The sequence below is a fragment of the Choristoneura fumiferana genome, chromosome 12, assembly GCF_025370935.1.
Source record: "Choristoneura fumiferana chromosome 12, NRCan_CFum_1, whole genome shotgun sequence".
NCBI lineage: Eukaryota > Metazoa > Arthropoda > Insecta > Lepidoptera > Tortricidae > Choristoneura > Choristoneura fumiferana.
The window spans coordinates 22,566,640-22,627,931 of NC_133483.1; the positions used below are offsets into that span (position 1 = coordinate 22,566,640).

The window sequence follows — 61,292 nt, forward strand, 5'->3', positions numbered from 1 at the left end:
GGTCAATATAATTAAATATGATTTAGAATGCTATTTGGAACTTATGGTACCCGTTGCGATAGACACCTAGCACTACAGCCTACAGGCCACTAATAGCGTAAACAGGCAAAATTTCGGGAGGTTGTTCGGGTTTCTCAGTGGTCTAGTTCGTCAGAGGGACCTACCCTTTGATGCGCACCCCTAAATTATATCATTTTAAGAAAATCTTAGATTTCTTTAACGCAACGACGCTCGCACGATATTTCTCGCAAAGACAAACTTATCACACCTACAAAAAACTAACGAATATAGCATTTTGTACTGCTATATCTTCTTCTGAAAGTTAATCTGTTTTAATTTTGCCTTAAAGAATTTTAAATTTTACAGAAATTTAAGGAGGATGTAAGCCATGCTCCCGTTTTTTTATTTTACTGTAGATAAATAAATATCATGGGACACTTGACACCAATTGATCTAGTCCCAAACTAAGCAAAGCGCAAAGATATGCGTTAAATTTGTTTAATGAAAGTCTGATTAAGTATTATTTACTGTTTTTTTTTTAGTTTCCGCAGGCCTCTTCTAGTTTGTAAAATAATTAAATTAAGGAAAAATAAGGACATGCAGAAAAAGATATAGATCGTAGGGTAAAAATAATGTTGTAATGTTATTATCGACCGCTCATATTTAGGAAGATATCAAACTGTTAGACTACGTGAATGGTACTTAACCATACGAGTTACCATTAACGGTAACATCGGAACTTTTTCATAGTCGATTTGTACTTACTCATATGGTTAAGTACCACAATTGTAACAACTGCATTCCGTTGAAAGCTTTCATATTTTCACTTCTAGGTAGTAAATGGTATTCTTAATTGCTGCCGTTTATGAGCGAAACAATCGGTGCGGCATAGTTTGGCGATTCCAGCTCGCTCGCTCGGCTGCCTTCCAACACAAGCATTTGCCCAGTTACATATTATGACGCTGTCCAATATGTCGATGTTTATTTTTAAATCAACTCGTCCATTTTATTGGCATGTCGTCTGATCAAATAACCGATACAATGCACACCGACATGGTACCTACCCACTTATACGATTACGTACGTACCTCAAGTACGATTATTTCCGTCCCTTTTAACGAAAAAGTATATTATGTATACTTTTTCGTTAAAAGGGACGGAAATAATTGTACTTGATATTACTAATGCGAAATGTTTGTGTGTGTGTGTGTGTGTGTAAGTACGTAAACGAAGACAACGATTTAAGTACTTTTTGAAAATTCCCATTACAATTTATTAAAATCTCGGAATTTCAATTCAACTGCCATATCCAGTGGCTCACGTCACGCGAGTGAAACCGCGGGCAAAGGTTATTCAGTTATAGCTCGTTGTCACGCAGCACACTACCAGGACATCATACGTCCGTTAGATCTCATTCGCTGGATGATTCAGTGGTCTGCGCGGGACCCGCTGCGACATAAAACACAACATTAATAGAGGTGATTAATTAGGCCGTAAATAGCTTTCTTTGTAACGCTATTTCGGGTCCAGGAACAGGAGCTAATGGAGCATCACATGTTGTCGCGGCGCCTCAGACGGGCCAGGTCTATCGCGGAAGTGAGACTATGTATAAGTTGACGGTTTACGATGACACTCAATTTGTTTACGTTGAGCGCCTTTGTAATAAAGTTGGATCAGAGTTACTACTGTTGGTCGGGTTGTTAGTTCTTTACATTCGTTTTGGATCAAATATTAGTAGATTATTGTCGTGGCCTGGAAGTAGGCAATTGCTGGCTGAGTATGAGTATTAAACGGACGAGCTTGCGAGTTCGTTTAACTAATACGAAGCCAGCAATTGCTATTCCAGCCGAGACTAATATAAAGCTTTTCTCAAAAATGGTGAATAATTCTGAAATAGAATAAACTTTTTCTCAAAATATATTATAAAATTTAATTTTATTCCAATATTTTTCCTATGCTTTCCCGCCTTTTTTCATTAAAAATAAACTGCAGGTGTATTTTTCCACCGAAAACACCACAAGCTATTTCAGACCCAATAGAGTCCGGAGTTCCAACAAAATATCTGATACCGGCCATTAGACTTGGCTGTATACGACTTGTGCCAACATTTCCATGGCCTTTTTTTAAAAAAAATGTGACTTATTGCAGGCGCGCTAATTCATTATTGTCGAGCTAGCGCGCCTGCAATATTTTAACTTTTTAATTTTTCGCTGACCATAAACTATGCACTTCACCTTCTGATATGTAAAGAATAATGTCAACTTTTACGGACATTTTTGAGAAAAATAGGTATATATAGGTACTCCGAAGTTTGCAGTGCTTGTACTACCTAGTCCAAGAAAATGCTTCAACAATTTTGATGACAATTTCTATGAACCGATTAAAATATTACGAGGTCTTACAACAACTACAGTGCTATTTAACCAGGTGTATAGAAACCACTAGGTATAGAAACGAGAAAGGACGTCGTCAATCCACTTAGTGAAAACCTTCAAAAAGCGTCAGTAGCGTTTCACAGGTGTATGCAGGTTTCCTCACTATGTTTTACTTTACACAACTTCATTTATTTAAACATTGATAATTAGGATCATCATCATCGCTACTAGGGTGATTATGATTTTTTTCTTACGGATATAATATTGGTGTCTAAACGGCAGCTTACGCCGCGCACACGTGCAGCCGCGCGCGCCGATTGTCCCGCGCATTCCCCACGGATTTATGGGCTCTATTTGCGGACAACACTGTTACAAGCCCCCCCCCCTCCCGCCACATCCCGAGGCCCGGGATGTTCCCGTCGCGGGATCCCGGCGGGACTCTAGCTGCTGTGGTACACTCACTCATTTTGTTCTGAGAATTTCAATTTATTGATAACCATACCAACAATTTTTAGTAGGGATTAAATACAATATACCTTGCTTCTCCGCTATCAATCGTGCACGGCAGCTTAACATGCGCGTAATGACGGGTAAGTTTTTGCAATAAGAGCTAGTTGCACCAAATTCAAGTAGTTGCGTCAAATGTTCGGTTAAGTAAATTTTAGTTTAAAACGCAAGAGTGTACCGCGGGGGATAAAAACATTACCTGTGTAAACATCATTAACACCCGTTGTTTTTAGGATTTTTTGAAATTTCATGTTACGTAATGCAGTATGTTATAAATTAGGTAGGGTTAACAATATTAAATGTTATTGTAACGGATAACTCACGTCTTAAATCGAGTTTAGCTCGACATGTTCCGGGCTATTTCGTAGCCCTTCTTCATAGGAGCACGCGACTCGGCAGCTGCCGCAACACGCACACTAAGCGCCACCGCTCTGCTCGCGCCACGCATTTAATATGAGTGAGTCTAGGACAGTCTAGGTAGTTTCATGTTTAGGGTTAACAATAATTCTGAAAATACTGTTATCAGAAATATAACACATAATTCAATAAATCTGCCCTGACGAAAATCGAACTCTGACCTCTTGAGTACGAGTATGTCAGAATTTCTAATAACTAAGGTCTGGAATCAGCTTACAGCGGCAACATTCCCGGAGCGTTACAACTTAGGGATCTTTAAAAAACGAGCCTACCAATTTCTAAAAGGGTCGGCAACGCACCTTTGATTCCCCTCGTGTTGCGGGTGTCCATGGGCGACGGTGATCGCTCTCCATCAGGTGACCCGTCTGCTCGTTTTCCCCCTCTTATATAAAAAAAAACTAGGCTACCTGGTTTTTTAAAGTAGGTAATTGTAAAATTGCTAAAGACTAGTCATGTTCAAATGTTTTTTGACCTCCCCTCCGACTGTAGAGCTTTTCGGCATGCCTCAGTTTTATTGCGCCGAGCTGCCTGCGACGAAGACCCTTTGACTGTCGCGGAAGTATGCGGGGGCGCGCCGGGGAGCTTTTTAATCCAATGCCTCGGTCGGTATTTCAAATAAAAGATACACCATGTTGAAAATAAAATCACATTCCATTGTTGTCGTAAAATTTGTGATGAACTGAAATGTAACTTATTGCCGCGCAACGTAATGTGATATTTAGTCTTCGTTCCAACAGTTTTAATAACGTTCCTGCTTCTGTGATATTCGCCTACTAGCGTAAAAATGATGTTTCGGTTCCGGGATATAAAAAGAGTTGAAAAGACATCAAAAATAGGTTTTACACTTCTCATGCTCGTAAAGTTCGTGTTTATGCTGGATCTAGGCGACATAAAATGACTTTTTATGCTCTAGTGCATATAGTAAAATCTTCGTCTAAGACCAAGGAAATCAGGTGTAAACAGCCATAAACAAAAAAGTTTCTACATATTTTTTTAATCATTTTAATTTATATAGAAATTAAAATCAATCAAAATAAATCAATAAAACTGAAAAATATAATTATATAGTAATGCATAAAAATAAAAGGTACATACTCGTAGTAAGTGAACAATTGTTTCCACTATTGCTATTTCATTTCCACGCAGTCGAAGTGAAAAGCAGAGTGTAAAACTCGAGCAATAAACCCATTTTCCCCTCGACGTGTCTATCCACCCTCGCCGTACCGGCTCGGGTGGCTATATGAACTTCTTGGGTAAAATGGCCCGTTTTATGCTCTTGTTGTACAATCTACTATTTTTCAGAAATGAATTACTAGTATTTCTGACGTGGAAACCTATTTCAACTCATTTATCAATTTTAAAACCCGCAACCTGAATCCAATAATTATCTAGCTGAAACTTCTACCGCGTTGGTAATGTAGGACCAAACCAAATTAAATAACTTAAATTTTGATGGAAAGGAAAATGCTGTTTTTGATAAGTAGGTACTTGTAAGTATACCAATTGTTGTTTTTTGTATACATAATCTTTCACGCTATGGCAGTTTACATATTTATGTTTTCGCTGTATTTATTATTTAGCTGCTACGATACAGCAGTTGTTAAACTTTTTTTTGCTTAATTTGACATGGACGTAGAACAACCACTTGTAAGCTGAAGCTGATCAAATGAGTGAAAGATGCGAGTATGCTAAACGGCGCGGCGGCGCGCGCGCACGGTGCCGGTATTAATAGCGTGTTGTCAATGGTCGCACTTCGTTTTGTGCGGAGATTTATGCCGCGGCCGCGCTGCTCTCTTTGTTATTATTTCTGTGCGCACGAAGTTCCAGGTCGCTTTATTACTCTCTTTATTATAGTCCAGATGTCTTCATAAAGTGCGCTTAAATGGCTATTGTATTGCCACATTAATTACTGAGTAGGAACGTGTTCAGTTGTCATCTTAAAACGTTGTTAACACACGCATGTCTTTGAAAAATATGTAAGTATTTACGTAATTGACGACCGAGAAGCGCAGTGATAGAAAATGTAACTGAGAAGCTTGCGGTCTTGAGTTCGACCCCAGTCGGGGTAAGCATAGTTATGTACGAAATACGAATGTTCTTTGTTAATATCCAAATCTTCAATGGTTATTAAGTGCATGCGTATGTATTTAAACATTTGAGTAAGTATCTCCAAATACAAAGTGTCCTCAAATTCTTTACGATTTCAGCAGGTTATTGTGCAAGTTTGACTGAACGCCCTTGTAAAAGTTTTTCATCGAAATTTTTCGTCCAAAGTAGTCATACTTTTGACGTACAATTTGAACATCGATCATGTATGGAAGTATTTCCTTACCACAATAAAAAAAAACGAAAAACATTAACAGGGGTGCTCAGTCAACCAGCTGAAAATTCGGAATGAATTTGAAGACGTCTCTTTTGAGTATACCTTTGCATCATCAAGCTTTATTTACTTAATTAAGAACTACCAAGGGTAACTAAACTGGCTGATAAATGCTTCATGGTGTACTCGCGGTAATTGTACCTGCACAAGGTACGTTTGTTTCAAACATCCAGTCCAAGGTTCTCTCGCCCATAACGACCCAGGCTCGTACTACACCCATTTATGTCATTCAAAGCTATTTAAAGGTAATTAACTGTTATCGTATGAAGTTTTAACTGGTGCTATACTGATTAAAATGGCGGGCTGCGGCCGCTATCGCCGCGGCCTGCAGCACGCCACACCGCGACACTCGTAAAACCAATACTTCAACCTTCAGGATAAGCGGTAGTTAAATTATGGACTAGATAAATATATTTGATGGCACTTTGTTACATACAGCTGATGCATGTACTGGGTGCTTATCGACGTATTTGTATCAGCTTGAACACATCGTTTTTACTTGATCGTGACTACTATATTTTTATTTTTGGCCCGTCAAAGTATAAAGGCCTCCCCTTTTTCCCGCCATTCGTCCGTATCGACAGCATGCTCTTGCCACTCTACTTGATACGCATTACAGTCGTCCCGCCATCTCCTCTTCGGTCTGCCTCTGTTGCAATGGCCATCCCACGGATTAAGTAAAATTACCTACGTCGTGGTTTCGACCACGTTGCAGCAATATTATATTTTTTTTTAATTTTAAGTTGACTGTTATACACTTCGCCTTCTGTTATATAGGTACCTACGTTTAATTAACAATAGACTTTTTAAAATAAATATTGAAAATAAATATACTATCCAAAATCAATCGCTCTATTTATATCAGTACATCTATAAATAGCACTCCAAATACCTCAGACATGAGCCGGTCGAAGGGCTCCCTGATGTCGTGTCGTCCTGAACGTGACTCCCGCCCCCTGACCCCGGCTCTGCGCGCGCGCCGGTGCTAAGCCGCGGCTTAACCCGCGCCCGCGCACATGCTGCGTCGGGCGGGATTACGGCCGGCGCGCGCAGGGCTGCTAAACGAAACCACTATCGAACAAATAGGTACTTTGTACAGCTAAACATCTTAGTCTATAAACAAGTAAATAGCATAAGTAAATTTGCACTAAAAAAATAACCTAATGCCATACAAAATTAGTACCATGGGTGCTGGACTACAATTTTATCCGTTTCTATTCATCCGTTAAACATAAGTAGGTAGTTATGTATAATAATATTGCAGGTATACATAAATATGTATATTAATCACGCTAACAGCTGATCACATTCACAAATTTTCAAACCCTTGACCTCTACTAGTACGTTATACAACGTGATGATACTAGAATATATTCTACTGGAAAACTGTGACATCTAGAGAACTGTGATTACCATACGTGATTACTGATCAAATATCGGCATATTTACTCCGTGTTCTACTTATAGTACTTGTAGTAGTTTTTAGTTGTTTTAGATTTTTGTTATGTAAATACTTACTTACTTAATAATGGTAGAGCTATTAAAGCATTATAGTGTAATTTATTAACATTACGTATACATGCCGTTGCAGTGACAATTCACGTAAATCTCTCGTTGTTTTATTTAAAAAAAACGCATTTCCACTCATGTACCTACTCGTAACAACCCTAAAAGCGCGGTCAGAGCGGCGCAGGCGCCGACGCCTGACGATCCGCGCAGTTGACAAAACAAACACGCGCTGAAAGCTGCTAACTCCTCTCTAAACACAACCCCCCCCCCTCGCCGTAAGCCACTTAACACTCGCTACCAGCTAGATTAATTGCTACACAAATACAGAGTCTATTTTTGTAAACAGCAGCTAATACCGTGCCCAATTGCTTTGGAAGAATTTGGTGGTATAAGCCCGAAACGACTACACGATTGCTCTTTAAATTTAAGAATGTTGTTGTAAAAGTAAAAGGAACGCATTGGGACGCGCCGGCGCTGGCTTTTGGTTTTGTTTACCTACCTAAATAGACAATGTTTCCGAATCGGCAGGAGCTTTTTGTTATTCTTGACGAGGACGATAGAAGGCCTGTACGTAAAATTAATATTTTGTTTTCTAGTTGAGACTTTTTCAAGCTCTAGGAGCCGGAATTTGAAAATATCATTTGAAAATTAAGAATAATTGTGCTGAATTTGAAAATAAGAGTTACCTCGATACTTACTAGATCATTAAAAATTACAGCTCTAATTGCTTATTTTAATTTAAGCTGTAGTTTTGTAGCATTACATATCCCAATAAAATGTTGTACACAGATTTATTTATCATTTTAAATCGTGTTACTACTCGTATACACACATGTATCACTGCGGTCTAGGTCCATAGTCGACCGATATTATTTTCACTTATTTAATAATTATTTTGAAGAGAAGAGAAGAGATTTTAAAAATAATGAGCCGAAAAAATAATGAAGAAGATAATAGACCACTGGGAGTTAGAGGTTCTTACAGTAGAAGGTTGAGATTATGACCTATGGTTGATCAATTTTATATTGCTTACCTACTGAAATCACTGACACGCAGCGGGCAACTTTAGCGTTGTTTGTACTGCTTACAACATTGCATTGGAAGACATACCGCGGTGATTGCGGGCAAACCTTGGCTTATCACTGATACTTTATAATACGCTGATACGCGTTATAATCTTACGCTGAGCGCACAATTTTGAAATGCAAGCAATTAAATCGCTGCTAACCCGATTGCAAGCATGAAAACTGACAGCTACCATCGATTTCATTAGGATCTACATGTAAGATCACGAAGAATTAAGTAGTATCACGAATTGTTTTCAACTAGGTTCACCGATAAGCCAAGGCTTGCTCTACTTATCCATAAACACGTCAAGAATTTCATCTAGCTATTGAAGCATTCACAAAGGTCGATTTCGGGTACAACGCTTGGGGTGTCTATTTCTATTTGACGACGCAAATCGTCTCCGAACAATGGCGTCGCACAATACTTGCGGCGCCCTACACGCTGCAGCTGTAGCCGTGGGGGCGGGGGGGGGAGGCGAAGGTCGCGCAAAGCGCCGTGATGAATTTATTCGCGAAATGAAGTGAGAGCCGCGGGGGAGCCTCCCACCGGGAGGACGGGGAGGCGCAGGGCGAAATTGCTTGTGACAATTTGATTTACTGTGAGGGTCCGTTTTATTACCGCCATTCTTGAGATTCTGTCATGAGCGTAATTGGAAGAATAGAGCGCCGTAATGGCGAAATTAAGTATTTTCATAAACAATTTAGCCCTTGATAATGTCACCTGCTTACCGACTAGGAGGGAAACTTTTTGTCTATATAAGTGCACTGACAATATTGCGCGCATTGCGCTACTGATTTAATCTCGAGGAGGCGGGCTCGCACAATATACCGAGAAACTGCAACGCTAAGCCGATCAGAAGCCTGCTGCGTCTTACTGCAATCGTGGCCGAGCGTGCGTGCACTTAGAGCGCATATCCCGCTGCGCCCGCCGCGGCTGCAGCCTGCAGCGGCCCCGCCCACTGCCGCCCGCCGCCCGCCGCCGCCCGCCGCTCGCCGCCGCTTTGTCCCCGCTAGATATAGATTATGCGATAAAGAGGCCATTGTTCTGCCTTAATGGTACATTGTCGGGACTTAATTGATCTGCGGAGCGCAACGGAAATTACAACCTCAGATAACACTGAGCCGCATTATCGATAAATGTAAATGAGGGAGGTAATGTTCATAGGATCCGATATAATGTATGTTTTTCAGGCAGCGCCAATATGATAAACATATCATCGTTATTACGGCGCAGACCAGTATCGATTAAATTAAAGCATAGTTGTTTTTATATATGTGTCATCCAGTTCGGCGGCTGCTACGAAGTGCTACGCTGCTACGGGCGCTACGCGGCTACGCTCGCATTAGCGTGAGGGTAGAGTCGGTTGCTGTTCCCGCTGCACTCAGGCCACGTTCCACCTAAAGTCCGCAAAGCCCACGAGGCGCTGTGCGCGAACGTTATTAGTGGAACACATATCATCATATATATGAGCGATGTATACCTACTCGCAATATGGCGGCATGGTGAAAATGTTCTGTGAGAGTTAATATTTCGCATAGATTGGAGTAAATTTTAATTCAACATTGAATCTCGTGAACTAATGACTCGGAAAGTTCATCAAGTTGTGACAACCTCTCGCTCATCTCTCATCTGTCATGGTGAAAGCCAACTCTGACCCACCTATATTCTGTTGGTCGTTGGTGGCGCGACGCGGTCGCCAACAGTGACGTCATCTATAAGTCGAAAGAACGCTCGCGACGATCACGGGCTTTAGGTGGAACGATATTGAGAGCGTCGCGGTCGTTGCGGACGTTTAGTGGAACTAACCCTCAGAGTTGACGCTGAAGCTGGACACAGGCGGCGCGTTGCGGCCGCGATGTGTTAATCCGCGGTATCGCGCGATCTCGCGCAGGGCTGTCGCTTCAGCACCTGATAACATCTAGTCGGCTTGGAAGAAAGGAATAATCAAAATCATGTATGTTTTTCGAGGCATCCTGAAAGAGGGTAGCTGTAAAGGCTCAATTAATCATATTTTTTACCAAAAAAGAGTAATTTTACGTCGTGTGGTGTGGATATAGAAAACACAATGATCCTAAGATTAGGTATACAGGAAGATTGTAATGTAGCCTATCTACTATGCCTAAGAAAGAGAAATAAAATCTTGTTACGATCTCGGTCACACCTCGGGATTTGGATCAGAACTTGAGAAGGTGTCCTAAATCTCAGTTTTACCTTTTAGTATCTCAAAAGGTACCTAGTGTACAATGAACATGATGTCATCAGACATTGTTGGAGCGAAGTGTACGGTCGTGACACTATCCTTGTTTTAAAGGCTTGTTATAAATGCCAGTTTTTAGATTAAGCACTTTACCTCAAAATTACGTGTAATCCAATCGATTGCCTACTTGTATATATTTACCTTAGTGAAATGTCTCTTTCATATTTTTATGGAGAATAGTTTGTTCCTTCGTGGCAGCCCTGCCCGCGACACTGATATACGATCTGCGCGGGCGCTTATCGCGGGCGCGCAAATTAACGCGCGGCGAAGAGCGCCGAACAATACCGATCGCTGCCGAAGATTGAGACGCGGCGCGCACCCCATGCCAAAGCACGGTGACACATGGCACGCGGGCTGCAGCTAGTGGGCTGGTTGTATGTCTGCACCTCTACGTAACATTCGTCCTGAGCCTTTTGTTTCCCTCCCACAGATGACGCCGAGCAAAGGCCTCAATTGTTCTACTGCCAGTAATGCGATATTTGATTATTTTTTATTTATTTTGTAATGCGTGTTATCGAAAGAAAAAAACTTAAGCTATCTTTACAAATTATACATAGGTGTACTTAACAGAGATATCAAGTTTTGAAATTCATAATTAGACAGAAGAAAATATTATTGCCTGTGATGTCCTGATGTCACATGCAAGCAGTGCCATTCCTACTGCATAATATAGAGAAAAACGTTTTAGAAAATGACCATGCACCTTATACTATAACCTAACCAACAAAAAGGTGGAAAACCCCCGACTTTGTCACTTCAAAGTTCAATATCTCAAAAATCGTTGAACCGATTTTGATGAAACTTGTCAAAGAAACATCGCAAGAAAACTTGCTTTCAAATAAAAAAAACACACTCAAATCGGTCAACCCGTTTAAGAGCTAGTGCCACAGACAGACACACATAGCGGTCAAACTTATAACACCCCTCTTGCGTCGGGGGTTAAACATCACTATAAATTCAATTCCCAACCACGTGGACAGCCCACGGCTGTTATGATGCGGCTGACCCACCTTTGATGGCATGCCTTCCACTTTCTTCTTTTCCGTAACTTCATAACTAATAGTCATGTCATATTTCGGCGGAGCAGGAAGCCCGCGGTCCCATTGAAGCGGAGGTGCGCCGGCGCACGTTGCGGCCACATGCGCTAACGAGCCGCCGCCGCGCTGACCTCATTAGCGGCGCAGGCGCAGGTGGCCGCGCAGATGCCTAACGTCGTCGATTAGGTAACGTGTTACTTGTAATGCTTTTCCTGAAACACCTCACATAAAATTTTGAAATAAGTAAGAACAAATAAACAAAAGGAAGGATATCTACCCCAAAAAAATCGAATGCTGTGATATTGTCAGAGTCGCACCAAAATACTAAACAATAATCAATTGCTTGCAAAAATTTACTTGACCGGTTATTTGACAATATGGCGGTTGCAGCTGAGTTGATCATGATTATACTCGTAGTTCTTTATAAAAGCGGAACATTTAACGCAATATATTTTGAGTTTGAGGAAAACTCTGTGAGAAGATCTGCACAACCTGCGAAATATCTAATGGTGTTTGTGAAGTTCTCAATTTGCACTAGGCCCGCGTGGAAGCTACGACCCAAGCCCTCTCATTAAAGTTAGGAAGAACGACAAGTAAGCTGACCCGGGGCTATTCTAGCTGGGAGGATATTGTATCCGAGCCGTCTGATGGCGTCCTTAAGACGCCATGTTCTTCTCGGCCATTTTACGTTGTGTTCGCCAGAAGACTGTCTTCACACAACACACATGAACATGGCTTACGTGGCGTCATAAAGACGCCATCAGACGGCTCAGATACAATATCCCCCCAGCTACACACAGTCCCGGTCACCTTATGTCTGATCTAGTTTCTGTCAACTTCGAGGCTGATATTGTGCACTTTGCGCGAGTAAATCACGCAATTACATGACAGAACTGCACATAATCCCATTAAGAGGCGCGTCGGCGTCGTCGCTTGATGTCGCCGTCGTCATTAGCCGCGGCTCATTAGCGGCCGCCGATTAGCGTGACGCCGCCGGTGCAACCTGACGCGGGCTTGACGCAAAAAGCGGCCTCTGGGCGGGGCGGCCGCTGAGCGCTGTTGGGCCACATACGGTCGTTACTGTCAGACTGTCACCTCGTAAACTAGCCTGTTTTGGAAGTCTGTTAGAAAAAGAGCCATTTGTTGTAACCGCATCTCACAATCCCGGTGGTAAACGCTTAGCTAGCGGAAAATATTACCTGCATACATACATACAACCACACATACATACATATTACGTAATAACCCCGAATAATTATGTTTTTGCAGTTGTCGATTACCTACACCTATGCGTTTTGCTCTTAATATAAGAGGGTTCAAATGGGAAACAAACAACTAGGTACCTACTTATTCATAAATCTCTGAATTATTGAGTGAAGTATTTACTTTCATTAGGCCTAGATTATAGTATAGTATTAAACTGAGGCACTAATTATATCCAACGGAGGTTCCGCCAAAAGAAAATAAAACCTAAAATAAATTGCGAAACAAATATAAGCTTTTTAATTAATGGGCTCGGCATTGGGATTAGGATGAGTTTTTGTACGTTCCTAAAACAACTATTTAGTCAGTCACGTTACTTTGTTATAGAAGGCTAGAGCCCCCTGGATCACAGTGTACACATTAAGAATAACTACCAAATGTAGGTAGGTATACTTACCATGTAGGTACAGTTGAGTGCAAAAATATGGGCTTATCTAACTCTTCAAAAATGTGTACCACAGACTCCTACTTCGACGTAATAAGGCTGTGGTAACATATTTTTGATTGGTTCGAATAGATACATGTATTTGCACTTGACTGTACCTACATGGAATACAAACTCAACCCCATGTCCAAGACCTTCCACGTCCCTGTGAAATTTAAATATTTCCTATGTGTAATGTTTTTTTTTATAATGTATTTCTTTAGTCACTTTGTTTTTTTCCTAATATAATTTTTGTTTTAAAAAATTACTCTCGGCCAAGTTTCTTCATGGCCTGCTTTTGACTGCACTTACAATTTATACTGTTCCTTTCACCCATATATGAAAAACCCTCCCCCCTCCCCCTGAACCATAACCACGGGTACGACGCCCTTGTGTGAAACCAATTTTGAATCTACAAAATTCTACAAGATCTAACCAACCGCTCTTACCTGAAAATAAATAAAAGCCTGTAAAATCGTGGTATATCTCCCCCTCCCTCCCCCAGCGACCGCGGCCGCCGTTCCCACGGCGCGCGCATTCCGCCGCTGCGCGCGCGCCGAATAAATCCCGCGCTGTCCACGGACATTCCCGCGCAGCCCGAGCCCGCGCGGCGCGCTGCCCGCCGACCACTTTTCAGAAGATGAATGAACTGCCGACTTTCAGAATCGCACAGTACTTCGGTACACGCAAAGACATCGTGCACTTTATTACTTCGTCACTGCATCATCACCATATCAGCGCCGTAGGACGTCCACTGTTAGACAAAGACCTCCCCCATGCCTTCTTTCATACAAAAGTTGAAACAGTAACAAGTTTGTATGTTGTCGTGGTTGTAAGTTGTAAACATATGTTACGCTAAACATACGCTTCGCTTGCATATTTCAGTCTGACATTTGTATGATCGATCGTCATCCCCGACGACGTGACAGATGTACCACCCACTGCAGGGCAAAGGCGTTTTTTCAGAATTTCATTTCATTTATTCATAAAAGTCACATAAGAAAGAAAGATAATATAAACATGAAATAATCTTAGGTCTAGTAAGTAAAATTAAGTTAAGTCTAAGCTAGGTTACAAGTGTAACCTGTGTTTTAGACAAAAGGTATCTAAGGATTATAATACTAATCGATCATTTAAACATCGCATTACAATATCTTAAACATAACATAATACTTGGTTGGTAATTAAACTATAATAATAGTGTCAAATAACAAAATAAACAAAGAACAATCGGCTACACAGCGTCGCCCTCACCTTGTAATCGTCAGCAGATTTTCAGAAATGAAAGGGCTATACTAGCTGTTAGCTCTTTTTGCATGATTAAGGCGCCAGCAGTCTTATTGGTTGTGTCCAAGGGCCGGTGATCAGATCACTTAACATCAGAAGAACCGTACTGTATTTAAATAATATTGTAAATGTGAAGAGTATGTTTTTACGCTTTTACGCTTAAAGTTTTCAACCGATAGTGATGGAATTTAGTATGGAAATAATTTGAGACCCTAAAGATTTATAGGATCATTTTTATCTCGGAAAATCGTAAAGTTCCCGCCGGCATGCGATAAACGATTTCATTGCAAACAAATACAAATACAAACACTACCTGCAACTCAGCTAACGTCTTGTTTTCTGGTGACGTCCAATCGTCAGCCCCCGCTTCGTTCTGGTCTGGCGCCTTAACGTTTTTATCGCCTCCGCCGCGCATACTAAGCGTGTCATCAGCACTGGCGGCGTCGCCCGCTCTGTACGACACTCAATTGTCTCAATTAGCTGCTTAGCATTCCCCGGGGAGCCCAAACGAGACCAGCCATCGATGAATGCTAGACAATAAACAACCCGGACGACTTGGCGGTGCCCGATTTTATTTGGTTTTAAAATGTCTTTTCCCGGGAGAAAATTTAAACTAGAAGTGGAGTTTGGGGCGTTCAGCATTTTCTGTGATAATTGATTCAGGCGTTGCTTTGCGGAGGTCATTATCAATAAACTACGGTTGTAACAGTGTCTCTATTCTTGGCCTAACGCCACTAAGACTCCTCTACTTTCACATATTTTAATGAACATCAAGTCATACAGACTCCTACTGTCACAAGCACCCGTTCCAAAGTCCACGTGAGATCATTCTTAAAGCTACAATGAGCACACAACCGTTCCCAAACAAAATAAATGCCGTACCTAGCTATTAAGGGGACTACCAAGGTATAGTCAAGTGTAAAAATATGAACTTATGTAAAGTTTCAAAAATATTCCATCCAATAGATACTTATTTTGCACTTGACGTACAAGTTTATATGATGCAACTAAATAGCTGATCAATTAAATTTATCTACTTATCTAGCACGCAAGGTCTGCGCAGTCTCATCATAATATCGATTCACGATTGTCTAAATGCATAAGTTTCTTCCTCTTGCTTCGTTATTTCTTGAATAAGCTGAGGAGCAAACGCTCAACGGACAGTCGGCTCTGTGATGGTTCAATTCCCTATATCCCGGCGGGCACTCGCTCTCATCGCCTGTCTGCCGTATTAATAGCACGCTTGTGTTAAAGTTGACAAATTGTGAGTGGCCGCTAAGTGACGCCGCCAATTAAGCAGCGCGTAGACGAGCGTTTAACGCACCATTAGTGTAATTCACGGGGGGGGGGGGGGTGGAATGCGCTCAAATATAAAGTTTTCGGGATTTTTATTGTATCTTCGCCTTCGATTGGTGTGCAGCAATGCGAGTGGCATTAATTGTCTACTTAACAAAATAACAGGATCCTGATAAATGCTTTGTTCAAACCTTTGCTGCAAATGGAGATAGACGAAATATGAACTAGCGTCAGGTGTGCTGACTCTACCTCGCGGGTGCCTGTAGTCAGTGCTGTCAACTGTACATACGTGGTATCACTATCATGAGTAAACTGTACCCAGTGACTCTACAAGTATGTAGAGTTTACCTGGAGGGGTACAGCAAAAGAATATAAAAATACTTACCTCAAAAAAAAGGAATTACCTACCTATTTTAAAGATGGTAATAAACATAAGTAGAAGTAACGATCACCATTATGTTCGATTTTGGTAGGCGTTAATCAAGCATTGTGTGGTCTGTAATATAAGCAAATAATTAAAACATAGATCATACTCGTCAAAATTAACTTTTAAAAATAATTGTTTTTTTTTTCATTTTTATTAAACTTTAAAGTTTATTCGAAGAAGCAATGTAAAGCAAAATGCTTGATGTTTGTATCTTGACAGGCGACGTCAGTTGTGTTCTAGGATGTCGTACATTGATAGCAGTATTTAATTTGTATAAAAGAAGGAAAATCTAAAGACTTCATTATTTTTAAAAGTCGCTGAACTAATGTGGTTCAGTTTGACGAGTGCGATCTATGTTTTAATTATTTGCTCGTATTACAGGCCACACCCGGTATATCTACAATTTTGGAATGTGTAAAAATTATACAGTCTCATAACTATCTTAGAACATCGTAGCGTCTCTGCCAAGTCGAGTACAAGGTCAACTACCTACTACCTAATATTACTTATAACCTTTTCTTTTTAAGATTTCTTCTCCGTCTAGCAACATAAGTTATTACAGTGGAAATTAAATTCCATTAGTTTGATAACCTTTGTTCATATTAACAGTAAATCAGTCAGTCAGTATTTTAGTCATGATTTCTTTAGCTGATGTATAGAATGTCAATATGACATTAGTAGCACAAAGGTTATTTAGTGATAGGATAGTGATAGTGATTTAATTTCCTTGACTGTACATATTTTCAACGGGATATTTTACCACGATTATCTATAGCTCTTGAATTTTCAACGCTGTTGCATACATTATGAATACGGATAGACTCGTTACTAAAAGCTTAATGGTTACTGGACCTGAAATGTATATTTCAGTTTTTATTTTTTTATTTATGACGGTGGAAGCATTCTACACTTCCACTGAACGTAGATATAGTTAGTGTTTAGTTTTATAACTAAGGGATCCCTGTATTATTATTATTTTGTAATTTTGTCTTTAATTGTACACTGTAGTTTTTAAGTATTTTATTTGTAATTATTTTATTTTGAAAAAATGTCTTCTGCAAAGTTTCTTGCGGCGCATTATTTTTGGCAATAAAGGTCTTTCCAAAAGCGCTGGTAGTTTAAAAAATGACGTGTAAAAGTGCCCATTGCGGCCTGTTTGCTGAATAAATGATTTGAATTAAAATTTGAATTTACTCACGGGTCTAACCACCATCACGGTCACGATACGACGCATGCAACCGCAAAAGAAATGTCAGCTCATCAAAGATAATGCAGTTAACATCCCGTTAAATACATGTCTAGTGTAACTAACGTGAATCATATAAAGCTGTCATTCTCGTAATGTCGCATGAGCCTAATGTAATAAATACTTCCTCTGAGCGCTGCGCGGGCGCGCCGCGAGCAGCCCCGCGGGACCGGCGCCGGCCCCGCGGTAACGCGCCTGATTTAGCCTATTGAATAAGTGCCGCCTTGTAACCGCCTAATAATAGACACAATGGCATTTTAAAAGACACGTGTCGCGTTGCGGACGAGTTTATAGCCCGCGCGGCGCACAAATCACGCGCCACTAGCGGCCGGCGCGCGCGCCGCGGGAGAACGACTTACCACGTGTTAATTACTGGAACAGCTCCTGTCTCGTTCAATCCACGAAAACAAAATTAGGATAAATAGCTACGGAACAGATCATGTTCTTTACTAAGAGATTTGTAACTTGACGTGGTATAAAATTGCCGCCTATTTCTTGATCTTAAGACAGCACTCACTCGCTTGGAAGAAGCTGGCACTAAAGGCAACTAGAGATCGTTGTATTATAATCATAAAAGAGCCGGCAAATAATTACTAACGTTGTCTCTTTATTATATTAGCCCTGACACCGAAAAAGCTAGCAGTTCTAGTAATCCACAAAATACGCTAGGTTTTTCATTATTACTACAATGTTATAAGGTTCTTACACTAGTTTATGTACCTACCTAGGTACAATAGGTAAGATTTGCTATAAAACCAATTACAATTATGCATACCTACCTACTGTTGCATATGGTGATATTAAGCATAGTTATAATCCATCCATACTTATACTTATAATTTATAATTTAATATTATAAATGCGAAAGTGTGTTTGTATGTTTGTGTGTGTTGTCCGTCTTTCACGCCGTAACGGAGTGACGGATCGACTTGATTTTTGGCATAGAGATAGTTTATGGGCCCGAGAGTGACATAGGCTACTTTTTATCCCGGAAAAATGCACAGTTCCCGAGGGAACAGCGCGCGATAACCGAATACCACGCGGGCGGAGCCGCGGGCAAAAGCTAGTTATAAATATTTCCGTTTTCTTGTCATAGTATACCTATGTGGAAATAACTGCAAGTGCCATGTCAAAAGATAAAGCAACACATGTTGAACAGGAAGAAGGAAATAAGACAAATTGTGAGTTTTCATGATGTGTATTTTAAATAATGCGTCTACTACAGGAGCTGCCAACCCCGCGCCACTGCTCTGCCGGGATGTCGGCAGATGTGGGCGTTCACATTTGTTAAGAGAATACATTATAACATAATTCTGTTTACATTTCGACCACCAACGCACTTCCAAGTGCCAAGCATTTCATTTATTTCATTCCGATTACTGTAGTTCACAAAAGTTTTTGTCGTATGTTTATAATTACAATAATGGTAATATCGGGCAAGTCTTGACTGAAATTGCGGCTAAAAAAATTTACTTAACATCCTTCTTGTCTTGTTTTAAAGAAAAATTAAGACGTACCATAGATACCTCCACATTATTTTAAACTGTGTTCTAGTTGTGATGTGTAATACATAAACAAGTAGCGAAGTTTTCACGATGAGCCAAGATTTACCCCATTACTTATTATTTTCACGCACAGTTTACTTCAGGTTGCGTCACAACACAAACAGTCTCGGGATCAAATAATACAGAGTGATTCCGGGGTCATGAGCAAGAGTGAAAGGGGTGAAAAAAAATCTGCTGTTCCATACATTTCGGATTGTTAGCGATCAATTATTATCTCTTGATTAGATGTTTTTTTCCGCGATTTTGGGGATGGTCCCATAGTGAAAGTTGCTCAGCGTGAATCTCCCCATCACCCCTTTCACTCCTGCTCATGACCCCGGAATCACCCTGTATAAAGTATCCTTTGAAACTAGAAACGACCACCACAAGCGCCGCGACTGCCGGGTACTAAACCAATTATCTAAAACACCAGTTTTGACCACGTGCACATATTACTTGCCCGCCCTGACAGTACCTAGAGTGTCAGTGTTTTAGATAACTAATGGACATAACATTTGGAAAATCAAGGAGCGAGTGACCCGCGCGGCTACTCTTGTGGCGTTTTACACTTCCACATTATAATAGAGTAGAAATAATACGCTTTTCATATCAACATGACGATTTCGTAGGATACTGTTTAGTTTCTCTTTCACAAGGTTTCTACTCATTTCTGTGGGATCTATGTAACCGTGTGTTACGCTCATGCCTAAAATGAAAACTCCAAAAAACTATACAAATAAAAGTTATACATTTATTTAGATATATCTATTTTTAATCACATAGTTCTTGTCTGGCCATCAAGTTACCACAAAATTCAAAAAGTTTACCTACCAAAATCATAATTTTACTAGCCAAACTTACTAACAATTTAACTTTACAAAAGGAATTTAGTTTCATCGCATTGTTCTAAGCACAAGGTGATAGGTAGAGTCCTGCGGCCTTAAAGGAGTAAATCACCGGTAAACGCCTCTATGCTCGCGCCAAGCGGTCGTAGTACATACGTAGATACATGGTATATATTATTGCACATCTATGTACAGCCCGCAGGTACCTGGCCGGCGCCCGCATGCCACCCCGACCCCGTTCCTCTTGACTATAGCAATTCATAATTTGATACTTATCTTTCACACATAAGTAGGTATTGTTAAAATAACAACTGAAATTGGTAAATAAGTACAAGTTTACGGAATAGTTTTCAAACAGCTAGTAACAAGAGAGTTTCGTATCAAATGTACCGATTTTAAATTACAGATCCGTTACCTCTCTTCAATTTAATTAAGTTCATTGATTGATATGAGTAATCAAGTAGGTACCTACATAATTAACTTTTATAAATACACGCACTTCCAGTGTTACACAAGTTACTTAAACCGGAGCAGCCGCGCGCAGTAACCGGTTGTTTTTCAAGTATTTTATTTTGCGTGTAGGTTTTTTTCAGCAAGTAACTTTAAATTAAATGAGCCCCTTGTGGGAGGCGGGGCGACCGCTATCACGCACCACATCATATCTAATTGTGATGGCGGTATCGTGCCGTGATCGTGGTACACATCGCGGCATCAGATACGGCGGCACGACGCGGTGACTGGCGGGAATTGATGACACCGTCGGCATCGGCACCGTCGCGCAGCGCTTTTGTTCGGTCGCTGCGTCACTGAGCCTGCGGCTGCGCGCGGCGTCCGATGCGGGCGAGGAGGCCGCGGGCGCCGACTCGCGCTTACATATCCTCTAGGTATTCTATGCTAACCTAAAAACGTCTATACTCTATAGTATGTACACCTCGTATTTCTAGCTATAGCTAAGTAAGTACGCTATCTAAATATTTATAAGGGTAGCCTGAACGACAATTATTTACATAGTCTAGTTATCCGCCGACGCGTCTGCATCCATCACTGTTTATAGAGTGTTCATTATTATTTATTATTCGCGTGGAATCGGGCTCGATTTGATCGTCGAGTGGCTGTGAACGACCGGCTCAAGGTGAAATATAAAAACCGCGGGTCTAGCGCGGCGCAGACGCCGTGGGGGGGGTTGGGATCCGCAAAGATTTATCGCGAAAGCGTGGTGATCACCGCCACGCAGGTAACATAACTTAAAACGTCTGGCAAATAAACACTTCAACATTTTTATAATGTGTTCATAAATTACATTTAAGCGCTACCAGAATTTAATGCTGATACCATTTTAGATTTGTTTTCTTATATTTTGATATAATTTATAACCAGCAGAGTACAGTGGAGCATTCGTGACGACTCCACATTATAATAACTTAATTATTTATAGCGTAGTGTCGGTGGGCCGCAAAAAGCCTCGTTATCTACCCGCGGTTTACGAGCCCGCGCGCACCTGCAGCTGCGCCGGCGGCGCTCCCGACGCGGGGTCCGCCGAGCGGGACCCTCGGCGCTCGCCGTAGAATACTATTAAAGGTAGATTTACGTTCCAGCAGTAAGTAGCAGACGCGTCTTAGAGAGTTTCAGTTCCCCACTTATCCCCGCTTTATAGGCATTCTACAAAATATCTTGAACATTTTCATCTGCTTCCTGGTCAGACCATCAGCTCCTAGGAGCACCCCGGTGGCTTTAATTTGTTAGAATTTACTAAGTATTTTAGTTTATAACAGTTTTGCTATTCTAATAATAATCTTAGCATTTAAACAAATAAACAAAGAATGCAGGGGTACTACATTGATAAATTAGGTACAGATATTTTAATTATCTAACCGGTTATTCTTGTATTTGAATAAAACGGGCGTGTACCTTTTGTCTAATTAAACTTTAAAATTAAGATGCGTTGAAACGTTGGCAACTTTCATGAGCCAACAAACTTTTCCATCCAAACATACAAGAAGACTGTTTCGGTTTTATGTATTTTAACTAGGTACGGAATAACGATTTCTACGACAGTTAGTAGGTAGGTAGAATCACCGCTTCCTTACCGAGCAACACGTCCCGCAGAGCGCCACCGGGTGATACCATCTCAGGACAAACGGATCATGTTCTTAGATAATAACACAACTTTAATTAAGTAAATACTTACACAGGAATTCTTGCTGTGCAAGTTAACATCGCCTCAAGTAAAGTCCATAGCACTGAGCACGAGACGCGCGAACCGTGTCGTTAGTTCCGAGCATTCGATAATGTCCAGCGTCACACACAGAGGTCCATCACTGCACGGCACCGGCAGCCGCCAGGTGCCAGCCGCCGGCTCACCCGGGCAGCAGCGCGGCGCGCGCGCGGCCCCCTCAGAACCAGTACAGGTCCTTAGACGTGTCCTGCACCTGCGCCTCCAGACCTGCCGAGGCACAACACGTCAACATTTACTGTCCAAACACAGGAAAGAGGAAATTGAATTGCGTACCAGTGCGAGACCTTTTCATGATCAATTTTGATATTATTTCCTTTCCAGATAAATTTAGTAGGTACCTATAGGTATCTATGCTAAATGTTGAAATGTTCCTCTAATCTAAGATTTAGTAGAGGCAAATATTTTCGGATTACTAATGTACTTATGGGCAAAAAACTTTTCCCAAAGTATCACATCCCACAATATTTTACTCAAATTATCATTTGGCCAAAAAACTTATCGCAATTTTACAGTTAAGTAATAAATATTTTTTTGGCAAATTATTGTTACACAAATAATTATTTAGTCATGTTTCATATTACCAAGTACTATTTAGTAAAATGTAAAATGTATATAAAGTAAAATGTGGCATAACGTACTCTTCCCAAAATATCGCATGACATAATCACCTACTTTTCTGGCAGCAGTTCGTTTCTGTGGGGGGCGCAGTTCTAACCTAACCTAACCTACTTTTCTGATAGCAGTTCGTTTTTGCTGGGGACGCTGTTTTAACCTAACCTAACCTAATTTCTGGTAGCAGTTCGTTTCTGTGGAAGGCGCAGTTCTAACCTAATCTAACCTACGTTCTGGTAGCAGTTGGTTTCTGTGGTTGGTTTGTGCGAAATGTCATTTTGAACAAACATTTTTTTGGAATACAATATTAGCCAAAAGAAAACGTTTGCTTAATAAACGTTTATCGTAGTAAAATTTGACAAAGTAAAATTGTGCCAAATGATATTTGACCAAATGAATAAAATGCGAAATGTAAATATGATACAGATTCGTTTGGGAAATTAAACTACTGTGATAAGTTTTTTGGGAAGTGAAATTTGGCGAAAAATATTTTGCCAAAACGGCAGTAGGTAGGTACACCAATATTTTCACTCATATTTTCTACGCGATATAAGGTAAACCAGAAAATAGACCGAAGAGTCGGGAGCTCATTAGAGGCAGCGATAGAGAATCGTAAGCTGTTTAATTAACCGTGAACTGTTATGGAATTGAATGTTAATTTCTATTAACGATTGCAAATAAATATGCTTCAGCATCATATCCTAAACGATCTATCCGTTCAAAATTAAGTGCGAACCGATCGTGCAGTGTATCGGCGGCGCGATGCTATCGCCGACGCGGTATGCGCGATGGATCACCGCAACTTAGGGCAGTCTAGTGGACGCGGAGGTTTATTAGAGCAGCCAGGGGGGGGGGGGGTGATTGTTATAAATGATGTCGCGCGCAGCTGATAGCATCGCGCCGGCGCCCCAGACCACTGCAGCAGCGATAGCTGTCTGTCTCGACCTCGATAGATCGTATTCAATTGTTACGTGGCAAGTTAGACGACCAGATGGCCTAGTGGTTAGAGAACCTGACTACGAAGCTTGAGGTCGCGGGTTCGATTCCCGTGTCGGGGCAGATATTTGTATGAAAAATACGAATTTTTGTTCTCGGGTCTTGGGTGTTTAATAAGTATTTACGTATGTATCTATCTATATATTTATCCGTTGCTTAGTAGGTACCTATAACACAAGCTTTGCTAAGCTTACTTTGGGACTAGGTCAATTGGTGTGAATTGTCCCGTGATATTTATTTATTTATTATTTATTTAAGTAAAACGACTCTATACTTGACGGGTGGTTTTTTGGCGTTGTGATTTGTATGTATGTCGTAGCGGTAACCTTTGAACCGTATTGCGATTGAATTGTCTACTGCCAGTTATAAATTATTCAACTTTCGTCTTATTTGTCTAAGGGCCGATTTCACCAACGTAGTATAAGTCTTACACTAAATTTTAAAAAAATAACCACGTGTTGTTGTGCGGTTGTATTCTTTGTCTATTTAAAATCATTGTAATTGGTACCTATTTCGCTTGCAGGGCCAACACTCATTGTGTTATAGTAGAATTAGAGTTAACCTTTTATTTATTTTTACCATAAATATCAATACTTCGTGTTATTTCCTTATTAAGGTTTTTGCTTTACAAAGGTAGCCTATGTTCTTTCCCAAGGTCTATTCTATCTCTGTACCAAATTTCATCAAAATCGGTTAAGCGGTTTAGGCGTGAAAGCGTAACAGACAGACAGACAGACAGACAGACAGAGTTACTTTCGCATTTATAATATTAATAGTATGGATTATTTTTAAATTCATGTATTAGGCTAGGGTAGGCTGGGTATCGAACAGTGAATGCGTTCACACTACCTACGTCCGATTTGAATCCTTGAAAATACGGTCTGAAGCAGTCGTAGAACTATTTGTATTGTAGTTTACACACTAGATACGATTTCACGTTACAAATAGTTGTATGAATAGTTACTACGGACCGTATTTTCACTTATTCGGATCGTTGTAGTGCGAAACCGCTCTAATAAGGCATCAGTGCGCGTCGGCCGGCGGCGGCGCGGGCGCGGCGCGGCGGCGGTTAATTGCGGCGCGCGCGCGGTAATTGACAGCGGCTCGTGATTTAGTGGCGGGCGGGGCGCGGGGCTCGGGCGGGGCGGGGCCCGCGGCGGGCGGCGCCCACGGCCGCCCCGCCCCGCCGCCCGCGCCCCGCGCCGGACACCCGCGACCGACGGACACTGGACACACGCCACGGTTCGCGACCCATCGACACTTTAAAGTATCATTTATAGTAAGTAAATGGAATAATCAAAGGTATTAAGCAAATATGAATGAGCTGATTTGATATTACTTAACTATTTTGAATATAGAGGGTAAAATAGTTCTGGGGACAAGGAAACTTAAATATTTAAGTAATTTGAGTTTCAGCTACAAAACTTCATCGGTTTTAATGAAATAAAAGAGATTTGGTTCTATCTAGGGGGTAGGTTACCTAACCTACTTATCGTTAAAAGTATTTTAGCCTGACGCTAAAAAATCTGTTATTATAAAACAATAAATAATGACCTACCCTACCCTACACCCTAAACAATGTAACTAGCTGAGTTCGGTAGGTAGCTAAAGCTGACTTAAAAATCTTAAATTTTATCTCAAAATTCAAGAAACGTACAATAGGTACATATATTTAGGTAAAGATACCTTATTTATTATCCTACATTGCAAACAAAATATGTATGAAGTTCTAATAAATTAAACGGACGAGCATCGTTTTTCATTTTCTTCAAATTTCTGCTGAGATAAAAGAAAACGATAATTATTGTGTTTGTAAACATTAAATTAGGCTCCGGATCAAAGATGAGACATAAATAACGCGCGGCTCAAATTAAATAATTTGCTGCGTTTGATTCCGCGGCAGCGGGGGGAGGGGGGGGGGGAGATTTATGGCGCGGGACCCGCCGACGGAAGCGGCCCGGCCTGGCATACAGCTTACGAGCACGGCAGAACAACACAAGGTAAACTGTATTTTATTTAATCTGTGACCCTAACATACTTGCATTATGTTTTATTAATAAAATAGTGACGACTTTTTCCCTTATTAAATAAATTAGCAGGCGCATGCATCACTACATGATAGGTACTTTGTATTTAATTGTTTTTATTAATTTGTTTTGTGTTTGGTATGAAAAACAGACGCTGTAGCCATAAAAATGTAACACAAATGTAGAGTAGGTAGAGTCGCCTGAAGATAGAATGAAAAATGTGTAACAGTCAGGGTTTTTAGATATTTTGAGATATGGTCGATTTAAAGCTATGGTAGGTACAGTCATAGAAACTAATTCACGTACCAGGGTGGAACCTTTGTGCCAGGAACTAATGTCATGTTGACATTCCATTCTGCCAAAGACATTATAGCGAAATTGGTTATGAAAAGGTTCCACCCCGGTACGTGATTTAGTTTCTTTGACTGTACGTCGAAGTCATGGATATCTTTACACTTTACTACCTGGTCGCTGTCACTTCGTGTTTGAATTTTTGTATAAAATTGACAGAAGGCATATGGTGACGGCACCAATCATGGACATGCTAAGCACAGTAGTATCCAGTAATGGACAGCAAGGATTCAATACCTTATAGCTCACCAATCATGAACTTTACCAGTTATGATCATCAGTTATCTGCACATAAGTGTTATTAGTTTTAGAAAAAGTAGCGTCCGTTTCAATATTGGATTAGCGGAAAAAATATTGCATTATTGGTTCCTGTCCACTGTATTTTAGATATTTTAATCAATGGTCAAAATTGAGCCACGGAGTTAAGTTGTATAGAAACAGGCAGGCATGCGTGGTAATAAATGTAGGCACCATTGTCATTTACCTACCAAGCGTGATTTTTCTTAAGAGTTTTATAATTCTGTTGCAAGTCTATTATACGTATAAGATACTAATGTAAATTATTTAGTAATATTAGACTATCATTATAAAAAAAATGTAGTAAGTATGAGTAATTAAGAAAAAACTCAATAAATAAATATCATGGGACACTTGACACCAATTGACCTAGTCCCAAACTAAGCAAAGCTTGTACTATGGATACTGCAACGGATAAACATACTTATAATAATAATAATAGCCTTTATGAACAATCTAGTAAATACATAATATTATAACTTTATTTTGGATCTTCAGACATCGATAAAGATTGTTTTGCTTATCATAAGCCTCCCACAAATTTTTCCATAGGTTCCGATCATGACATTTTCTTCTCCACATTGTCCCTGCAGCCGCCTTTAAATCATCATCCCATCTCTGAAACGGCCGTCCCCTCTTCCTTTTTCCCTCTCTGGGATACCATTAAGAAACTAATTTAGCCCATTTTTCTGTTTTAACATACTTATATACATATTAAACATCCAAGACCCGAGAACAAATATTAGTATTATTGTGAGCAAAAATTTGATCAAAAATACTTATCGTGTTCAGATATTTTTGATCAAAATTTTGCTGACAAGTTTATTATTAAAATTGTTAATTGTTGCGTTTGTTCAGACATAGATAAACTCTTTTCACGGCTAGGCAACGAGTACCTACCGAAGGTAGCTAAACCACAGAGCTGCACGATGTTAACGGAATACCCGAAAGGATAATAATAGCCTACATTGCGACTTGCGCCACGAAAATGCACTAGCTGTAATGTAAATAGGTATAGAAGTATGTAGATGTAATAATTATAATTAGCGATCATTTGCGACTTCTTCAACCCCCTTCCTCCCCTCATTTCTTATACGTTTTGTTTTTTTTTATTCGACTGGATGGCAAACGAGCAAGTGGGTCTCCTGATGGTAAGAGATCACCACCGCCCATAAACATCTGCAACACCAGGTGTTGCAGATGCGTTGCCAACCTAGAGGCCTAAGATGGGATACCTCAAGTGCCAGTAATTTCACCGGCTGTCTTACTCTCCACGCCGAAACACAACAGTGCAAGCACTGCTGCTTCACGGCAGGATTAACGAGCAAGATGGTGGTAGCAATCCGGGCGGAAAATGCACAAGGTCCTACCACCTGCAAAAACCCAGAAAATACGTACTCCAGAGATTTTTTTGACATTCATAGGTGCTTGTTATAGCCTAAATTAAATAAAGATATTTTCACTTTGACTTTGAGTTGGTTTTGTCGAGAGTTGCAAAAAGGTATCCCTATACTTGCTAGTCAGGTACGGACTTGCTCGTCGCTATGATTTCAACGCGAGATGCATGCAAGTATTATACATATAGCCATATAGCACGAGGCGACATAGCGAGCGTGGGGCGCGGGGCGCGGGGCGCGGGGAGCGGGGCGCGGGGCGCTCGGTAGCAGCGCGGTATTTGTCAATAAGCGTCCCCCGGCGCGGGCGCGGGGACCCGCCGCTTTGATGTGACCCGCCAGGCCGCCAACCCTTCGGTGTCCGGCGCGGGCGGACATTCCGTGCCGACCCCGAACCCCACCCCCGCCCCGAACGGCCCCGGCTCCCTTGTGACACTCACGCAACGCAATACCTATCTACAAGTAGAGATTCATGCTCTTATATCAAATAGAGGTAGTATTGCATACATTACGAATGGAGAACTGAATTATTGCCATTCGTAAGAGACAACTCGCCACCGACTGGAAGTCAGTGCTCGTCCTTAATAGGTGACATCTAAAATCAAAGTATCCGAACGCAGCTCGTTTCAAAAACTATCGGTTCGCACTAATGATTCTGATCTGTATCATAATAATTATATCGCTAAACTATTTATAGCTGTGGCTAGGGTCCTAGGTAAAATAGGTACCATCAGCCAAATATATGGTCTACCACCCTAAAGTTGATAATCGTTTGCATGTCACAAAACAATAAGTGTCTGTCAACTTGAAAGTTCGACTTTAGCGCCATATTAATTTGATAGGAACTTGTTTAAACATTGATAGACCACTTATTTGGCTGATGGTACAATACAATACAATGACTCTTTATTGTACACCAGAAATAGTAAGTGGTACAGAAAACAGGTACACAGAGAGAAAACTACAAGGCAAACAATAGGCGGCCTTATCGTTATAGGTAGCTAGTTTTTTTTGTTTTGTTTCAGTATTTCGACTCTACCTACTCATAGTTTTTTATGATAAGTCAGAAACGGGCACCTACGTGCGCGGCCAAATTTAGATTAATTCACCTAAGTTCTAGCGGAACAAAAGGGGGGGGGTAACGGAAGACGGACGAGCCCGGGCAGGAACACATAACTCAGCGGGCGGAAGGAGAAGCGCTATCAATCAAGCGGTGGTGCGATTAGACAAGGGGGGGCGGCCCTCGCGGGGGAGAATTTAATTTGGCAGGCGCGGGGGGAGGGGTGAGGGTCGCAAATTAATTTTAATCGCCGTCATTAGGAGGCCGCGGCCGCCGCGCCCTTCAACTCGCCGCCGGCGCACTTTTTGCGCGCCGCAATTACCCGCCCCGAGAAGCGAATCTAAAAATGCCGCCGCAACAATTACGAATCACGCCACACACGCCGCGCAGCGCCGCGTCGCCCACAAAGCGAGAATGCTTTGTTTTGTCACTCGGATAAAGCGCTTAAATCATCACAATTAAAACATCTGCGCCCCGCGGCAGGAATCTCTTTGAAAGTTAAAATAGGTTTACGTTTACGTCGGCGCTCGTCTAGCGCCGGGGGAATGTTCCGAGCTCCCGTTATTTATCTCGCGCTTTCATTTCATGGCCGCCGAATCACTGAAGCAGCGGCGGTGGCTGTCTGCGGCGACGCCCGCGCGTTAGTAACATTAACCCACTGGGCTAATGTATGCGTCGCGAATTCTGAAGCAATTAATTTGGCCGACACTCGGCGGAACGTAATGAGCTAATGAATAAGCCGCGCTGTCGCCGCCCGCCGCGCATTCTGCGGCGCACAAACGAATGCTTTCGGTAATTCATAGACAAATTGCTGCATTGCTTACATAACTTATCTACAGAACAGAATCAGCCATCTGCTATTTAATTGGTAAGAATTCGTACAACTTGCTGTCTTCTCAACACTGTAAGCGTCATATTGTAGTAAGTAGGTATCTACCTAAATAAACCACAGATCATTCAAAGTCCTTATAAGGTTGTGACACAATAGGTAGGTACCTCTACAATGAGCGTTGTCTGAGAGTTGAAGTTAGTATCGTTAATTTTAACCCTGGACCTTGTGGGCGACCCTTAGGGGCCTAAGGGTACTATAGCAGCTTGATAGCAGCCGCAAATCTTAGGCTATAAGACCTGGGTCAGCGATGTTAAGCTTTGGTTTCCTAAGACAACGTTGTTGTAACGTCATTGTGTTATATCGGCCGTAATACAGCTGTGAAGAATGTACACAATGATATCAATAAACGTCCTCTAGGAAACCCCACATTTTTTTATTACACAGACGTTCTACACTGTATATGACGGTTGACGGCACCGTTACCCTAGGAAGCCCGTGCTCGAGCAGTATCCGCGTGTAGGGTGTAAGTTTATGAGTCTGATCTGTTTAATTGTTATTTAATTTATGTTTTTATATTTGCTATCGTAATTACCTTGTTTCGAGCATAATTTTAATTGCTGAATTTTTCCTTTTATTTCTCTTTAGTTACAGACTAATAATATAAAGACATGTGTTTAAGTTGTTTGAAGAATCAAGATTATTATGTATGTAGGTACTGACCGGGCACCGCGGGGTAAGAGTAGGGCGAGCAGGCGGCGGCGTGCGCGTGGTGCGCGTGGTGCGGCGCATGCGCGGCGTGGTGCGGCTCGGACAGCGCGTGCGCGTGCGCGTGCGCGTGGTGCCCCCACTCCACCGGCTTGTACTGCGCGTGCAGCGAGCCGCGCCCCAGCAGCAGCGGCGTGTAGCCCGCCGCCGCCATGTTGTGCGCCTGCGCCGCCTGCGCCGCCGCCGCCGCGTGGTACTCCGCCGCGTGACGGTGCGCCGCGTGACCGTACCTGAACCACACGCACCGTACAGACCACACATTGATGTATCCTGGATTGATATTAGCGACCACTCACAGCTTAACTAACACGAGTAAGTCGACACCGACATCGGAATGCCACCTTCACCACATTAGTCTTATTGCCTACCTTTCACCGCAAGCGAAGCAGATCCTGACCATGCAGAGTCCAGACTCAGTTTAACTTACATGCATCGATCGGCTGTCTGGAACTGGAACCTACTTCCACACCACTTCTATGAACTTCATAATTACAAATTAAACCGAGTCCGTACTCTCTGCCCCGCTTGCGGTGGAAGGTGGGCATAAGTGCCTCAGGAGGTGTAACGGCTTAATGTAACGGTGGTCAGTGCTCACCCGGAGTAGTGCTGGTGCCAGGGGTCGTAGTCGTAGAGGTCGACGCCGGCGCAGGCGCCGCCCGCCGCCGCCGCCGCCGCGTTGAAGAACGACGCCGGCAGGTTGCGCGACACCATCGGCACGCTCTCTGCACAACACCACACCTTTCAGTTCGCTATAGGTCAACCTACAGCCCTACACGTATTGTCAAAATAAAGAGTGACTGGTTTTAGTAAGCCATTGCGATAGTTTTGCAGACGCCTTCAAGTTCAACTGAAGCGTATAATACCCCTTTGGTTTAGATAAGGACATTATCTTTAAAGCTACAACGGTTCGTTTCTAAGCCAGCGATGCACGGAACGACAAAAAAAATGATTCAAAATTTTCCTCCCAGGGCAGAAAAAGTGGTCTCTTGTGGAAAAGGTTAATACGAGTACCACCTCCCACCAATTTTGCTCGCCACAATCAGAGTTGATCGTTAATATCTGAATCAATAGGTAGATTCTAAGGAGGTCTAGCCGGTGAATTATCAAACAATAGTCTTGGCTGACAAAAATCTCTGTAACGGAACTCGACTCGACTTGCAACAATCCAGAGCCGTATCACAATCCCCGATACAATCTCTGATTAAATATACACTATTATCTTACTGTTACTTTGATTCTAGTTTCAGATCTGATATCCTCCGTCCTAGCTAATGCTCGACACGATCAGGCGAGTTGACGCAATAAAACTACGGGATAACATCGCCGGAGGAAACCCATCGGCGGCGATTCCAGATAAAATAACTCCCGAAGAGGCGTAACGAGCCCGTTCGTGGAAGCGCCGTGGGAGCGCTCGGCGGATGGCCGACATCAATAGTCGAAGTGCAACGCTTGTTACGAATTACGATAAAAACAAAGAAAATGCGATGCGCTACGAGCCCCCCTCCGGCTCCCCCTTTGTGCCAACTTTTGCAAACTCATTCATTCGTTGAAACTCAGAATGTTTTAAATGAAAATGCCGATCTCTACATCGAGTCGGATTGTACTCTCAATTTAGCCATTACCGGCGGCGCACATTCCTCATTACAAATTAAAATGCAGCGGCGGGAGACGAGCCGGAGCCGGAGCGGGCGCGGCCTTCGCTTGATATCAGTTTACGACACGATTTAGCTAAACAAAGGCTGGCGAAAAACCGGGCGCGGCGCGGCACAAAGCGCCCGCGAATGTCGGATCGTTATGCGTTTTTGCCGCGCGGGCTCGCGGCCATTTTAAGCTATGTACGTTTTTGGCGATCTAATCGTTCGCGTCCCGCGCGGCCGCTTTTTGGGCCGGAACCGGTCCTTGCCGGCCGCGGTGTCGCACTGTCTCGCCGACAGCTGTCCTCCCTCGCCGACCACGAGGCTAATGCAGTGCACTCCATAATTCGCAACTCGAGCACAATGAAGCGCGATGAAGTGCGCGCGCCAGTCTGACTAGTTCGTAATTAAACGCGGGTTTAATTAAGGCAGCTCCGGGAACGCCAATTTATATAGTCCCCGCGCTTCGCTGAGCCCACGCGAGGGGTGGGGGAGGCGTACGCCGCCCCGTGGTGGCGATGGCGCCGCGGCCATGAGGGACTTCGCACCAGTCCACCATCTCACTTAGTATCCCTTAGTAGGTAGGTAGTCTGTGCCTGTCTCTACCAATCTACCAAGTATTCTAAAGACGTATCTCTGTAACTACACTAGTACTATGATTGTTTTTTTGGAGTATTTTTGTATTTTTTATTTCAACTCCAAATTTGTTACTTTTACGGGTATCCATAATAAACCATATCGAAAATACAAACTGAGACATGGATGCACAGAAAAACCAGAACCAGGGTTCGATTCCCAGTGCTGGTCTCTTTTTCTAGTTTTTCTGTGCATCCATGTCTCAGTTTGTATCTTAGATACACTAGTACTGTCCCCGCGCAGGAACAGTTGCAGAATGTATTGTAGAATCTGAATATACTTATAAAATAGTAGAAATTAAACGAGATGGCCACATTCTAAGTAACTGCCATAATTTTGTGCTTAGGTACCTAGAATGCTTGAAAGGGCAGCCATATTTAGTTTCTCTTTCGTCCGTTTTCTACTTTTTATTGTGGATGGACGCGCTCTGGATAGTAAAAATAGCAAAGTTGCACCTTTTAGATATTTAGTCGTATTAAGTATTGGGATAGTTTGGATTTAGTTCCAAATGGACTGGAAGGCTTTAAATATCTTTAGGTAGATAGATATTTTCACTCGTCCATAATGCACCCAAATCAAAAATGATCAAAAATTGTTGAGCTGAATTATACCGTATTGTATGTATGCGCTGGTCTTCAATCAGTAAAATCCCGGTGTCAGCCCCACTCCCCACTTCCCCCGTTTTAACTAATTATCAGTAGCGGCGTTAGGGTTGGGCCCAGTGGGGCGAGGGGCGACCGCCCGGGGCGCCTGCAGGCGCCCTTTTTATCCTCTCGCTCGTTGAGCGAAGCCTATACTCTCTAGAAAATTTCCAAAAGTTGGGGGCGCCGTGGAAATCTCGCCCAGGGTGCTGGAAGTGCTAAACAGTAATGTGACCCCCTCTGCTCTCTACTTTAGCAGCAGCTGCCTATAACTTGTGTACACCTCAGTGATTATCCGCACAGCCGCGAACAGGCGCCGACTCAGCATGTGCTGTACTGCAGTATTGGCTTGGTATAAAAGAGTGGGTGCGGCGGACTGACCCTTGGGCTTGTCGAGCGCGAGCGCGCGCGTGAAGTGCTCGTCGACGACGGCGGCCACGTCACCCGAGTAGTGCGTGAACACGACGCAGTTGGCGCTGACGTACTGCGCGCGCGCACGGCCCGCCCCCCCCCCGCCCCCGCCCCGCCCCGCGCCGCCGCATTCGCCTTCCGACTCCGACGACCCTCCTGCTGCAACAATACAAACATCATGCCACTTCCCTCTCTAACTTGATCCTCTGTTTTTCCGCATAGAAAGAATCGAGAGCTATTCAAAACAAGAGTAAATAAGCCATTAAACCTCTGTAAAATCAGGAGAGATATAGAGGTCAATCGCTGGTCAATGTTAAATGAAAATAAAACAAAAATATAAAAGATCTAATGAAGTGCAAATTGAATTTCGTCTTTGTAGGGAAGGCTATGTCCTGCTTTGCCCAGCAGTGGGACACCTCTTTGCAGGCTTTTAAATAATAATAATAAACATAGCATAGCATGACTGCAGAACACGTTAAGATAGGCAGGTAGACTCTACATATAAACAGTGTCTCACTCTTAGTGGACGTGATGTCGTGTCATCGCATGTGCGTTAGCTTAAGAGGGAATAGTGTGTGCGAGCTGCTGACTGCTGACCTAGCAGAGTACAGTGAGACACCGACCGTCAGCGCTGGCGCGGCCGTGCGCGGACAGCTCCTCCTCCTTGGCGCGCAGGCGCGGGTGCGCGGGCGCCGGCGCCGGCGGGCTGCCCGGAGACTGCGCGCCCGACGACGCCGACCCGCTGCCGCCGCCCCCGCCGCCGCCCCCGACCGCGCCGCCGTACTCGCCGCCCGCGCCGCTACCCGACTGCACGTTAAACTGTTAACACAAGCGTTATGTCTCGATTAGCGTGAGGTGCACCAACTTACCATACCTACTTAACATAACCGAAGTGAAATCAGACGTCAGAAATCCCATTAAGTAAATCTCTGCAACCAATAATAAAGACAACTGATTTTTGGTTATAGTAATGTGATGTGGTACAATGCACTCTTAAATGGTGCGAGCTAACGTTAACCCTGGGAGGCTCTTCACAGATGAGCGTCAACATGCACTTCACGCAGCTGTTCAGGAATTAAAAACTATCGGAAACTAATGATTTGCTTGTGGTTATTTGCAAGTCGTATCCGTGCCGTGTAATTTTAACGACTAAAGCGTCCCACAGTTGTAGCCTTTGTTCCAATAGGTACTTACTACCATACCAATAATAATAACTCTACAGGTTGATGTAGATACAAATGTGCTCTACATTCTTGTAAGCGGGATATACTCAGCCACGCTTACGCCGTTGTTCGGGTGGAAATATATAAAGTATCCATTATAATCGTACCTACATGACTACAGTGATAGGAATTTAGTAAAGCAGCGCCGTTTCCCGCGACTGCAGCAGCGAGCGTCGCTGCGCGCGCGACGCCCGCGCGATTTATTGTGCTCAGACGACGCCGGAATGTCCGCCGCATTCCGATCGTGAGTGGACAGTTGTACAAATTGAAACAATTAACATTGACTATTAGACGAAGACATCTTTAATGGGACATTAAAATGCTTTGATACTTTCTGTCGACTAAGTAAAGTATTTATTGGTGACAGAAATGGTGACCTTCATGAAATTAACGTGAGCCTGCAGATTCGACGTTCTTACTCCTTATACTAATATTATACGTGCAAAAATAACTGTCTCTCTGTTACCTCTTTACATTTAACTGCTGGTCCGATTTAGATGAAGTTTTTTATGGAGATGGTTTGATTTGAAACCATGTAGTATTGCATAGTTCCCGCGGGATAGCGATCAACGAATTTTACGAATTATTTGCAAACAGAGTCGCGGGCTACATCTAGTCTAGTTTAATACATATCTCTATATAAGTACAAGATTTCTTAATTCAAACGATTCTAGAGTTTTCACCAGACGGACAGAATAAGTTTCACTATAGTACTTAGTCATCGGAATATCTATTTGCCGCATGTCGGGACGACGCCCTGTGCGCGTGAGCCGACACGCTCTTGGCCGGTTCTTTAATTCGCGTGAAGGCATTTCTATTTATTTTATTGTTAGTTCCACTAAGATACTTAGTAAGTAGATATACGAGTATACATACACACATACAAAATGTCGTAAATTATTTTAATGCGCGCTGTTACTGTGATACGCTGCGGATAAAATCCAATATTTAAAGGCACGATTAAACTAATTAATGGTTGCTTAAATAATGCTTATAATATTCACATTTAGTCCGTAGATACTCAGAGTTTTAAAACTATTGATTGATTAAAAATAAAATCGTAATATTTTAATGATACCTACGATAAATGTTCGAGTGTTCGACACGTTACATAATAATGCCCAATAAATGACACCCTGCATGCTGTCACGGCTATTATTGCTAATAGCTGAAATTAATTATGGCAACTATTGGGACAGGGACGAGAAATCGTACTTTTACCTTACCTACCTACAATATAAAATAAATAAAATATGAACCCTCGGTAACTATTACATAAAAATAAGTCTAACTCTTAATTGCATATTTACACGTTATAAATTTTGATTTTCTTTATTGTAATACTGAAATCTAAAATCTATAGGTACCTACTTACTGAGGTCTTCTAGGTAGGTATATTTGTTATAATTTATGCTGAGTAAGGTAAACTTACGAGTACTCGTCACTGTCCCAATAGTCGCCATCCTTATTTTACGACATTAACAATAGATGTGGCAACTGAATGGATAACAGCCCTCCTTGACCGTTGCATTACCAAAGCCATGCGCGTGAGTCAGTCGGCCGGCCCCGCAGTGCAATGTGCAATGCAGAGTATGCTTGCTTGTGCCACGGCTTTACTGCCTATTGTTTAGCTATCTGCTCGAAGCTCTTCGGCCGTGTTCACTTAGCAATACTTCGCAGTTTCTGTGTTTGGCACCATACCTAAATAGATAGGTAGTACTGGAAATCAAGCTTTGGAAACATGTCACTGGAAAATACCATTCAAAAGTGGTACAAATCTGTGTATTGCAACAAAATTACAGCTCAAAACCAATTTTCATCAAATAGACTAGATCAATTAAGTGGCGCACTAACAGTGGGTCGGAATGGGCGGCCCGCTCCGGGCCTCCAAATGCCCATAAGGTAGAGAAGAGACCTCAAAGGGATCAAGTTCTGAACAAAACTATAAATATGCAAAGTACACTTAAGTACCTACATTAACTTCTAAGAGTGGGGAGGCCTCATCCAGTTTTACCGCCCTGGTTTGAAACGGGCTTGGTCCGCCACTGAATTTAGCATAATTTTTCACTAAATTCGAATTGAATTGAATGAACTGAATAGTATTTTTGTCCCCGAGTGATGTGCTTTCAATGCCATTTACCCTGTTTGTTTACTAATTGTCAGTTCAGCCTTGCAATAACTAGCTGCGCGTCATGAATGCGCGCATCTCGTCATAGCGCACGGCTGGTGCGCGCATGCGCGGCGCGCCGCCGCCGCATTCCGCGCCCAAAAAACCCGCCGCGGCGCTCGCGCACCGGCTACCAGCCTTTACTTATACTTGTGGCTCTCTCCGGCTTCATTTTGTAAGGATTCTACAGCTGTGACCCTGGCACTGGCAACCTCAACATAAAACTTACAAATGATAGGTACAAGGTGTTTTAAAGTTAATTATTCCAGAATATTTCAGCAGGTGGTTGGGTCCCTGTAAATGATTTTCAGCGTTTTACAATTATGATTGACAAATGTTCTCATACATTGATCGATGGTCAAAATGTACCCACCCCCTGCGTCAATGGCGCGACTACATTGTTGTGAAAATTCCAATGAGAAGCCTTTCCATAAGAGTGTTCATTCTGAACTTACCCTACTAGGTACTTACTTTGTAGGAACTTCTGTTGAAATACTCAAAGTTAATTTGAAACCCTCATGTATTGGCCACGGTCAGCCAGACCAACGAGCTATAGGTAGGCACAAACGAAGTCAAATCCATATATTTTACACTTTATTTATTAACTTCCGACAAGTATTTATGCCTTCCAACAATTTTATACAAAACTTTGACAGTTTAGTACATGAAGTGATAGTGAAGTTACTCAAAATTCTGCAGCCAGTTGCAAGCATGTAGTAATTTTATTCAAAAAACCTACCAGTTGATAGCAGTGCCCCTAGGCCTATTGCCACTGCGTCACTGAAGTGTCTAAGACGCATTACAAATAATTTCTAGGCTAAGCGATCACCAATACCTCACCAAATCCAGACCCAGTAAGCTCGATATGAGAACTTGAAAGACTTTCTTTATTTTGCAACCACCTTTTACCTTCTTGTAGTTCAATTTAATAGTTAGTATTGCTCTACCAGTCAACCTTTAGGTGATGAAAAAATGAAAAGTATTTATTTCAATATCCAGATGCATATAAGAAGGTTAGAGATCTCCTGTAGGTATAGGAATATACCTGTGACAATAGGTGATACATAGGTAGTTATAGGGATTACAGTAGCTAAGTGATCCACGGTCAGTGGACTGCGATTATCTTTAAATACGCGACAATATTTAGCCGCAACTAGTAAATTACTTACTTATATTGATGGGATCAGGTAAACTGAAGGAAATGCAAGTGGATGTTAATGTTGAATAGATCGAGTTCTTTATCCTCTCTCGTTCTTGCGTGCATTCTCACTACCATCGGACACTTCTCACTTATTACTCGATCGAAACACACAGTAATCACACTCACCGTATCACTCCAAATCCAACACATTTAGAAGGGAATAAATATGAGGTTTATAAAAAGAAATCTCCGCTTTCAGAATTTTGACTTTAATAAACTACCTTTTCACACCTCTCCTTAAGAAAAGTAACTTTTCCTCCCTGACGAGAGGGAGCAAAGTGCAACTTTTCTGTTCAAGGCCTTTCTAAGTATTTTATTGCAAATGCCATTTTTTGAAGTTACTAATTGTAAAGCCACGCCATTTTCTATGATGGTTGTTCTTTAATACCTAATATTTAGAATTTGTTTTTTTCAAGTTTCTTAATGCTCGGCTGGGTGAAAAGTTGTATGAGCCACTCGGGAGCAAAATCATTTTCATCTTGGGCGTTAACACTTGAGTCCCTCATTACGCTCAGGATTCTACTTTAGAATCCTTCGCTACATTCTGGATTCAATGTACGCCCTCGCCTTAAATACACCATTTTGCTCCCTTGTGACACAAATAACTATTACCTACTTCTCTTTGGGTGCCGCAGTTTGGCAGTTTAAGTGATCACCAGGAGTAATACGGCGAGTATTGTGTTTCGATCAAGTGATACCTAAGTAAGAAGGCGGTCAATCGTTGCGCAAGATAGAGCTCGATCTACACATCAATATTCACCTCCAATCTCTTCAGTCTACCTGCCCAGCTATCCACCATCAATCGCAGCTGCTCGTAGAAAACATGGCTATGATATACATCATAGAGCCATCATAATTACGTCACACCAATTTCGATAATATTAAGATCCCCCCAGTTACAGTTACTACCTTACCTTATTACAGTTATAACCACAAAAATAGAATTATTTGGTTTGTGTCAATTCAATTCAATTCTTGAAAGTATAGCTCCATCGATACTATCGATGGTTCCGCCAATGTCGAGGTTGGAAAAGACACTATCAGTTTAGCCGTTGTTTGGTAGATTCAGTGTGATTTTGTTTGTGTCACAAATCGCCCTGTTGGGGTTGGGTTAGAGGTTTCTAAATGTGTGATGTGATTAGTGCATGGTCTGTATGTCGTTGTCGGTGTTTGGTGTTTGGTGTTTGTGGTGGTGCGTACTGACTACTGACCCGGTCATACTGGAAGTGCGGCGCGTGGTGGAAGGAGCGCGCGGCGCCGCGCCCGTACAGGTAGGGGTAGTAGGCGCCGTACATCACCTCGGGGCAGCTCACCGCCATGCCGCGCGCGCGCGCCGCATGCCGCCCCCGCCGCCGCCCCGCCGCGCGCCCGCGCGCCCGCCCCGCCCCGCCCGCCCGCCCGCCGCGCCACTGCACGAACAAACGTTACTGGATTAAACAACACAACCAAATACCTTAGCATTTGTTGACCGAACAGCCTTATATGTAATTGTTTTTTCACTTTGAATGCTCATAAAATGTTACTTTAGTCTCTGCATATCGGGACTAAAGCTCCTTTTTATTCTCTAGGGATTAAAGTTTTTTTTATTTATAGGTGTTTGTGAACGGAGAATTTTTAGGCTTGGAAATAACCTCAAAATGACAACTGTGCGAAAATATTAAAAAAAAAAACACATTTAATTTCTTGAAACACAATTAATGATTACGAATATGAATCTATTCAATTTTATTAAGAATTCATTCATTTTATTATGCATAGTCCAAATTAGTTTTAAAATAGTTTTCAATTTTGAAACTGTTGGCTAAATATGCAAGCATTTAAAACGTCACTTCATAAACAATAAGAGAAAAGAAAAAACCGCGCAACCAATTTTTTTTGCAATTTGAATTTTGAACACATGGCCTATCCATTGGTCGAGCGTACGTTTTTAAAAAGTTATATTGTAATTTTGAACAGAACATTATTTTTTTCCTCGCATTCAAAGTGAAAAGTAGTGTTTAACGCGAGACTAATTACCATAATGCCACTCAAACTATAGCCACCTTCGCTCTGCTCGGGTGACTAAACATCTCATGTCATTTTGGCTTGTTTTAGTCCCTTGTTGAACAATCTACTATTAAAGCCTCTGCACGTATGCGTGCGTATCGCGTTTGTATCGATACAAACATACAAACACTCATCGACAGCGCAGCGTGTTTAAAAAACGCGGTGTGTTATGGCCCTAAGGATTCTTATGATTGGTTTTTTGGAGTCTTTTTTGTATTTTTTATTGCAACTCCAAATTTGTTACTTTTACGGGTAAACCATATCGAAAATTTCGCTAAGAATTCTTTTTAATTTACTCGACTAATTTTTCGTAACATTGATCGATGTTCAAAATGTATCTCCCGTGTTAAAGACACTAGGTATGTTCGTAATCCAAGGACCTTCATAGGTGTTCAGTCATTAGTGACTTAGGCCAATCATCTGTAGAAATACTTAAGTAGTGTGGATTATTTTTAAAATATGTGTTTGCTTAAAAAATCGATCGTATGTCAGAAGTGAATTTGGAAACCATGGTAAGCACCCAAAGATAATATTCGGTAAATCTGAAACCACTAGGTATACGAACTGACTGCAGTAGTTATATTTTACAAAAAATAATACATAAATAATTACCTATGTAATGAACTTTTACTAAAAAAAAGCTAAATCACTTACTTCCTATTTTAATTATTAATTAAAATGTATATCCCTGTATTAGAAAAGAAAGAAAGAAATAAATAAAACATTTATTCGTGACAAACACAAGAACAATGGATAAAAAAAAATAAAGAAAAATATAGTTTTATGTATTATTTATCTCTCGCTTCATCTCAACTCCTTCTGCAGTCCTTCTTTGTCGTTCATTTTACCCTCAATTGTAATCTTTTCTCACGTAGGTACGGCATTTGTCTTATAAATGCGAAGTAAATCTGTCTGGCTGTTACCGCTTAGTGCTTAAACCACTGAATCGATAAGGTAGATGAAGTTTACTCTAACATAAAAAAATGGTATATACATGACAGTTTTAACATAATAACCATAAAGCTTAACGTATATCGACACGTCATTAATGGGCTGTTTCACCATCCATTGATTAGTGTTAACTGACGGTTAAATGTGATGCCGTCTCCGTCTATTCGAACAAAACAAATAGAGACGGCATCACATTTAACCGTCAGTTAACACTAATCAATGAATGATGAAACAACCCCTAAATATTTCTCCCGCGCCATAAAAACAATTCCTTAACAAAAAAAAACAACATCTTTTGGAAGTTCAGTTCTAATTTAAGTTTTGTCAAATAAAGTTCAAAATTGGTAACTTTTACGTGCCTACATGCATACGTCAAATCACACACTATACTAGTATTGACGTTTACAAAAGCAAAGACGCTGCAAACATGTTCCGTTGACGGAGTGTCGCTGGCTGCGCGCGCGCAACCCGTCCGGCGCAAAAACCCGGCGCATTCCGCGCCCGCGCCCGCCGTCCGACCGACGAACCCATACGGCACAACACAATTCAAACTAAATAAATGCGAAAGTAACTCCGTCAAAGTAAGGTTCGTCTGTCTGGTACCTTTTCACGTCTAAACCGCTGAGCCGATTTAAATTAAATTTGGTATGAAGATAGTTTGAGTTGAGACCCTTGGAAGGACATGTAGGAGATAGTTTTTATCACGGAAAATTACATAGTTCCCGCGGGATAGCGATAAATGTTTTTTTCTCAGACGGAGTCGCGGGCTAAAGTTGTTAGGTACCAACTCAATATTCCATAAACAGCATTAGGTAAGTACCATCAGCCAAATATGTGGTCTACGAGTACCACCCTAAAGTTGATAATCGTTTGCATGTCATAAAACAATAATGCCAATAGACGTGTCTGTCAACTTGAAAGTTTGACTTTAGCGACATATTCATTTGATAAAATTGCCAAATTACAGTTTTGTAGTACTAACAGTCTCTGAGGATAGCCGCGGACAGACATACAGCGGACAGACCTGGCAAAACTATAAGGATTCCTAGTTGACTACGTAACCCTGAAAACCTAAGCAATAGAGAGAGAGAATTCTACAAAATAATCTTTCATAAAACACATTTTACATTAAAATCCATTCAAACTACAAAAAAATTAAATAACAATTACCTAGGTACTATAAAATTAAAACAATTTAAAAAAAACAATAAATCAAAATGAATAACGAGCAATTCTTGTATACATATATATTTTGGGGATCTCGGAAACGGCTCCAACGATTTCGATGAAATTTAGTATGTAGGGGTTTTCGGGGATCTTATCTCTGGGAAAACACTGTTTAGCAAGTTTTAGCCCGAGCAGAGCTTGGTCGCCCAGGTAAAGGGTAGTAAATTAAATAAATAAAACGAAATACCCCTCCGCATCGCACTTGGCCCAAACGTACCCATTACCCCTGTGGCAATGCCCCGTTGTATGGCCAACGACGGCCAACGAGACCCGCTGGACCAAGTACGACCCGGAACGGGGGTCACCCCCCTGTCCCACATCCTGCGCTCCAACTCCCAAACCAACGACCTGGCGTCCACCCCCCAGGGATATGAATAGTTAGCAGTTTCAGAAAAAAAACCTTCGTCCATTAGGTATTTATTCCTTACTTCTGTCCATTGTAAAGGTTGCTTGGAAGAGATCGCTCTGAAGCGATAAGGCCGCCTACCTTAGAAAATCTCTATGTAAATACCTGTGTTGGTGTGCATTAAAGAGTTATTGTATTGTATTGTATGAACCAATTGGAAAATGAATTATTTGGGGGAAAAAATCGGCGGATCTTTTATGATTTACTGTCATTTGGTGCAAATAGAAAATCGTGCACTTGAATAGACTATTTTGAATTTGAACCAAAATGAATATCAACCAACGTGAATTTTGACATTTTTGTTGTAAATTAATTAAACCCAAATGGAATATTGTCCATTATAAATTAGGAACAAAATTAAATAAGCAATAAGTAAATGTTGTCTAAATCAATCCTTAACTTAATATGTAGGCCCAAAACAAATGATTTCGAGTGAAACGTATTTGCAATTCGTCATATTTCTGAATGTACATAATACAAGTGGTCGTTTTTTTTCGGCATACATCAAATTCTCAATTTTACTATAAGACAAGGTTCCATTTTCGACGATATTCAGGATGGACAATTTCCCTTGTTGATGTATTCCAAATTGTCATTTTCCTGCTTTGACGTATAATTTCGAGTAGTCCATTTGCACAAATGACAGGAAATCTCCTTTATCTGTTAAAGTTTATTTTTAATTAAGTACGGAAGTTGCCTACTCGTATTAGGTATCAGAAAAATCCTTTTTAGCGAAGTTTTTTAGTGTCCAAAGTGACATTGTACTTTCACTAATTCACAGTCAGGCAGGGCCCTATTGCACCACGTTGACAGCTGCGGCTACACTTTCGTAGCGAGTCCCTAAAAATACGCGTTATGTTAATCACGCACGAAGCACTACAATAGGTAGGGATGACGACTGGGTTAAAAATATATCTTTATATTTAGTCCGACAGATTATGGAAAAACATGGAACGCCTAAATATTTTTTGGTTTATCAAATTATTAAAAATCGACAAAGGTATAAGATCATCAAACTTCCGGCACTAATCATACTCGTACACCTTGTTCATACTAATATTGGTTTTCATATATTTTCTTATCCTAACGATCGAAACTCCTTATCATTCTAATTCATAACGTCAATATTCATAACTTTGTTTATATTTGCTTTAATATATTTCTTAATCATAAGTGTTATTTACCAGCATTATTGACGCGCAGGGACTTGGAAAATTTTCGATGGTGCGAAATGATGTATTTAAGGAAGGACTCCGCTAGGTACGACGACGAGCGAAGCGAGGAGGAGTGTTAGGTAGAACTGTGACCCTACAGCGCGCGAGCCGAGCGAGCGAAGCGAACGTGCCGCGGTAGTGGCCTGCGAAGCGCCAGGACTGAATATATTTTTCAACTAAAACTAATATAATATAAATAATTAACGATATAAGTAAATCTTATTTTGAATAGGTAGTTACCGTTATGAAAAACAATATTATGAGTTCAAATGTTTTCTTATTAATGCCATTATTAAAAATAAAATTATGATATTCGTCTGTTATGAAGGAACATTTTCTGAAAAACAACATTATGAGTTGAGATGTGTTCTTAGTAATGACGTTATGAGTAAAAAAAAAATATGAACACTGTCAGTTATGAGTTCCGATGTTAGTACTAAAAAATTATGAACAAAAAAAGTATGAGGAAAAAAATTATGAAGAGTGATTATTATGAACACAAATCGGTAGTAAAATAAAAAATAGGAATACGAATTTTATGAGAGTCAAAATGGACCCATACCGATTTCATCTAAATCGGTTCAGCGGCTTTAACGAGAAGTGACAAACAAACAGACTTATTTACAAACTTTCGCATTTATAATATTAGTGGGATTAACCGACATTAAAAATGAATACGTTGATTGTAGTATTAATTCAATCAAGAGGTCATTGAACCGTAATTAAAGCTGATAACGACCTTCAGTTTGCCTCTTGTTGGATTAAAACACTAATATATTTTCATTACCAGGCGGACTAACAGCAAAACAAAGTTAATAAGAAATATATAGCTAAAAACATAAAAATTACTTACATGGGTTACATCTCAAAATTTTACAGGAATATTTTTAACTGCCTAACTCAATTACTACATACTTTATACATAGTAGGTATAACGTTCTGCAAATACGGAATCAAAACTTGATAGTTGTAAGCTTTTTCGGCAAAGGTGAAAATATGAGTAGGTAAGCTTCGTGGATGAAAATTGTAGGTAGGCGAAATTCTAAATTACGGCTGTACATAGCTATTTCACTAACAACAACCAGCGTTTCCCCGCGATTTTGTCCGCGCAGAATTAAAACGTGCATCATTTAATTAAATTATAAGCAAACTGCTAGCTTTTTCACGCGGTTTCACCCGCGTGGAATTCGGTTATCGCGCGCTGTTCACTCGGTAACTGTGCATTTTTCCGAAATAAAAAGTAGCCTATGTCACTGACACTGACCCATAAACTATCTCTATGCCAAAAATCATGTCAATCCGTCGCTCCATTTTGAAAAACACACAAAATCACACACTTTCGCATTTATAATATTAACTAGTATGGATTTGTTGCTATTTTGTAATTGGTAGATACCATATTATTAATATTATTATACAATAAGATAAGATAAGATGATTTATTTATAATATTGTAATTAAATATAACTAAGCACATTATAGTCCATAACTTGCCTAATTCTGTTGGGAAGCTGTAAATTAGGTGAGGATATTCTTGATAAATAAATAAATAAATAAAGGCAGTACCTAGTGCGAGTCGCACCGGCCACGGTTCTAAATCAATATATAGGTGCCGAGCACCTTTACACAAGCGAACACATAGAATGGTCACTGTCCGTCTGTCTGTCACAGGGCTAGGTCGAGAACCGTAATAGATAGGGCTGAAATTTACGCATAATGTGTACTTAGGTAGGTATTTCTGTAATCGCTACAAAGGCAAATAATAGAAAAATAAATAAAATTAAAAAACCGGCCAAGAGCGTGTCGGACACGCCCAAATTAGGGTTCCGTAACCATTACGAAAAAATTAAGTAATACTTTTCTAAGGATTTCGTATTTCATACGGAATCTTCCAAGTTTAGGTATATTTTATACCTTAGACTGCTCAGACTCATAAACTACTAATAATTCTCAAGCGAACTTAACCATTATAGTTTTCCTTGTAAGTATGATATACTTACTACCATCCTGAATTTTTTCAAATTTTTCCACCCACTGGTTTAGAAGATTTTAGAGGGGGACGCTCGATTTTAATGAAAATTTGCACTTTAAAGTTGAATATTTCGCAAATATATCATTGTATCGAAAAATCGTCTTAGCAAACCCAAATGATTTTAAAAGACCTATCCAACGATACCCCACACTATAGGGTTGGATGAGAAAAAATATCACCCCCCTTGACGTCTATGAGAGGTATCCTAAGTATTTTTTTTTTAATTTTTTATTGTACCATTTTGTCGACATAGTTTACATAATATATCCCTGCAAAATGACAGCTTTCTAGCATTGATAGTCCCTGAGCAAAGCCGCGGACGGACAGACAGACAGACATGGCGAAACTATTAGGGTTCCGTTTTTACCATTTTGGCTCCGGAACCCTATAAACATTTTTCCAGACTATTAATTTCCATAACTTTTAATCATACATTCGAATGTCAAGCGGAATGATACTTAATAACCGCCTCTTCACTTAGAATTGCTACCTGGCCTCTATTTCACCAACGTTACAATTGTCAGTGACATATATCGAATGACATTGTTCTTATTTGTATCTAAATTTGATGATGATTATATGAACCAAATTTGACATGTTTATGTGAAATAGTTTGTGAGTTATGAGGGGGTCTAAAGTTTCTCCAAATGGTTCGGGTAAAATTACACGCGGTGCTGCTCGCCAGTTCTGTTAGCTTTAACTTGCTTGACACGCTATTTTTCGCGACATGATTAAAGCTGTGTTAGATTTGCGTTACAAAAGGCGAGACAACTAAAAAAACCTGTTTAGTCTTGGTTTAGTCCGTCAGTTACATATTTCAAAAATATTGTACACGTATTTTTTCTTTTGTTTGACAAACAAAAAATAACGAGTGTACAGTGCTTAGAAGTTTCGAGTGAAGTCACTATATGGTACGATTTTCGGACTTCCGATAATAGAACCAATATTTTCTATTGACTTCGTTTCTTTACCTCTCCGCGTCTGTGGCGGATGCGCAAACCGCGCGAGCCAGAAAAAAAAAGAAAAAGAAAAAATAGCCTATGGGACTTTGGAATACTTTAGCATTCTAACAGTGAAAGAATTTTTAAAATCGGTCTAGTAGTTTTGAGTTTATTCGTAAAAAACATCTAAAAATCCAAAGTTTTTCTCTTTATAATATATGTAAGTATAAAAAAATAGCCTATGGCACTTTGGAATACTTTATCATTCTAATAGTGAAAGAATTTTTTCACACCTCTCCTTCAGAAAAGTAACTTTTCCTCCCTGACGAGAGGGAGCAAAGTGCAACTTTTCTGTTCAAGGCTTTTCTTAGTGTTTTATTGCAAATGCCATTTTTTGAAGTTGATAATTGTAAAGCCACGCCTTTTTCTATGCTGGTTGTTCTTTAATAATATTTAGATTTTTTTTTTAATTCAAGTTTCTTAATGCACGGTGTGAAAAGTTGTATGAGCGACTCGGGAGCAAATTTTATTTCATCTTGGGCGTTAACACTTGAATACCTCATTACGCTCAGGATTCTACTTAAGAATCCCTCGCTACGCTCAGGATTCTATTGTAGAATCCTTCGCTACATTCTGGATTCAATGTACGCCCTCGCCGTAAGTACACCATTTTGCTCCCTTGTGACACAAATAACGATTTAAATCGGTCCAGTAGTTAGCATACCGCGCGAGCCAAAAAAAAAAATAAAAAAAAAATGCCTATGGCACTTTGGAATACTTTAGCATTCTAATAGTGAAAGAATTTTTAAAATGGGTCTAGTAGTTTTTGAGTTTATTCGTAACAAACATCCAAAAATCCAAAGTTATCCTCTTTATAATATTACAAGTATAAGTAAGTATAAGTATAGATATCTATACATCACAAGTATTTAACACAATTTTATTTATAACACAGTAGGTTCGCTACTTGAAGGGATCGCTAATGCGGGTCGGAATTATTTCCAAATATCCCTGTCCATGATATACTCATTAACTTTATAATACGCCTTAGATATTAATGTCTTCTTGACAATAGATCTGAATTTTGTATCCGTGTTATTTGTAATATTTTTTGGAATTTTATTATTAAAACGTATGCAATTTTCCAGAAACGACTTTTTGGTTTTAGCTAGCCTTTGGCTTATCGACGTTAGTAGGAAAATCACATATGTTCTTCCTAACATACATGATTATTTCAAAAACATAAAGCGATGGCAAGGTTAGGATACCTGTTTCCTTAAAAAAAGATCTTAAAGATTCACGCGTCTTTAAATTATAAATTGCTCTAATTGCTCTCTTTTGTAAGATAAAAATTGACTCAATAATCAAAAATTATCATTATACGGAATTTTAATAAACCGAACAATTAAAAGAAACTTAAGTATAAACATAAACACAATAATCATTGTCTGTAACACTTTTTGCCCCAAGCCCAGTGATAGAGCGCCACGCCGACGCCGACGGACTTATTCGGGCCAAGAGCAATTGAGATGCACCATAATAAATAGGTAACATATAGTTTTTATTTTATTTTTGGAAAGAATAGGTAGGTTTTGGTATTTTAAGATACCATTTTCATTGATTTTGAATTTGGATAGGTATTAAATTTTTTATATTTTTTTTACTAAATACGCTGGATGACGTCACAGTGAGACAGCCACGTTCCATTGCCTAGAAAAATTCAGGTCGTCCAGAACATAATCTGTGGCATTACAATTTGACAATAATTCAAGCACAGCTTAGGGTCCTAAATGAACCATGACAAATAGTTTTATTTATTTCTCTTCATTTAGCTTCGATTATTCCTATCTTTGTTTAATGGTGTGATAGTAAATAGTTATTTTTTATTAAAATCTGATATTTAAATTCTTTTGTATTTACTTGTAACGACGTGATTTAATAATTTAATTTGTAAAAATACAATGGAAATACTCGTATACATTTCGGACTTAACGATAAATGACAACTGTTTAAAGCCGGGTGCGCATCATGTGATTAAAGTTCTATCTTTGTCACTCGTTGCTATTACATGCAGGATAGCAACATTTCAAACTGTCAATTTGCTTAAGAGTGTAGACCTGCTTTATAACTGCCTTTGTGACGGGACACTGCAGGGGTCAAATTAGGGTCATTACTTAAATTTTGTTTATCACATTTTTGGAATCTGATTTCTGAAAACGCTTCACAAAGCCTAATTCTTAGAGGGGGGGGCGTTCAATTTTAATGAAAATGTGCACTTTAAAGTTGAATATTTTGCAAACAAATCACCGAATCGATTTTGTTAAAACGTGTCTAAGAACCATCGCTAGAAAGCCTGATTTCATGCAAATATTTTTTATTTGAAAGCAGGCTTTCTAGCGATGCATCTTAGACCGCATTCAAATCGGTGCACCTGTTTCAGGTGGTAGGACCTTGTGCAAGGTCCGCCCGGATTGCTACCACCATCTTGCTCGCTAATCCTGCCGTGAAATAGCAGTGCTTGCACTGTTGTGTTTCGGCGTGGAGAGTAAGACAGCCGGTGAAATTACTGGCACTTGAGGTATCCCATCTTAGGCCTCTAGGTTGGCAACGCATCTGCAATCCCCCTGGTGTTGCAGGTGTCTATGGGCGGTGGTAATCTCTTACCATCAGGAGACCCACTTGCTTGTTTGCCATCCAGTCGATATAAAAAAAGAGCTACGGTGCCACAGGCAGACACACATAGCGGTCAAATTTATAACACCCTCTTTTTGTGTCGGGGCTTAACAAGTTACAACGAGTTATTTTCAAAGTAGCCACGTTGTTTGAAGGAGCTGTCCAACGATACCCCACAGTACGGGTTTAGACGAAAAACATGTACAGTCAAGTGCAAAAATATTTATCTATTCGAACCACTCATAAATATGTTAGCACGATCTTATTACCTACGTGGGAATAAGATTCTGTGGTGTACATTATTATTGAAGGGTTAGATAAGTCCATATTTTTGCACTCGACTGTACCTATTCCCTTTTTACGTGTTACGCAAATTCCCTACATTTTTTTTGATATTTTATCTTACTATATTTGTGGTTAACATTTTTATACTCATGCAACATTCATCTTTCTAACATCAACAGGCTTGGCTATGTAACTAAGCTTTGGATGGACGGACAAACATGACAAAACTACAAAGGTTCCTTGTAGGGCTCCGGAGCCTGCGGAAATCTGACCAGTTTTGTGAATATGTACAGTCGAGTTCATAAACTTGTGAGCAAATTTTTGATCAAATTTTTGCTCACAAGTTTATGAACTCGACTGTAGCACTGCCTTAATCTTATACCTCATAATAACTTTTAAGCATTGTGCTTATTTTTATGTACGCAGTACCTACATATGGCTACCTAGGTAGGTAGGTTACCTAAGCTACTTATTATTTCAAGTTAAGTAGGTACAGTCACCAGCATTAATATCTACCACAGCGGAGCGTGCAAAAATATCTGACATGTCCTTCCGGCCCTAGAAATAGAGTCGTATCAGATATTTATGCACGTTTGTTGTGTCAGATATTGGTGCTGGTGACTGTACTTAGCTACCTACCTACAATTTATAACAATGTGGTTTTATATCCAACCGGTAACTTTAAGCGAACATTCAACAGATCAAATGAAATTAATTTCACCAAAACACTAAGTAGTGGCTCATTGTTTTGTTTGTTTAAAAGATAATCAATTAATCAAGGATTAAGTAAATTAATTAAAATTAATTAATTAGCTAAGCACATGCACTGCGAAACAATGTAAAACTGTGGCGTGAACGTTTTTAAGTAATGGCTTTTTATGTCATTTTTTAAAAGTTCGCAACTAAAGTATTTTTAATTTACACATTATACCTACATATTATTATGTAGTTTCATTCAAACACGTAGTTTCTATCAATGCACTAAATCATCTGTTTAATTAAGTTAACGGAAAAAACGCGGTGAATCACAACTGCGGTGAATAATAAAATTCGCCTTAGTCGTAGTTACACGTTTCTATATTTTTCCTTTTTTGTAATGATGATGATGATTTACATTAAGTATGTTACCTAATAACATTTCACTCGCAGGTACCTGGTACAGTCACCAGCATTAATTCTGCCACAGCGAAGCGTACAAAGATATCTGACGCTTCCTACCGGCCCTAGAAATAGAGTCGTAGGTATCAGATATTTATTATTCACGATTTTGTTGTGTGACATTTTTAGGAAAAAAAATTGTAAAAATATTTTGCAAGGCAACAGTTTCAGCTTCTTAGGGATAATTATCCAACCCCCAGGTTCGGAACCCATGCTCTACATAGGTTGTGTTAGATTTGGCTTGACAGCCCTTTTTAATTGGCTTTATTTTCTAAATTTTCTAAAAAGCCGTGGTGGCCGAGGGTTTGACCTATGGCCTCTCAAACAGAGGATCTTGGGTTCAAACCCTGGCTCGCACCTCTGGGTTTTTCGAAATTCATGTGCGAAATTACATTTGAAATTAACCACGCGCTCTACGGTTAAAGAAAACATCGTGAGGAAACCTGCACAAACCTGCGAAGAACTACTGCCCAAGCCCTCTCAATCTGAGAGGAGGCCTTTGTGCAGCAGTGGGACGTATATAGGCTGGGATGATGATGATGATGATTTTCTAAATATTATCATTTGCGTGTTTTTCTTGATATGGGGTGGGTACTGGGTTGGGGGGAGTGATGCAGGTCGTAAACATACCTACCCACAGACAGCCCAGTGGTTGAAGAGAACTTGACTATGAAGTTTGAGGTGTCGATTCGATCCCCGTCGGGGCAGATATAGTTATTCCTACATACCTATAGGCAGTAGGTACGAATGTTTGTTTTCGAGTCTTGGATGTTTAATATGAGGTAAGTATGTAAGTATTAATCTATTCATATTTATACCTAAGTAAGTATGTCTATCCGTTGCCTGTACCTATAATTAGTACCTACATGGTAGCTTTGCTTCATTTGGGACTAGGTCAATTGGTGTTAAATGTCCCACGATATTTATTTCATTTAATTATAGGTGTGTAGGTAAATTGTGTAATTACGAGTACAAATATTTGATGATTTGTATGTAATTCATAATTAGTTGTATTATGATGTCGATGTTTAACATTACCGCGATGATGCGTCTTCAATATTCATACATAATTTATCGGCTCTACATTGTGATGTGCGCGAAGCGAACGCGCCCTCAAGTGGCTGAAGACTAAATTTAGGAACTAGGTAGTTATCTGCGCCGTGATTCGCCAACGGGCATCTTCCGTATTTGGCAAAGAAGAAGGAAGCAGTACAATCACCTACAATTAATACCTGCCACAGCAGAGCGTGAAAAATATCTGACACGTCCTTGCGGCCCTAGAAATAGAGCCTTATCACATATTTATGCACGCTTTGCTGTGTCAGATATTGGTGCTGGTGATGGTACAGTCAGCATCAAAAGTAGCTGCACACTTTCGTAGGTAGGTACTTTATCGTTTCATTTCCACGTTAAACGCCATGCAAGATTGCCAATGTTTCAATGCGACAGAGTAAAAAATTGATCCGCTACCTTTGATGCTGACTGTACTTACTATTTAACCTTCCTAATTACGTGTGCAATAAAAGACTAACAAATATAGGTATAAATTATATAGCAAAGATAGTCCGTTGTTTGTGTTCCCGAGGGTAATAGTACATTGTGTCTTAAGGGCGGTAAATAAGGAATTACGAACGAGAGTCTATTAGAAGCCCGAAGTCGAAGACTGAGGGCTTTAATGAGTCGATGTTCGTAATTCTAGTACCGCCCGTGCGACATACAATGTTTTTCATCACATCTCTTACCATCAGGAGACCCACTTGCTCGCTTGTCGAATAAAAAAAAATAGTATTAGCTACTACCATACAAAAAAATAATTGATTATAATTGGTATACCATACTATTTTCTTACACTGTGACCATACTGAAAAAAAAAAACTAACGAAAGTATTCAAGTATCAAGAGTCTAGCCTTCTGAAGGTTCGCTTTTTAAGTTTCATGTTCGTTGTCTAGCAACAAAGAGTGTATTATACTGAATTTGACGTATGGCTGTGATGAAAAGTTAATTAATTAACAAACTAGGAACAAACTAGGTTCGTGGGTCATGCATGCGTGGTATACAGGTGCGAATAGATTATCATCCCTACTAATGGGGACCGCAAAGCCCGCCCGCCCGCCCGCCCTGCCAACAAGCTGTCAGCATGGGCGGCCGCGGCCGCGCGCGACAGACGCACACACATCAGCGGTGTGCGCGGGAGCCGGCGGCCCCCACACGTTGGCACCGCAGCGACCTGGCCGCGCCAAGAATGCGGCGACCGCGGCCAGCTGATGGGTGCCGGGCCGGCGGCAGACTCTACCTTGCGTATGTACCTGTTTAGCGTAACGTGGCGACACTGTATTCCAATATTCACACAACACTGTAGTTATCACTAGCGGCCGGCAGGGCCCGGGTCTCACACACAGCACTGCACTCGCGGCTCGCCTCGCGGCTCGCAGCACACTCGCGGCTCGCTACTCGTGTTCACACGATCTTGCTCTGCGGCGCGCGGCGCGACACTGACGCGCGCGCAGGCCGCGCCCGCCGCCCTCCGCGCCCCTCGCCCCTCCACGCCCCGCCCCCGGCAGGCCCCGCCCACGACGCACGATACAATACAGGCTAATCTACTATATTCAGTTGAAGGTGGTTGCCTACTTTGCTCTATTACAGAAAAATAAGATGAATATTTTAATTTGTGACTCTATGATCAGCCCGGCTCGACTGACTGGTACTTACTAAGTACCTATCTACCTACAGCCTTGGGCATGTTTGTCTAACACTCAACGACATGTTTCTAGGTCACATATTATTATATATACTCGTAACACAGCAGCAGAACTACAGTAGGTGATCTGCTTCGTCTCAACGCAAGATGCCAACAATCGTCTAGCTAGACATTGAAAATGTAGGGTTATCGTAAGTTTAAATCTGTCAGCTGCATGCGGCGCGGGCGCAGCGCACGCGGGTGCAGGGGGCGGGCGGCGGGTGGCGGGCGGCGGGGCGGGGGGCCGGGGGCGGGCGCGCTGGTTGGCGAGCGCGCCGCCGCGGTGGGGAGGCCCATTGCTTTGTAAACAACACTTATATTTGTTTTGTACACAGCGCAGCATATTATTATGAACTATAATGGTAAACTAATAATATAATAACTTGGATAAATAACTTGAAATGATCGAGTCTCCTTTTATCTACTGTACTTGGTTTGGATAGGTATAGGTAGTCTTCACGATAACGCGTGCCGTGGTTCTTATTACAATGTCATTAATGGCTAATTTTGACAAAATCACGCGTCTTCGGGGATGGCTCTAGGTAAGTATATTTAACTAAATGTAAACAAACTTCAGCTGCCAGATTTGGTTTTTCGATGTCTTATACCTATAGCTTATGTTTTATGTTCAATAATTTCTTGACAAAACTGATTTCTTGTCAATTTCATGACGGGACAACTTATTAAGAAATACTCAAATATCTGACAAGTCCTTCCGGCCCTGGAAATAGAGTCGTATCAGATATTTATGCTCGCGTTGTGTCAGATATTGGTGCTGGTGACTGTACATAGGTAAGTACATCGCGAACAGGGATTGTTGAGCCACAAGTAGGTAGATACCATTGTTCACAATTTGGCCGAGTACCTAATGGTATACCTACTATACTCTGGTTTATTAATGACAATATTAATAGTAGATTGTACAACAAGAGCATAAAACGAGCCATTTTACCCAAGACGTTCATATAGCCACCCGTCAGATAGACACGTCGAGGGGAAAATGGGTTTAATGCTCGTGTTTTACACTGCTTTTCACTTAGAATGCGAGGATATGAAATAATAGCAACAATGCAAACAATTATTCACTATCTATGTACCTTTTATTTTTTATGCATAAGGTATTATATAATTTATTAATTTTTTATTTTTTATTTTACTGATTTACTTTAATTGATTTGATTGATTTTTAGTTTAAAAAATATATGTAGAAACTTTTTTGTTTGTAACTGTTGACACCTGATTACCTTGGAGTTTTTGGAAGGTTTTATTTTATACACTAGAGCATAAATAGTACATTGTGTCTTAAGGGCAGTAAATAAGGAATTACGAACGAGATTCTATTAGAAGCCCGAAGTCGAAGACTGAGGGCTTTAATGAGTCGATGTTCGTAATTCTAGTACCGCCCGTGCGACATACAATGTTTTTCATCACATTTGCAAGTAAAATTTTATATCTGTAAAAGAAAAAATATAATTCTTCCAAATATTGGCGATATCTTAGGCTGTGCTGTTGGCAGCGCCGCCCTCTACCTCCCCCTCCCTCGGCATGCGCCGCAACGTGCGTGTGCATGTGGTCCATGTAGTCCTGCAGCAGCACGCACAGCGCCATCAGTACGGGCACGGACTCATTTACCGACCTTGGGCTTCATGACAAGAAAATGTGTACGCGCAATGACTCATTTACCGACCACGGGTTTCATGACAAGCACATTAAGGTCGAGGGTTTTATTTGGGGGGTTGCAACTATGGTAGCCTGCATGTTACGACACTGTTTACGAGCAAGTGTGATGAAAAAGTCATTTTCATCTCTCCTGTTCGGAAAGTTTAATTTTCATGGGTAGATAGCCGGGTGGAAAATTGCGTTTTCATCTCTAGGGTGGAAAGTATTTTTTTTTAATTTTTCGATTAGCCACGGAGTCGAAGATAATTGAGTTACGTCAATGACACTTTTTTTCACGTTTCGGCATGGCCATCTAGATGCACGTCGTGACTCGTGACCAAGGAGCTTATATATAAGTACAACACTGGAGGTTGAACGCCGAACATCCCTTTGAAACAAGAAATTTGATCTTTATTACGTCACAAACATATTCCATCTCTTTCTTTAGTTAGGTTAAGAAAGAGATGGAATATATAAATAAGTAATAAAGGTCAAACTTCAACGCGTTCAACCTCCAGTTTTGTAGGTATATAAACTCCTTGGTCGTGACCAACTCATTTTTTTTATACTCGGCCGAGGCAAGTGGCCAGGAGTAAAAGGTACCGTTGGAGGTTGGATATAAGTAAATTAAATTAACTGAATACTGAAATTAAATTTAATGATATTCTCATTTTTTGTACTATTTTACTTTCCTCACAGTCGAAATGAAAAGAAGAATGTCTAACTCGGGTGAAAGTACCCATTTCCCCTCGAATCGAAATATCTCAGGTGAAATGGGTCACTTTCCACCCTTGGTTATCAATCTACTATTTATGTCGCCCAGATACACCATAAACACGAACTTTACGAGCATGAGAAGTGAAAAGTCTTTCTTTATATTTACCTACGATAAGTATGTGTACCTATAAGTAGGTATGCCATACCTACCTAAATCGGCTAAATTATGAACAGTACCGAAACGAGTAAGGTGCATGGTACTTGAGGCAATTAAGACCTAGCTAAGGGAACATTTAAATAGAATGAAAACTACCCTTTCTAATCAACTTGTTTTTATTTTAATCAGTCATCACTTTATGAGTTTCATAAACTTTATTTTTTATTTATTTTTTATTTATTTTTATTCGACTGGATGGCAAACGATCAAGTGGGTCTCCTGATGGTAAGAGATACCACCGCCCATAAACACCTGCAACACCAGGGGGATTGCAGATGCGTTGCCAACCTAGAGGCCTAAGATGGGATACCTCAAGTGCCAGTAATTTCACCGGCTGTCTTACTCTCCACGCCGAAACACAACAGTGCAAGCACTGCTGCTTCACGGCAAGATTAGCGAGCAAGATGGTGGTAGCAATCCGGGTGGACCTTGCACAAGGTCCTACCACCTGCAACACAACAAAACAAACACAAAATGTGGTAGCTGCATCCACAAACAACGTCACTAGACACGTTTTTTAAAAACCTTGCCTTATTTTACTAGGGTAGTACCTACAACAAGGCCTAACGCTGTAGAATCATAAATAATTCAAAAATACTATATTTTTTCGGCACTTGCGATCAATAATAATTGTACAATAATATAACCTAGCTTTTGCCCGCGACTTCGTCCGCGTGTAGGTACTTTAGCTATCAGGGCATATGTTTTAATTCTTCGTCGTGTTCTTCATTCCTGAAGGTCGTGCCCGTCTTGAAAAGCCTTTACGGAGACGTTGACGAACTGCTTCCACACCACTCTGTCCTCGGCCTGTATCAGCGCTGCAGGCAAAGTGAGCCCCGTGATCGCCTTAATTTGATCCGACCATCGGGTTGGTGACCGTCCTCTGGGTCTTTTCCCCTCTATTTTGCCTAGCACTATCAGTTTCTCGAGGTTGTCTAACTCCCTTCGAGCGATATGGCCAAAATAGCCGAGTACCTACTCACTGGTAGCAGGTCGTGGACAATCTGGTTCTGACATTCAGCTGGTCGAGAATGGATGTGTTGGTTCTCTTTGCTGTCCACGGTATGCGTAGCATCCTTCTCCAACACCACATCTCAAACGCTTCGATCTTTTTCCGGTCAGCCGCACGAATAGACCACGATTCAGAGCCATACAGAAAGATCGAGAAGACCAGAGATCGCACAATCTTTACCCCCCATTTTACCCCTTTAAAGGTAATTTTATCCATTTCACCTACACAGATAATTTTTAATTCTAATCAAGAACTTGTATACCTATTTTCATACTTCTAAGTCCAGAAATGAGAAAATTTCCATACAATCTTTACCCCCCCTTTTACCCCTTTAGGGGGAATTTTATCCATTTCACCTACACAGAAAATATTTCATTGTAACCGAGAACTTATATACCTATTTTCATACTTCTAAGTCCAGAAATGAGAAAATTCCATATAAACTACCTTAGGGGATGAATTTCGAAAAATCCTTTCTTAGCGGATGCCTACGTCATAACATCTACCTGCATGCCAAATTTCATCCCGATCCGTTCAGTGGTTAGGGCTGTGCGTTGATAGATCATATGTCAGTCAGTCACCTTTGAGTTTTATATAAATATAGATTTTCAGTAATCTTTTTTTTCCCATACAACCTTTCACACCCCCCCCCCCCCTTTTTACCTTTTAAGCGTAGAATTTTCAAAAATGGTGAAATACGTGTTCAAATATTTTTTGAAGAATGTATTTGCCAAATTTCATAGTCACAACTTTAGAAATAACAATTTTACATACTAACGTTTTTCCCCCCTTTTCCCTTTTTCGAAAAATCCTTTCTTATCTCGTGTACATGTCATAAAAGAAACCTCTGTGCAAAATTTCAGCTCTCTAGGTTCAAGGGCTTCTAGGGCTTCTGAGGCGGGGCGTTGATGAGTCAGTGAATGATTTTATATTTGATTTTTCATCCACATTCCATACAAAGTTGCCCATGGTCCTGTAATAAAATTCAAGTTGTGTTAATAGTAGATTATTGTCGTGGCCTGGAAGTAGGCAATTGCTGGCTGAGTATGAATATTAAACGGACGAGCTTGCGAGTCCGTTTAACTAAAACGAAGCCAGCAATTGCTATTCCAGCCGAGACTAATATAAAGCTTTTCTCAAAAATGGCGAATAATTCTGAAATAGAATAAACTTTTTCTCAAAACATATTATAAAATTTAATTTTATTCCAATATTTTTCTTATGCTTTCCCGCCTTTTCTCATTAAAAATAAACTGCAGGTGTATTTTTCCACCGAAAACACCACAAGCTATTTCAGACCCAATAGAAAAAGTCCGGAGTTCTAACAAAATATCTGATACCGGCCGTTAGACTTGGCTGTATACGACTTGTGCCAACATTTCCATGGCCTTTTTGACTTTAAAAAAAATGTGACTGATTGCAGGCGCGCTAATTCATTATTATCGAGCTAGCGCGCCTGCAATCTTTTTAACTTTTTAATTTTTCGCTGACCATAAATTATGCACTTCACCTTCTGATATGTAAAGAATAATGTCAACTTTTATGGTCATTTTTGAGAAAAATAAATTGCTGGCCTGTACCATTAGCCAAATATGTGGTCTACCTCCCACCCTACAGTTGATAATCATTTGCATGTCTTAAAACAATAATGCCAATAGATGTGTCTGTCAACTTGAAAGTTTGATGTTAGCAACATATTTAACGTTTAAAAATTGATAGACCACTTATTTGGCTGATGGTACCTAGTACCTGACCAATAATATCATAATGGCATATCTTTGTTACATGGTAATTTTTGGTACAGGCATATGGGTGTTTTATTTACAATACAATTTTCCCCTATGCACCACATATCTCAGCTTGCTTGTTTGTTGATGTGGTGCATATGAGAAATTTGTGTCTGTAGTCCTGTCCAGTGTTGGTGTAGCAGTAAGCACGCAGCACGGAATGCTGAGGACCTGGGTTCATTTTCCAGCGCTGGTCTCTTTTTCAGGTTTTTCTGAGCATCTATGTTGCAGTTTGTATTTTTTTTATGGATTTTTTGGGATAACCATAAAAGTAATAAAATTTGGAAAATAATGGCGGTTTTATTTTGAAAGTTTTAGTTACTCAAATTACAAAAACAATATCTATTTAGAGTTGATAGTTTATATTATGTATTATACATAATAAACATTTATAAGCTTCACGGTGAGTTTCACGTCATCACAGCCAATGTCACATCCATAACCGAGCCACAATATCACATCACACTCGTAATCATCAGTCATTCGATAATTCACAGAGTCTGTCGGGCTCGACCGCATCGGGGTCGTCGAAGAAGTCGGAGCGGCTCTTGATCTCGGCGACGAGGCCGCGCGTGACGAGCGGCGCTGAGAAGCGGTCCAGCGGCAGCGCCGCCGCCACCCACACGGGCCGCCGCAGCGCCGCCGCCAGCCGCCGCGCCAGCGCCGCCGCGTCCGCGCCGCCCTCGCCGCCCTCGCCGCTGGCCGCGCCGCCCGGCAGCCCCAGCGCCAGCGCGCCCAACGCCGGCGGCGCGCCGCCCAGCCACAGCAGCAGCGAGCCGCGCATGCGCAGCGCCGCCGCGCGGCACACCAGCGCCCCGCCCGCCCACACCGAGAACTCGTGCACCGCCCAGCCGCTGCGCCGGTACACCACCTTCCGCTTCGAGCTCGCCACCGCCGGACCCGACCCCGACATTATCCGAGAGCGAGAGCCGCCTCTCCTTGTCTTCGCTCGATCGACACCGTATGGTGGTCTTCTCGGTCCAGTTTATAAACTTTCGTAATTTCGTATTCAAGAAAATCAACGTGACCGATTAATATTCGCTCTTACTTGACGTTCTTGACAGTCAGCTGGCTGCTGGCCGAGAGACTGACACTGACACTGACACTGACTGACAGTCAGTGTTGCCATATCCTCAACCAAGAAATCTGTATTACATAGTCTAAAAAAATTTATGAGATCACTAACATAAAATTTGTTTAGATCATTGTTTAATTTCGGACAAGGAATTAGCCGGAACCTTGCCTGAGGAATCTGATTTAAGTTATTTGTTTTAGTTTTTCATTATTTTTATTATTTACCTTTTTTATGTAGGTATTTTAAATTAAAGTAAGTTTTATTTTAATTGAATATGTATTCTTTTATTTTCTTAGTCTTAATAAAAATAAATTAAAGTTATTGTTTTTTAGGAAAATATGGCTGACCATTGGAAGACAATTTCACCAGTGTCTAGTAGGTTTTGCCGTTGTACAGTAAAAGAAATCTAGAAAACGAAGAATGAGAGGTAATGGTGGATGATCAATTACAGCGCGAATTCCAAGTTTAATCGATTTTGGTTGTTGTACTACGATTACAGTATTGCTAACAGCAATAGTGTATAGAAATCGATCTGACTTTCAATTCATATTATTAATTTGAGTGATAAACTAAGTAACAATAGCAGCTCAATTATTATTTTACCTTTAATTATTTTATGTAATTACTATTTTTGGACATTAAAATATTGTTAAAAATGTTGCTTGATTACTTAAGCGGAATGTATTGGATTTATATTATTGATCTACCACCTGACATTGTAATACTACATTCTCTCAAATAAATGAATGATTTATGTTTATGATTATGAAAAACCGTAGTGATATCTTA

General features: G+C 40.8%; 2 protein-coding genes across 3 annotated transcripts; both read right to left on the reverse strand.

Annotated features, from left to right (window-relative positions):
• Window positions 1-18,833: 18,833 nt before the first annotated feature.
• On the reverse strand, window positions 18,834-39,710 carry vg (transcription factor vestigial). Of its 2 annotated transcripts, XR_012451937.1 has the most exons (7): window positions 39,577-39,710; window positions 34,398-34,593; window positions 33,745-33,933; window positions 31,048-31,174; window positions 30,408-30,682; window positions 22,071-22,325; window positions 18,834-20,781 (listed from the first exon to the last, which is right to left on the reverse strand). XR_012451937.1 is itself a non-coding variant. In XM_074095718.1 (6 exons), exons 1-6 carry the CDS (start codon window positions 39,682-39,684, stop codon window positions 22,276-22,278), a joined length of 945 nt encoding a protein of 314 aa, XP_073951819.1. In that variant the 5' UTR covers window positions 39,685-39,710; the 3' UTR covers window positions 18,834-22,275. The 2 variants fall into 2 exon arrangements, 1 of the variants encoding a protein (XP_073951819.1); XM_074095718.1 differs by having other exon boundaries at window positions 18,834-22,325.
• Window positions 39,711-59,605: 19,895 nt separating this feature from the next.
• LOC141433865 (uncharacterized) lies at window positions 59,606-60,692 on the reverse strand. Its single transcript, XM_074095960.1, has one exon. The coding sequence runs from the start codon at window positions 60,339-60,341 to the stop codon at window positions 59,904-59,906; it is 438 nt and encodes a 145-aa protein (XP_073952061.1). The 5' UTR covers window positions 60,342-60,692; the 3' UTR covers window positions 59,606-59,903.
• Window positions 60,693-61,292: the final 600 nt, after the last annotated feature.

Excerpts from the sequence above, each read along its gene's own strand:
- LOC141433865 (XM_074095960.1), bottom strand. The coding sequence starts at position 60,341 with ATGTCGGGGTCGGGTCCGGCGGTGGCGAGCTCGAAGCGGAAGGTGGTG.
- vg (XM_074095718.1), bottom strand. The coding sequence starts at position 39,684 with ATGGCGGTGAGCTGCCCCGAGGTGATGTACGGCGCCTACTACCCCTAC. Across the intron at positions 31,175-33,744 it reads CGCGCTCGACAAGCCCAAGG|AGAGCGTGCCGATGGTGTCG; the intron begins GTCAGTCCGCCG and ends GGTGTTGTGCAG. Across the intron at positions 22,326-30,407 it reads CTCTTACCCCGCGGTGCCCG|GTCTGGAGGCGCAGGTGCAG; the intron begins GTCAGTACCTAC and ends GTGCCTCGGCAG.